The sequence below is a fragment of the Candoia aspera genome, chromosome 1 (genome assembly GCF_035149785.1).
Source record: "Candoia aspera isolate rCanAsp1 chromosome 1, rCanAsp1.hap2, whole genome shotgun sequence".
Lineage (NCBI taxonomy): Eukaryota > Metazoa > Chordata > Lepidosauria > Squamata > Boidae > Candoia > Candoia aspera.
The window spans coordinates 253,261,703-253,319,112 of record NC_086153.1 but is presented as its reverse complement, the minus strand read 5'-3'; the positions used below and the strand labels follow the sequence as shown (position 1 = coordinate 253,319,112).

The 57,410-nt window shown below is 35.5% G+C and overlaps 1 protein-coding gene across 1 annotated transcript; it reads right to left on the bottom strand.

Moving 5' to 3' along the window:
* Nucleotides 1-2,364: 2,364 nt before the first annotated feature.
* CSTF3 (cleavage stimulation factor subunit 3) lies at nt 2,365-56,694 on the bottom strand. The gene is made up of 21 exons (XM_063289519.1): nt 56,449-56,694; nt 45,600-45,701; nt 45,381-45,476; nt 17,893-17,925; nt 15,105-15,202; nt 13,697-13,763; nt 13,575-13,609; nt 13,334-13,460; nt 11,835-11,912; nt 11,506-11,668; nt 10,801-10,910; nt 9,621-9,737; nt 9,381-9,455; nt 7,606-7,749; nt 7,416-7,518; nt 5,672-5,741; nt 4,445-4,640; nt 4,171-4,324; nt 3,796-3,890; nt 3,593-3,653; nt 2,365-3,088 (listed from the first exon to the last, which is right to left on the bottom strand). The coding sequence occupies exons 1-21, from the start codon at nt 56,476-56,478 to the stop codon at nt 2,886-2,888; spliced, it is 2,157 nt and encodes a 718-aa protein (XP_063145589.1). The 5' UTR covers nt 56,479-56,694; the 3' UTR covers nt 2,365-2,885.
* Nucleotides 56,695-57,410: the final 716 nt, after the last annotated feature.

Sequence of the window (57,410 nt, the reverse complement as noted above, 5' to 3'; positions counted from 1 at the left end):
TACGAATCCAAATATTTTTGTTTTATGTAAACAAGTATCAGTCTAAAACTAGTATTTGTAACATTAAAAGAAAAAAATTACCACAGTGAAGCCAAACTTAATCATTCAGTCTCATGAATTCTAGGAAAGTTAGTCCTTTAAAACTTTTTCACTAAAATCAGTTAGACTTTGGATACTTAACTGTTATTTTTAGATTCACCTATCCACCAATTTTATTGCTTTAAGACAGAAAGCAGTGGGGAAAAAACCCTATTGATGGAAATTCAGTATCAGAATTGTTTGACATGTTTATGGGATTCCTTGAATTATTAATATTTCAAACTTGATGTTTTTTCTCAGTGTTGCTGTCATCTACGCTGTATGTGCATCTTTAATATGAGATGGTAACTCATCTGTAATAAATTAATTTTTCTGCTGTATGTATGTTGTGGTTTCCAGTAATTAGCATTTACCCCATTTTTGTTGTTGCTTTATTTTCACCGTTTTTAAACTTTTGTTTACTTCACAAATGCTTGCTGTAGGTTTGGGTTTTGCTTGATTGTTCCCTTTAGAGTTTTTATCAACATGCTAAGTTTTATCACCTACAGGAAAAACACTGCTGCATATAAAATTGGCAACTCTTCAAGGAACCCATTGTTTTCTAAAATGACCCCACATTGTGGGATGAAGTGACAAAAGGGGAGGGAACAGGGATGACCGGGAGTACTGAAGAACTGAAATTCCATTCAGGTTTGGGCCAACAAATTGAACTCTTCAGTTGTGTCTACTTTGTGTGCCCGGTGCTCGTGGATGGATCTCGGTGTAGTAACAACAATAAGAATCCTGCAAGCCTGAAGTCTATTGACCCTTTGGCCTAAAAAGCAGTGAAAGGTGATGGAAAAATCTTACAACGGGAGAAGGGTAGCTTTAAATTGCATTGCTGCGTTAATGTGCTAGTCCCTGATGTTGATGCACCATTATGCATTAATGGTGCTACAAGCAACTCTTCGTGTGATTACAATTGATCTGTAATAGCTATAACAAGTACTGGTGATGAAATTATTCTATTTCTGGCTATTACAATTTTCTCATGTCTTCACAACTGAAACAGTTTTATGTCTGCAGTAATCTGGATTTTTAAATATCTAGTGTACATGTGCATATAAATACTTTAATGCATGCTCTCTCAAACTGTCCAAGCCATTTCCTTTCTTCTGATTTAGTCGGGGGGAAATAATATAGGAAGGCCCAAAGCTCAGATTCCTCCAGCATCTCTCCACATAGACCAAAGTGTGTGTTTCTTGCATGGAGCAGGTGAAGTGGAAACTGATGCTAAGTTACAATGGTCTTATTGCTCCTCTCAAAATCCCAACGCTGCACATGCTAGGGAATATATGTATCTTCGGTGATCACAGCTTCTCTTCTACTTAAAGTATCAGTACGCACAGGAATCTCTTGCAATAAAGAGGGTGTCACTTTTCATATCAAACTGCATTTTGCAAACTTTAGCTTGAAATGTAAACTGTTATCCTGAGTGAATTAAAAATACTGAAAAAGGGCAAAGTATTAGGTTGCAAAGATAAATCCTATAAGTAGCTGTACTGAGTACAGAAATACTAAGTTTGAAATTCTGATTTACATTGTAATTAGTACCTCCCATACAAATAAAGGTAACAGGCAAGTGGCATCCTAATCTTCTCCCTTACCTTGAAGCTGGCTTGCATGTTGGAAGTAGGAGTAATTGGTAGCTGTCACAGCGTGCATTTTTATTTCATAATTTTTAAAAAATACCAGAAAGCTTTTCTGCATACAGTTACTATTTGCATAACAGAAACAAAACTTATGTTAACCTTGTGATTGACAAATAGAAAATTCAGTTGTATCTCCCCTAACTCATCAGTGATTACTATGATGTGTCCAGAGTATTTGCTGACTGGCATTAATTGGAGTGTCAATGTATGTTGGAACTTTTCAGTTAAAAAGGATCTCAAACCATCTTTTCTATTTCTGTACTTCTGTAGAATAATAATAATTCTATTTCTATAAATTATAGTATTTGTTTTATTAGCAGAATCCTAGATTCTGTGTATTAATTTTCATACTCTGGACAGATTACCAATTTGTATCTTAAATATTCAGTTTCTCTTCAGAGTTTATTTCAGGTCACCTTGTCACTTAACAAGCAACTCTATAAGGATGGATGCACAGGAAATGACTCTTAGAAAAATAATGCCGAAGACAAAACTTAAAAATACACTGATCCAAGGAAAAGTAAATGCTGGCAGAGCCAGCCAACTTCACTCCAGTATTTAGGATGATTAGTGGTCTTGAGGTACTGACAGTTAATCTATGAATCAGCTAGAACAAAGCTTCATGAGACATAACTTTTATGGAGATCCTTTATTTGAAAGGAATGTTTTTTTCTATTTTAAACTACAAAACAGCTTCCATTCATTCTGCCATAAATAAAAATGAAGAATAAGGCAGGACAGACACTACATGAGCAAAGTGAGAACGGTTTGTTTTTCAGAAATGTGAATTTAAAATATCTCCCCATTACACAACCTTTCCAGTTTTTAAAAATAAAACTCTCAGAATCCCCACAAGAATTCAAGTGGTGTGTGAGGATACATCTGAAGACCAACCAAATACATGTCAAACCTTTGCATGGTTTGTGTTCAAAGATGTAGTTTCTGCCAGAGCTCAAGTTTGCTCATTCTAAGGTTCATCTGCCTTTTTCCTTTTCTGATGAAAAAACAGCTGGTAAAAAAGAGGCACCACAGTAACAAAACAACCTCAGTTGCAAGATGCATGTTAGAAACTTCCCATTCTTTTTAAACATTTGATTTGTTGAAAGACAAAATAGTACAAGTCCTTTATTTTCACAGTTGAATTTGCAACATGTCTCACCGGATTCGCTTCTGTTGTCGTGCTCTGTAAATGTCATGAATGGGAGGAACCACTGAGCCTTTTTCCTCATCATCATCCGAATCTTCATTTGGTCTTTTGACAGATTTATTGAGAAGTGTGTTATTTTCCAAAGGTCCATTCCCTTCCATTGAAAGGTCAGTCAAGCCTCCCGTAATAATCCGTACAGCTTCATCCACAGCTTTGGAAGAGGGAAGAAAAGAGTTCGTTTTGTGAAAAAATGTTTGCTTAACAGTTGTGATCATATACATAATATACATTCAGAGATACTATAAATGAACCATGCCCATTAGTGATTCCTGAGAAAGGGGTAGAATACTATCCAAATATTTTTGCTCAAACAGCCATCGCCTGAAATTAAGGCTGACCCTGTTCATACAACACCCATAATCCAGGCAGCCATTAACCCAGTCAAATCTCCTTACTGGTGGTCACCATAAACAGATCTATAGTTTCCAATTTCTGGAACACAGGCCACCCCTATCCAGTTTCCCTAAGAACTGCCTGCTGTTGCAGGGCAATCCTGGCAAAGTTCCATTACATCACCAGCCCTATCCTCATTGGCCAGGAGAGCAGATAACTGGGATAGGGGAGAAGTACTCTGATGTGGGACAGGGATGACACAAGCGATCATGTACTACCACTGGATATTCCCATAAAGAGGGCCAGAAGAAAAACAGCTTACTGTCTGGAAGTTTGCATCTTCTGACAATCTCCATGAGTTCATCCACTTGCACAAATGGACCCTGCAAGAGAAAAAAGATCAGCCATTTAACAGGAATGTTTCTATATAAGCACTATAATTATACAAATTTAATATTAATGAACTGTAGCAGTAGACTACCAAACTGCAAAGCTTTCAGAAGATTTCATTATATTACAACTAACCTGAAAACACATAGGGGGTGGGAGAAGTTTCATTAGAACTACAGCAGCAGGTGGGACAGGAAAGACACCACCAGGAACTGGATGTAAACCTGGAGCTGGTGGATAATGAAACACAATTAACTATTAACACTCATATCAAAAGTAACAAGGCTTGATTGGAGTTACGTTCTTTTGATTTTGAAGATGAATCTTACAAAGCACCATACACAATAAAAATCAGATCAAATTACACTAACTCAAACTTTGTGCTGTACAAGTTGCTACATGCTCTTAAATGAATATGCATAAGGGTGAACTACAAAAACATTTTTTAAATAAATCAGAATATAGCAGAGTGTTTCTTTTTATCTTGACAAAATTTAGTAATGGACTTACGTGCTAAATGTCTTGGCTGAAATGGAATCATCTGCTGGGTATCTGGTTTTGGATATTCTGGCTTTCTGTCTACTTCATCTTTTAACACAGGTACTATTGAAGGTGCCACAACAGGATCTGGAATTATGGTTGCTAGCTTTGCACGGGAAACATCCTGGAAATTGTATTAAAAACAAAAATGTTAATGAATCCATGTCACTAAATAAATTCTTAAAAAATCTTTAAATTACGAAAGTGTGCAATGGACACAGTGGAATGTCCTCTGCTAACTTACCTTATAACCAAGAGCTTTGAGTTCACTGGCAGAACAAGGGTACAGATCCATGAATTTATACCTGTCTACCAGCAAAGCTGTTTCTTTGCCCTCATATTCCTCCTTGAAAGCGGTAAACCTTCGCTTCTCAACTTTTAATATGCTAGCCAGGTCACCAATATTGCTTTCAAAAGCTAAAAATCGAGCCCATATTTCTCTGTATAGGAAAATACAGAAAGAGAACAAATATTCCAATGACAACTCATTCATACACTCAACAAGAGACAGAAAAACCAAAATTTGGAAAACATACTTATTTAAGCATATTCCAAATATGCTGTTTAAAACAGTTCCAGTGTCTTATGCAACTGTTCAGTAAGCAGCAGGCTTCAAGTCCAATTTACTGCAAGACTTAGCAGCTGCACGTTTACTAACTAAAAAAATAATCCTTTTTCTGTTTTCTCCAGTGGCTTGCTACTCTATACAATCAACTCTGCATGAAAAACGATTCTACATGTTAAATTATAGGAATTGTAGACAAATAACAGGAATTCTTTTCCTATAACCAAAAGCCACAACACTTGCCCACAAGTTAATTTTAGCTGCCTTCTTTTTCTTTAAAATGTTCGCTTTAGATCCAGAAAAAGTGACAAGTGTTCACGCTGCATGTTGCTCTGGTGAGGAGGGCCAGTCAAAAGAAATGATTCTGTACTTATGTTGATTCAGGTTGAAAACTAATGGCAGCCAGTCAGTTTATGTATAAAGAGGGGCTGTGGTGGGGCAGGGGAAGAGCTCTTAAAAGCAGAGTAGAAACAAAACAAGCTGCATGCATAGACTACAATTCACTACATTTGGGAGCAAAGTGGTAGACAAAATATGAAATAATTTACCTAATTCCCCAGCACTTTGGTTCCAAAGTACAGGCTCCAAGCAGAAACCACTAGCTAAAGGGAATAGTCCTCAGTGAGTAAAAATAGATGAGATGGGGAAGCATGTATGGAGAAAGCCAGCAGGGAGGGAGGATCATGACTGATGCTATGTGTGTAGGCATACAGGCCAAACTGCCAAAGCACTCCAGGTCTATATTCCTCAGATCAGAATGCCATCAAAGCATTCTCAGGCATCCAGAGAATGAATACACAGAGAATATCCTACATTCTTTGTTTCTCTTAGCAGCTTTCTCCTTATTTACAACTGCAACGCAACTACAAGAGATCACTTATAGGAAGGAGCTTCGTCAAGGCTTACCCAGATTTCTCCGGCGGAAGGCTCCCTGAGGTCAACACACGTTCAAACAGGACTCTTGTATTATTATCCTCTATTTAAAATAAGAGTTTAAAAGAGAGATGAAAACACATTTCAAATATTGGTCTTAGTTTTTAAAAATAGAAATTATAGGAAAAATCATTTTGATTCTTTGAAAATTCCTATTTACTCCACATGTTGTTTATGGACAGGACAAGGTATTAATGGCTACCTTTCCTATCATAAAAGCTGAGCAAAAGGGGCTGAAGGGACAAGAAGCTAAAGAAACTTAACTTTTAACTGTGGAGTCCTTTGTGCTCTCTGAGCTTGGTTGTTTGCTTGCCAACATTTCATTACCCAACTAGGTAACATCATCAGTGCTACTGAGTGGGGGGTTTGTTTCCTGTTTCTCCCATTTGCGTGCTTTCTGAAGCGTTTGTGGGGAGCAAACCCCACACTCGGTAGCACTGATCATGTTACCTAGATGGGTAATGAAATGTCTGCATGCAAACAACCAAGCTCAGAGAGCACCAAGGATTCCACAGTTCAACTTTGAGAGAGCCAGTATGGTCTAGTGGTCAAGGCAACAGGCTAGAAACCAGGAGACTGAGAGTTCTAGTCCTGCCTTAGGCATGAAAGCTGGCTGGGTGACCTTGGGTGGTGGTTGTGGGGAAAATAGGAGGAGGAAGGAGTATTTGGCATGTTCGCCGCCTTGAGTTATTTATAAAAAAAATAAAGGTAGGATAGAAAAATAAATAAATAAATAAATTCTCTTCCATTGAAACTTAACTTTTAACTACACATTCATTATAATTATCTGAAAGATGAGCATTTAAGAGATAGAGATACTCCATCATATTAATCCAAATCTCAACATAAGAATTTAAAAGTCAATTTACAATTGTTGACAGCAGCAGGATATATAGGACCAAACAGAAGCAGTTGTTTAGTTCTTGTTAGGATTACAATGGCCTTTGGCTCACTTAGTCTCTGCCTGCCTTATTCTCATCTGAAATTTTCATGCAGTTTATTTATTCTAGATAAATCTCTAGAACCATCATTTTTAAGCTGTCTGTGAAGGTCACAAATGGTGATCCTGTGACCGCAGGATGCTGCAACCATTGTGCAGCGGTTGCCAAGCACCTGAATCACGATCACGTGACCACGGGGGGAATGCAACAGCCACAAGTTCAAGGACCAGATGTAAACCTACTTTTTCAGCACTATTGTAACTTTGAATGGTTGCTGAAAGAGGCAGTTGGTAAGTGAGGACTACCTGTACATTTGTCTGTGAGGGGAGATTTAACCAAAAGTCTTCCCAGTTCATCTTATTAGGGCTCTGCTATATACTTGTCCTCTGTGCTCTTAGTGCTCTGCTATATACTTGTCCTTAGATTTTTCTGAGTATAATAACCCATCCTGGCACAAATCCTGATGAAATAAACTTTATGGGGAAAAAAACCCACTAAATTGTAAAAGTCCAATTTCTTATTAATGAATTACCATACTAGAATGCCTATACAATTATCAATCCCCACCCCCACCAATTTTTACAAATTCAGTGCTCAATTTGGGGGAAAATGTTTATTTTATTTATACAAAAAAAAGGCTTTCTAGCATTTTCACCGCATTCAGGGCAGTTAATAAGAAATAAAATAAATGAATATTGTTAACATTCTAATGGAAAAAGAGAGTCAGTGAATTATAACCTCCAATTTAATTACTTCTCTGAGTTCCTGGGACTTACCATTCAAATGAGAAAGATAATCAATATATGCCAAGACATATTCTGGAATGTCTCCATATTTCTTCAAGCCCAGCTCAAAAATCTTAAAAGCCACTGACTTGTCCTGTAAATTTAGAAGTGTTGTTCGTTAAGTAAAAAATGAACCATCTAAAAAACTGATATAACCATTTCGTTCAGTATGAGGAATTACCTTGCTGCAATAATATTCCATCAGAGCAGCTGTAACATAGACATGATGACGGGTCCGGGCATCTTCTCGTGCTTTCTTAAATATCATTCGGCCTGATTTGATACCTTCTGCTCGCCTTGCAAACTTCATGTATTGAATGTAAACCTGAAGAATGGGATAATCTTTAAGCTGCAGTGCAGTATTAAGAGATCAACACTTCATTAAAAATGTGGCTTTGTTGCACATTTAAACTTCTCTCCATTCTGAAATTCAAGGGAGCATATATATTTAACATGTTTTAGTTCTTAAGCATCCCAAACTTGACAACATTGTCTAAACTTGTATTGCCTTTCAAATTCCCTGGGTGTCAAGCACAGCTCAACACAACAAATAACACTTATGTTCAATTCACTGACCGAAAGTCTCCGCTACCACACTGCTCAAGGGACTGGCCCCAGAGCTAGAAATATAACCTGTAGCTGTTTCCTGCCACAGGGGGGAAGGACCTGTTTGATCAGTCTGCCTCAAGCACCTGATGGGTTTGAGGCACTGATGCATGGTTTGACTGAGGCCCTAATTGCTGCCTGAAATGAAGGGGGCACTGACACCTCTGGACTGGATTGTACCTGTGTGAACATTTTCTGCTTGTGGATCCCAGAAATTGCCTTGGTTTTCAGAGGAGCTCTGGGAGATAAAACAGCAGCAGAGATGCTAGAGTGCCTCTGGAGGATAACTAAGAATGAATCCGATCAAGAATGTGATTATTTCTCTTCTCTTATCATGTCTGCAGATAGCCATCTAGAGGCCCTATTCAAGGTGACTCGGTCCATCCTAGGTAGGGATGGGCCTGAGGAACATCTACAGTACAACTGTAAAGACATCTGAGGCAAATAAAGCAGTGTTCACAGTCACTCATACCTTAGCTACCTCTCACTTGAACTACTGCAGCTGTATATGGGGCTTCTCTTGAAGACCATTCAGAAGCCAGAATGCAGTGCCATGAATAGTTATGGGGGTACCACAGTACACCCTTGTAACACCACTACTTTATGGGCTGCACTGGCTTCCTATTGGCTTCTGGGTGAAAGTTAAGGTACTAGTTATCAGTTATGCTGTTTTGCACTGTGCTGTGGTGGTTTTATATTTATTAGTTATCTTGCCTTGCTTTTTAATCCTATTTTAGCCACTCAACCTCATATTTAGTGAGCTGGTCAGCCAAATACATAGAATGAATGAATGAATGAATGAATGAATGAATGAATGAATGAATGAATGAATGAATCCTCTTAAACAGCTGAAAAAGTTGTATCACCAGATCTTCTTTTTGAATATGGTTTCCCCCCAGCTTTAATACTCATGCACATATCACCCCAAATGAAATAACAACAACAACATATTAAACTTGTATGCCGCCTGACTCTCAGTGACTTGGAGAGTACAGGTAAAGACAAAAGAGATCCAGATGTTATGAAAATCTTATTTTGTTTCTTGGTAACAACTCTTTTCTGCCAGGAAATTCTAGCATTCTTTATGACCCTAATGCTATTGGTGCCAGTGAAAATACTGTTCCTTACATTAGCGATAAAATAGCTGAAATAACATAGAATTGATTATATAAAATGTGGGATACAAAACAAGCACAAAGAAAGGGGGGGGGGAAAGTAAATATGCCACTGAGAGAGCTAGTTGACTTCAAATGGATTATGTTAGGAACTGAGCTAAGAGAACCAAAGTTGGACAAACTGCAATCTTTTATTCTTTAGACAGAAAGGGGAAGTACTATTGACTACACATACCAAAGTGGGATCAATGTCTTCAATAGCCAAAAGTCTATTATATATGCTGTGCACTTTCTCATACTTCATGCGACTCTGCACAAATTAAACAAAAAATATTTGATTAGTTTAGGGTCAAAATGACTAGCATAATGGTTTGATTGTATTTTTATGGAGATCAGGATCTCTAACCAAGGTTATATGAGGGAGGAATAGCTGATTTCATTACAGTTTGAGAGAATAAAGAAATTGCTTATTCACCTCTTCGTAATCTGCATATGCAAAATAAAGAAGCATATTCTTTTTTAATAAAGTGCTGATTGCTCTTTCATAAATATTTGCTGCTTCATCACTGAAAAGTTTAGCATTGTTCATATCCTAAAACAAAGAGAAAATAATGAAAAATAATGAGAATTTGTCAGAGAAAATAATTAGAAAAAATAGTCAGAAAACAATTTTCAGCCATTTAAACCATGCTCACTGAAAAATTTATAATAGCATCATAAGCTTAATTGGACTGCATATCAAGAACATAATAAATAGCAAACTTGACTGAATTCTAATTAGATATTTGAGTTTATTATATATATTGGCTGCAAAAATTTATGTCATACAGGTAGTCCTCGGGTTACAACCACTTGTTTAGCAACCGTTCAAACTTATGACAGCACTGAACAAGGGGCACTTATAACGTCCTCAGAGTTCTGGCCATTGCAGCAGCCCTACAGTCACATGATCACAATTTGGATGCTCAGTGCCCAGCTTGTGATTGCAATGTCACAGAGCGCCATGGTCATGTGATCATAATTTCCAACGTTTCCTGCCAGCTTCCCACAAGCAAAGTCAATGGGAAAGCCAGCAGAAAGTCAGAAGTTCTCCCACTCCTGCTGCTTTTTTGCCCACCCATGCTCCAGAGTGCCTGCCCACAGCAACCCCCCATGGCAACCATGCACCTGCCTGTGATCCGTAGCAGCTGCCTGCGGCAACTCCTGCCCCCCCACAGCATCCGCCTGCACAGTGCAGCACCTGCCTGTGGCACCCGTCCCCGCACAGCACCCCACCTGCAGCACCTGCCAGCCTGCTTGCCTGGTACTCCTGCCACTTCCCACTTAACAACCCACGTGGTCCGTCGCTAAGCAATGTGGTCACATGACATTGAGCCTTATGACTGAATTGCTTAGTGATGGAAATTCTGATCCCAACTGCTGTTGTAATCAGAGGACTGCCTGTAAAAAAATTCACAATATTAGTTACTTTTGTTTCCTTACAACTTTTCATTTATTTAAAACTGGATTAAGATAGTGAGTCAAAACACTGTTTGCATACACAGACAATCAATTTTAATATAATTAACAGTGTTAGTATGAAATAACAATGTGTAATGAAAACAGTTTATCTATGTCAGTAGTGTACATGTAGATATTTTAATCCTTTTTCTTACCCCTTTCTCAGCTAGCAGCTTGCTGGATTGCTCAAGGTATTGTGCAGCTTCATACCAGATATCAGGATGATGACCCAACACTAAGAGGCATTGTTCGTATGCAAACATAACTAGGAGAAGACATTGAGCCAATAATTATTTGTAGCATGCAGCACTTTGCAAAACAAATCATTACTTATGTAAAATGAATAGTTCCCAAACCTAAACACAACGTTTCTTCAAGTTCCACCTTAACCAATTTATATATTGTCTGTACAACTCTGAAAAGTCACACCTTATTGCCCACCAATATGTCTATAAATTTTGGGGGCATTCTCACAAATGCATTAGTTGTTTTGTATTTTTAGTAGTTTTATCGACATTTAAAGTTGTTGGTGGCCCAAGCAAATTCATGTGTATTTAGCACACAAAGGAATCATCCTTGTATCTTGCCATCTAAGCAAAGCTAGATTTACTGTTCCAAGCCAAAATGATCAGATTCTGTTTGTAAATGCTTTGCATTATTCCCATCGTGGAAGTGATCTGGGCAGTAAGACAAGGATTAGCACACAGCCCAGTACTCTAGGTTGAGAGAACTTCCAGAAGCAAGGCTGACTGGGGAATTCTGGGAGTTGAAGTCCACACACCTGAAAGTTGCCAAGGCTGACAAACACTGGCATAGACTCTATCAAAGTATCCGAAAAGCAAAACAAAACATGGAGTTACCTCTCTTTGTAATGAGAGTTTGGTCTTCAGTACGCAGAGGGTTACTCTTTTCCCACTGTATGTATTTCTTCCACATGTCCACCTGCTGTGCTTCTTGCGGAGTATTTTGTGGTGGGACAGAGGGAGCGTTACGGTCCAGACCTTTCATTACAGTCTCATACTCCTAAAAGACAGGTAGATATTTTAACAGTTAAAAGGAGACGAATAATTCATTAATGTGCTTTCTTTTAAATATTTGAAAGTTGTTCTATCACATCATGTATTGCAGTTCAGTGCTTCACCAAAATGTATTCGTAAAAAGGAGAACAAAAATTAACCAACATCCATACCTTAGCAACACGTCTAGCATTCATATAATCTCTACTACGATCTTCAATCATTTTTTTGGCTAAGTGGATATTGATTCCCTGGAAGAAGAAAACAAACTGTTAAACCGCCCAGAGTTGTCGTTGCACGAGATGGGCGGTGGAGAAATTTAAAGAACTTTAAGAAAAGAAAAATGTCCAGAAATGTACATAACTAAAAAAAAAAAATCCTTAGAAAATTTAACAAGACCAGATTTCTTGCTCCTCCATCCAAAAAAAGAAAAAAAGGGGGAAAAAGAGACTAGCTTAAACGTTGACAAACAATACTTATTGGAAATCTACTGCTACAAATCAGATATAGATTTTATAGTAATAATTATTTTGGCCATTTCTCATGCATGAAGGTTCCACAATTATGGATTCCTTAATGTTCCAAATATAAGGGGCATATATAGTAAAGAAGAACATATGCATCCTTGTGACAAGCAAAGAACACTTAACATCATGTTGACAATTCACTGAATTTCAGTCCAAAATATGACAATAGCAGAAATGTCCAAATCATATGATCAACCTCTAAACTCCATCTCCACTAACAGGAGATTATAATCAATTATTTTTGGAGCCAGGAAGGTGAATATATCCAACCATTGTTGAACATTTGGGGGATGGGAAGGAAGGAAGGAATTTTTAGACATCACATTTTTAGATGAAATAGAAATTAGTTTCAGTTTTCAGTTTTTAAAACAACCAGCCATTGGCTTGTCAAGATAAGGTATTCATACTTGTTATTGTAACTGCTACACAGACAATTCATATTAATTCCATCTACTTCTTTCTACTTTTAATAAAGGTAAGTTGTTGACTTGGGAACATCAGTTAATTCTTATAAGGTCTTTAAAAAAATAAGCAATTTCAGAAGTAGCCAGATAATAAATGCTTAAGTTTAACAAACTTTAAAGAAGCATTCAGAGGTCAATCAAATTCAGATTTGAACGTTATAAAAAATTTAAATCTACCTGTTTATCTTGTGAAAAGTTAAGTTTGCTCCCCAAAAGATTCGTCAGTTATTCTTAAGCTAGGGTTATCACATAATATAAACCTTGTGGGCAAAATGATCAAAACTATATCTGCAATCCAATATTCTCCATATGTAAATCTTGCATCATTGAGATCAGGTACTGAAATCAATTCCTAGTCAAACAAGGATCCCAGAAATTTCAGTGTGGTAGGACTTACTTTCTTGCAAATATGAATGCTTTTCTGAAGCTAACTCAGCTTTACCAAATAATCTGTCAGCTATCAAATTATCCAGACCGTTATGATCCAAGATGATAAACAAAACAAGGGGAGGGGAATATAAATGGCTGATCTTAAATGCAGAAGACTGATTTTAATTTTGAATGGTATGAGACAAGAGTCTATTCACCTTGCCTTATAGAAAAAGCTCCCCGCTGCAGAGGCAAGAAAACAGCTGTGTGTTAGAGTCACTCAAGTTGGAATGCTAGCATCTTTTCATTTACCTCTTCATACTTGTTATAATCTCGCCAGAGCTGTTCAATGTTGATCATAGGGTTCACACAGCCTCGCTGATAAACCCTGCGGACAGCTGTTATCCTCTGGTTTTCTGCGTAGGACCCTACTGCTTCACTAAATAGTGAGGCGAGACAGTAACATGTCAGCAATTACACTTTGCAACTTGTATGAATATCAACATTGCATTAATTGCATTAACTAACACAGAAGAAGAATTATTGTACTTACACGCCTTTCAAAAAATTGATGTAATCCACCCAGATCTATGTAAAAAGCAGTCAAAATTTAGTTTGTTATTACTGTTCAATATTTAACAAAGAAATATTTTCAAAAAATATTTACAAACCTACCTGATATGACATTATTTCCATGCCAATTTTATCTAGAGCAAAATCATATGCTTGAGCCATTTTTTCTCTGTAGAAAAATACACAAACAGTTAAACTCACATGAAAAAATACTTATTAAATTCAATTACTTTAAACAAGCAGGTTATCATATATAAAAATAGTATTCCAAGCTTTCCATGGAGCACAGTCTGACATGCTTCAAAAGGATCTACACCCTTGGGAGAATTCCCTCATCAAGGAACCAACATGTTGCATTTTAAAAGGATTTTTTTAAAAAGGACACTGAACTTTTTTCAAAAATAACATATCTTTTTTAGTGTTTTGAAAGAGCTGAAATAAAGCAACTTTAATAGTATTAAGACATTTTGCTGTTCACTGCAACCTTACTCTGGGTTTACATTATGGTCATATAACTGAAAATACAGGTAATCCTCATTTAGGACTGGCAACTCAGTTGTTAAGCGAAGCAGTTGCTAAGTGAAACTGCGACTGTGCTTGTGATCTTACTTCAGCTTTCCTTTGCTTTACAGACCTGCGAAGTCATAAATGTGTGGACTGGTCACAAAGTTATTTTTTATCACCATCATAACTAAATGAGGCAGTCACTAAACAAGGACTACCTGTACTGCAAAATAAAGTGAAATAAAATTTTCTCTTTTCTCTCTCTCTCTCTCTCTCTCTCTCTCTCTATATATATAAATAATTTTTATTAAAAATTTTAAGAGACATTTGATTTGCTAAAGAGCAGGATGTGTCCTGATTACCAGGAAACACACTGAGACAATGACTTGGTCTCTAATATTTATTAGTAGTACTTAACAAGAATCCTAACAAACTGAGGAAGCATGGGAAAACCCAGCCATATAAACCCCAAAGGTTAAGGCGGTCCCGATCTGTGTCTCTTTGAATGGCTGCCCAATTCCTCAGTGCTACGCATGCGCTTGACAGTCTGGGTGGGAGCCCCCTGCTCGCCATCCTTACTCATGACAGGATGCTTGCAAAAAAATCAGAGTAGTTTAGAGTGAAGTAAGATGAGCTAGATGCTCACAGACAATAAGCATGCACAACAATTTGCCACAATTTAAACCACTAAATCAAGCAAATTATCTCCGTGGTATCCTTATACCAGAAACGCTACTGAGCAACAGGGTAGTTCCAAGGTTATTATTGCATCAACATCAGAAAAAATATATATTAAGCACAAGCAGGAGATGAGAAAGAGGAGGAAGAGGGAAATACCAGTTCTGGACCAGCACTATTAGCACCAATACACTCTAAGTAATCCTCCTACAGTGCTGAGTCACCAGTTCATGCTTTGGCATGTCCGTGTGAAGAACTGACCTTGGCAGAGTTTTCTATTTTAAATCGCAGGCCCAGAAGAAGTTACCGATAAACTGTATCTACTTACTTATAACTGGGTAGCTTCCCTTTTGTCTCTCGCACATATGAAAGGTAGCACTTCCACAAGTCAATGTGTAAAACTTTCATAAGGCATCGCTGAAACAGCTATTTATGTTGAGAGGAAAAAGAAATAGGAATCCATCAACAGGTCGGAGCAGATCCTTTCTTCTCAACTTTGAACAAAAAATAATGGTCACCCTCTCCATTCTTTTTAAGAAATTTGGGCAAAGCTTCATGAATTACAACCCAAAGTCTTCACACCAGTGTTAAAAATATTAGAACTGTAAACTGCAGTAATTTGAGAGAAAAGATTGACAAAATCCAGTACCGGAGCCTTACATGTTCTGCTTTCCCTAATTCCAGTTTTGACTTGCACTTTATACATTTTAAAGACTGTTTAAGACCTGTTATGCAGATGACTGTAGTACAATGTAGGTAAGGGTAACTTTGAAGGAGGGTTGGAAACTAGATGCTAATTTAGAGCACAGCTGCATATTTCCTAATGATGTATTTCTAAGCAGACAAGTACTCCTTACAGACCTGCCAGGTATCTAAACCAAAGTTTGGAGGACCAAAATCAAGGAGGACCTTAACCTTGGCATAGTTTAAGGCACTTCAATCAGTTTTTGAGGGGAGACACAAGGGCATCCCATTCAATTCCAGACTTTGTGGTGAAGATGTTATGGAAGCCAGTGTTTTATTACACTGTTCATTTTATGCCAACACCCATGAGCTGTTAACCCCAAACCTAATTAAATATCCTGATCACACCGGCAAATTTTATTTAAAACTTTTCCTTTTTTTAAATTTTTCAAATGATTCTGTTTAAGTAAGGCCAATGTGAGATGAGGAGCAGTTTGATTGATCTGTTTAGCTAATTTGCTAATCAATATTATCTACATGTATGCATTGTGTTTATAGACTGGTCATTGACCTCAATAAAGATTCTTGTCTTGTCTAACTGGGATTGGGTGATATGAAGGCCAAAATAAATATTCTATCAACTTTACTGGCTCCCAGTCAGTTTCTAGGCCCAATTCAAATTCCTTACTTTATCTTTGCATGCCTAATTCATGCCCCTCTCTAGACCGTAAGATCTTATGTGCAGTAGATACACAGGGCCTTCTCAGTGGTAGAACCCTATTATATTTACATAAATGTCTAAACATTCATTTGTCCAATTAGATTCAAGAGTAGTGTAGAAAAACAGAAATGTACTGCATTTGTGGAAAGAAATCAAATGCATTATGAGACCGATATATTTGGAGCCTATCTTGATATTACTTCCATGCCAGGTAAAGCTTAATGCACACCCTGCTGTAGACATGTAATTTTATCTAGCCAATAGTTTTAATATTTTTAAAGCGTGTTGTATTTATGTTAATTTTTATATTTATTATGAACAACGAACACACTTATAGACTAAGCATACGTAGTTTTCCGGGGAACAACATGGAAGTGGCTTGCCACTGCCTTCCCCTGATTTTTTTTTTTAAACTCTCCAGTGCAGTATATTGTCTTGGGATTTCCTGATGGTGTCCCATTAAAATGCTAAAACAATTCCAGTCCTGTTTTGCTTTCATGTTAACTAGGAAGCATATACAAAACATCTCTTTTTGAATTGTTAAGGAAGCTATGTTTTTCCAGCTTGTGCAGCTGCTTCCACCATGCATGGGAAAATCATGAAGCCAAGCGGGTGTATGTGCACAGACAACTGGAAGCAGTTTTGAAGCAGCCCCAAGCATCTGAAGAAAACATGGCTCTTTTGATGTTTGAAAAGAGGAACTTCTTACTGCATGTACTCCTATATGAAAACTCTCAGAATGGCAATTTAACTAGAAAGCTACTGCACTTAATAGGGTTTGGGGGGTTTTTTTGGTGCCTTTGAGTCAGTGTTGACTCCTGGTGACTGGCTGGACAAGTCCCTGCAGCTTTCCTGGCAATTTTTTTCATTAGTGGTTTGCCCTTGCCTGCTTCCTAGGGTCGAGGGAAAGTGACTGGCCCAAGGTCATCCAGCTGGCTTTGGGTCTAAGGCAGGACTAGAACTCATGGGCCTTAATCACTACACCAAACTGGCTCTCTACAAGTTACTGTTGTATGCAAATTGTTATAAGCAATTGTAGAGACCACTCTAAGTTCTATTGCCTACTGCTATTATGAATCAACCATCATTTCTTTTTCCCAATCCATTGGGGCTCTTCAACTTAATGACATATGGTAAAAAAAAATATTTTCCATAACCATCTTGATTATTTGGCTAGTAACTCCAGGCGTGCAATAAGGTTAAAAACTACAGATGTGGTTCATACTAGAATGTGAGCTTGCAAGACAGCAACTTTGATGCAGAGGCACCATTTGTGAAAACTGGAACATGTTTATAGCTGGATTGATTTACATAATCTGATTTGGTTGAACAAGCATGTTTTGTACTGCATTATTTATGGAAAAAAAGATGTAACATGTGGAGGTACTGATTCTCACACATAGCAGGAGTAACAAGTCCAATGACGGCCCATGCATTCCTGAGGGCCCCATTATGTCTGTACCATATCATAAGGCTAAACACCTCTATGGATACCTTACAGACTTCCTGCGTTTCCCACTTTTATACTTTTTGGTGCATACCAACAGCCATACGGAATATTTCATTCCTGATCCCTCAAAAATGCCAGGACAACTTAGCTCAAGGTAGGCACATAACTGTCATTCTCACACTGGAGAGAATACATATTCTAATTATTTACTATTCTGATTTTTCAAATCCATTTAAAATTAAGTTATACAAATAAACTTACCTTTTCTACTTTGTCATAATTTTTTGCTTTTATCTGAAAAACAAAACAAAACCCTCAAATAGTTAGGTCAACCATTAATTGAACATAGAGAAGTATTCCTTTATTCTTTAGTTGGAACAGATTTGGCTTTTTTTTTAAATTAAACTACAAAATAGCTTGCAAGTTAAGAAAGGCTTTTGAAAAAGCTAGTATTGCTTTCAGTAGCACAAGGAGAATTAGGGCAAAATATACAGTCACATAAAGAATTGCTCAAGAATCTAACCTTCCTGGTAATCAAGCATAAATAACACATATCTGTATTAACATGGAAGGCAATTTTAGAAGTCATTTTTCACAGTAAGTTTCAGAGTTTATATTCAGATCCCAGCTAGCACAGAAGACAATAATCCTTTATTAGATTAAATTCCAATACAAATTTAATATCAAAATGTATGTTGTTTCTAACTGTTTATTGACTTTCTGATAGCCAATTAAGACATTTCATTATAGCTGATGTTACAGAAACCAAATCAGCTTCTGATGTTCATTAATAATACAATGATCATCATACAAAACTTCCTGAAAGTGAGATCCCTTCAGAGTTTATTTCAGGACATGGAACCAGCTATAAAAAAAAGCTACTGAGTTACAGCATTAATCTAATACACAAATAAAATAAATATTCAGAAACGTCTCTGCCATGCGATGTTCAAATGGCTTCAAATCTTTTTGAAATAGATATTTCAAAATATTGTTTCAATGGATTAATAAAAATAGCTGAGAAGTCTCTCCATACAGTATTTGGTTTCAAACACTATTTCTTTAAAATTAGGGTTAAAAGCAGAGACCGTGGAGGGTACAATTCAAACAAAAAGTAACAGGGCTTTAGAAATTACTGTGGAATTTAATAATAGGATGCCCTATCAATGGCACTTCTGGAGTTCTGCAGTGTTGGTTCTGGTTTGAACAAGGTAACAGTGAAGAAATGAATCCAAGTGCTTTAGTTGGCTGTATCATTGCAAAGGAATGTAAAAACCCTAGGCACGTCTGCAGTTCTTGTTTCTGTTTATTCTGGGCAGCACCATAATCTTTAAAGGCCAAGTTGGGAGGAGGAAACTATTAAAAACAGGAGCACTTCCAGAATCTTTAAACTATATTGTGCTTTCCAGGAGTGAATACTAAACGTCTAAAAAGACAAGTGAAATAGCAGAAGCTAATGAAATGGAAAGGCACTGCTGTGAAGGGATGGAGTAACCTTAATGATGCTGCCACTGGGGAAGGTTAAGAGCACAGGAAGGCAAGGCAGAGGGCTGATTCACACAGCCAGCTCCCGTCTGGGCTGATTGGCAACTGCAGACAGAGGCCTTTCTTGGCGTTGCAAGGGGGTGCAGGGATATCTGGGACCTTTTGCATGCAAACCATCTCTTTTCTGGCTGAGGCTTCAGTGACAGTTAAGCAGCAAGGTAAACAATTACCTGCTATAGCATTTAAAGCAGCAGGATACTCCACATCATCTGAAGGCATTTAAAAATAAAACATGTTTTAAACTTAAATTCAGTTTATATGGCTGAGTATGCACCAGGGTGAGTAGGTTCTTTCCCACATCAGTGTAAAGAAATAGAAATAATATTTAACATCAAGAAAACACAAACACTACCTGCTTATTTATGCTATAAATAATGACCTGGATCAGTAATTTCTCAGTTACCCTCGAGGTATGTTGGAAAGCAACTCTGAGTATTCCACTGCTTTTGGGAGATGATGGGAACTGCAATCCAATACATCTTTAGGCACGAAAAAGCTTTGATTTCAAATTTTTTACGTGTAAGAAAATGATATACTGATAGGGGCAACATTTCAAAGAACATTTTGTTTGCACTGGCACGAATGCTAATTGTGTAAAAGTGTATCAATACTGTTTCAAGAGAACTGAAGAACTCTATAGTAGAATGTTCCCTTTTATCAATTCATATGGTCTTTCCCAAAAATACATCTGTATTTTTTATTTAATTGAAGAATGCACAATTCCCTTATACAGCTGTTTATACATCTAAAATTGTGGTTCTGTGTGGTTTTTAACTCATTGTGTAAGCATAATGCTTTGACATCAGTATTTCTTTTGTTTTAGTTTTCCCCTTTTTCTGATTTTTTTAGTTTGTACTCTAAAATTTTTAAAGTATATAGCTTAGCAATATTTTAAACAAAATTAAATTAGTTTTGTTCCTGCTATTCTTTGTACTACCTGTCTCATTAATTGTATTAATTTAAAATGCAGTAAAACTAACAGGCTTTCTCACGCACACCCATTTTTTTTTAAATTCAAAATAATGGCTCAGTATGTAAATTGAAGCCAGTAGTGGTAGTTACACCACATCTAGGGTGGAAGAAACTGGGTTACCATTAGTTGGCAGCAAATGTTAGGGTTTTCTGTATCTCTTTGCTGCCATCTAATTGTTATCTGTGTTTTTGCATCCCAGATTCATAAAATAGTAATTAAAACACATAATGTGTCTTATATCATCTAAAATGTCAGTGAATGTATTCAGACATTGAAAATATGGCTTGTTGGTTTCTTTTGAAGTATGGATTGTTTTCTACTCCATTTTCCTATGATTTCAAACAGGGACGTTAGGCCTGTGTAATACTTGAGAAATTCTTACAAAAATATCTCTACTCAGTTCAGACAATCAAAATTCATTATTTCCTTAATATCAGGAAATGTAAAAAGAAATGTAAAAAACTCTGTAATTTTAAACTGAGTTTTCTGAAAATTGTAACCATAGTTTTCTGGAGTAATAAAATGGGAAACCATAGTTAAAAGTTTCCTAGTTTAACATAGTTTGCCAGAAAGAGAAAACTGAAGGGCCTAGGTACATAGACAAGACACATATATATCTTGACACAGTAAGCTAAGGCATAATCATACAATACAACCACAAACCATTTTCTGTTTGGTTTTCACTTACAAGAGTTAGTGGGGAAGAAATTGCAGACCGAAGACAGCTTGACAAAAAGCAGAGCCGAGAACCGCAGCAGAATGAAGAGCTGGCGAGTAGTCCGGCTCTTCAATAATTCCTCTCTGGACAAGGAGAGGACTTGAGATCGCCCACAAGTGCTTCAGACAGCTGCTCTTCACAAGATAGCAGTCTCTGATGGGTTTAGAGCTCTGGGAGATGAGGGAATAGCCATCTTGCTCAAATGACAGTCTGTGCCTTTGAAAGGACACTGAGTTTGCATACCCTCTTTTCTAATCACTTTTGGAAATTGTTTGTTAACCACTTTTCAGCTATTAGGAACCTCTGGATTGACAAGTTTGACAGTACCAGGTGAGTTTCCTTCAATCGTTAGAGAAAGAACTTTATTTTATTTATTTTTTTGAATAAACAGCAAAAGGGTTATTAAAACTTTGATTTTAGAAAGTTACAAATGGACTAAGGATCTGGATAAATTTGAAATAAGAGTTTGGAATTAATTATAAAGTATCCTTCCCATGGGAAAATGCTTTTGTTTTGAAACATAGTAAGATTTTAAAAATTGGACACTAGAAGTAACTAGAGGGAACTAAAGATTACAATTAAAGGAGAAGAACAGTTAAATTTGAATTACAATTGCAGAATGAAGCAAAATATTTTAACATTGGACATACTGAAGGATATTTTTGAACAATGGACCCAGAAGTTAAATTTAAGAGTGTCTGCCTCTATAGACAGACTGTGTTTAAAAGATGTCATGAAAAAGGAGCAAGTTCTACCTGACAAGATTGAGTTGAAAGTAGATATCTACAGGAATGACATGGAAAAAGCTGTTACACTGGACATATGAAAGAAACTGGTTGATGTCTTAATAATTAAGAGAGATATACAAACAACAAACCAAGAGAGTGACCTGGATAATTTTCCTATGTTGGATTTACAAAAGAAGCTTCTTAAAGCTTTGAAGAATTTTGTGAGAAGGGACAAAGAAGAAATGAAAAGAAGTCAAGTTCTAGGACATTATTTGAAGGGACTAAAGGTCAATATTGTTAAAAATAAAAAGAAGGAATATAAAGTTGGCTTATTCGATCAAGGTTAAAATAGTTATGTTGTTATTTGGTAATCCTTAATGGACTTTTGCTGACACCAACTGAAATAATGATGCTTTATGGATTTGTTTATAGATAAGAGATGGGATATGGGAAGAAGAGATCATTGGTTGTATTTTAAGAGAAGATAATCTACTAAAATTGTTTATACTTGTGAAGAAGGTGGGAAGTCACCTCTTCATATATTTCTTTTCTTTTTCTTTACTATATTCTTATTTTTTCTTTTTCTCTATTTCCCTTTTTCTTTCTTTCCTGCAGCTTCTACTCTTTTTATTCTTCTATTCTGTAGTTTGTATTAGTTTTTACTTTTGTCATTATAATCTTTAATAAAATTATTATGAGTTCCTCTGATTACAAGATTCTGAGGGCCTTACTAGTCTATCATTTTTATTTTAAGCCCTAAAAACCAAACAATAATGTTTATTTTTATTTTGTTAACAAATGACTTATTATTAAAGTTATTCTGTGTCTACATTAATATTCACTGAAGTAGAAGGGTAGCAAGACTTGTCCCTTAATATCATGCATCTAGACAATGGCTAACTAAGAATAGTAACTGCAGGTTCATTCCCTGTTATTAGCATTCCATTATTCATTAGATGTAAGCTATTAGACAAGTACTATTCACTTTCCACCATTTGCCAAATATGACTTAAATTTGAGCACTGGACATTCTGATGTTTTTCTTACTATGTTCTGTGGCAGTGTATAGATTTCTGCTCAGAGTTCATCTAAACATAGCAAAAAAGGAATGGGGAAATAAAATTTGCAGTCTTCCTGCCCTCAGAAGGAAGTACTTAATTGCACATGAGTCTAGTCATGATAGGAAACATTAGAGTGGGCCCAAAATTACACTGCTGAAGTACAGATTCAGCACATATATAAGTGACAGCAATTGAAGTGCTTCTTATGAAGGAAAAATGGTCACTTGTAAATCTGCAACATCTATAAAACTCCTTTCCACAGAAATAGTAAAATTGAAGCTGAACTTGTAGATCTCAAGGAAAGCAATTTTATCAAAGATATTATAAAAATATTATTAGTCCAGGAAGAAAACAAATGAATACTGAAGCAATTCACTGACAAAACAATATCAGCTTAAGCAGTATTAGCACATTGCCAGAGAGAACTGCACCAGAAATTAACTGACAGTATCAGCCCAAAGTAAGTAAATTCAAAGGAATTTCAGTTAAGTTTCTTTACAGGGATAATCATTATAAATAAATAGGCTTCTATATAGGAATCAGTAGCTTGCTTGAACAGCATCAAAAGCTCTGTTAAATTCTATGGCGTATCGTTAGTGGTAAATCCAATGGGATTTATTCCCAAGCCTGCCAAAAAAAAAAAAAAAAATCTTAGTTAAATAATTGCATTCAGACACCTGATTTAATTTTGGTTCAGACATGTAAGCACTTAGTCTGAAAAAAAAAAACAATTTCAAAAAATAATTCCAATATTTTATTGAACTTTTTTCCCAATTAGGGTCAAAAGTGATAAACTATTAGACCTATTTTATATGCTTCTGTTGGAACTTTATCAGCCACATTTGGTGTACCAATGGAAAACATTTCACTCAAAGTAACTGCTGTTATTGTGATGATGCAAACAGTTCTGTTTTCTGATACAGATAGTGAGAAAATATAGCTTTAGCCTGTCCCTCAACAATCACTGAGCTGTTTCATACTTTTGGGGGAGCTTTCAGGCCAAGTTTTGTTTTGTTTTTGAACACCTTAAATTGTGACTACAACAAAATAACTCTGAGCTGAGGAAAAGAAATGAGTATTCATATAAATAGGTATTCAAGTAGGGTTTAAGATACTAGAACATCGGAAAGTTGCTTCTACCCATTTTTACATAGCACTGCAGTGCAATATGGGGTCCTTACATGCTTCCTGTGGAAACACACTAAAAACTAAGTTTAAAAGCCGTGAAATTTATCATGAGTGAAAACTATGTTTGCAACCTAGATATTATTGGGATGATACATAATTTTATTCTAGGAAATGTGCTAATATATTTATCAGATGCTTGATGCATAAAATCTGAATCAACACAGAATTTACTGTAAAGAGTTGGAAAAGAACTGAACTTGGGTTTCCAGGCCTATATACTGTAACAATTTGGAAATTCAGAGTTTGGTAAGTTTTGCATAAAGAGTGACTATAGTGAAACATGAAACATCGTTCCTTTACTGCAAAGTTATTACTGATTGATTGTGGCTATTGTGGGAAAATACCGTATTTCTCTTTCACAATCAGACTCTAAAAGCCTATAATTGGCTTGTGATGCAAAGCCAATGTCCAGTCAGATCTAGAGGGAATCTAGAGACCCATGTCCTTAAGTAACTCGTTCCTTAATAGACAAAGTTGATAACAACATACATTTTTAGGGAGAAAACTATATATAAAAGACTTGAGCATTCTGAAAAGCTGTCAGTTTGGGAAGGATATTAGTGATTAATTAGTTAATTGCCCCATCTCATAGCTCTCTCACCTTTAACTCAGTATCTCATGTTTTACTGCTTCTCCACTACTTCACACCTATTCTAGTTTGTTATTTGAAACCCACTTGTTCATTGGCTACTGCCAAAGTTCAAAACTTTACACTTGCAATAATGTTTGATTAACACATCTAAATTAAAAAGATTCTTACGTTACTAGGATTTAGTCTCTGGACACTCATGCAGTTAAATGAATTAAAAGGAAATTGGAGATGTATGAACCAACTTCAGCTAACAGCCTGCTTGGCTAATGAAATAGTAGGAAGTTGTCTTAAGCCAATTATCACAGTTGCTGCCTCTTCCACACCATTAACTATTTACAGCCATAAAATAGGCTGTTTTGACTGAGAACAGGTGATTCTTAAATCACACTGAAGACTGCAAAGTTCTACATTCTTTAAAGATTTTACTATGAATGTAGTTTTGTTACTGCATCTGTGTAACGAACTTAGCTGTTTGGCATGATGAATGGCCTAATAAAACTATGACATTTCTATGAAATTATTTTAACCTCTTGCAATTCTAATAAATCTGAAACCTGCTTTGCAGTTAAAAATCCATTGATTTTAATATGTGACAAAGACCTGAGAATGTCAGTGCTCTAACAGCAACACTAATCTAATGGTTGGCATCTTTATTCTCATTTACCACCAATAAAGATTGTTCTTATGAAAGGTTGTTCTGAACCCTGATTGATGGAAGTTATGGGAGATTAAACTTTTTGCTAACAAGAATGATACAATTATTATGCATATAACTGTAACAGTTATGTATCATATTCTGCATGTTCTAGCTACATCCTATTTCCCCACCTATTGTAATTTCTACTGCAAGTATCTATTTCTAATCACCTGCAACCTAGTTTTGACCTAACAAAGGTGCTGATTACAAGATAATGAGATCTGACAGATTTCCATGTATTTCTGGTCATTTAAGAAGAATCAAGCAAGTGGTAACTTTGTTATTCCACTGGCATGCTCCCTATAAGGTCTATAACTTCTTCAGTATTTGATTTTGGAGCAAACTGAATAGAGACAAGAGTCCATAGACAGAACTTGATTCTTCTCTTCTGGAGCTGCTTATATCTGGAAACTGCATGCTGCTTAGGTCTGGAAACAACTATGTTTAAACTAACTGAACTTGAATGCAGATTTATCAACAGTAGCTTACAACTTGGGACAATTTAAACACTCATTATAAATGGGAACCATGACACTCTAACCTGAAGACTTGGTTCCATTCCTAAATACTCAGATTGAATTACTAGCAAATTTACTTGTCCTTAAATTTTCTTCCTTATTCAGATCTAGTGTCTATAATTTATAGTTCAGTTTCAGAGATAATTTTAGCTCAATATAGATCTGCCCTCATAGGTTTGTAAGCCTTATCAGGAACAAAATACTATCATCTGCTTTCTAACTTAAAGCAAATAATCAGTACATTATTTAGAAGACTCTAGCATCTAAACAAGATTTCTACATGAGCAAATAAAAGATAATGAACTGTTATGACCTAAGCAATCTGGAGTGGCACAGTTAGACTGCCCTTTGAGTATTCCCCATGTAAAGTTGATTTCTAGAAACCAGGAGGATGCTAGGCAAAGTTATAATCATAATGTATCACATGAAAACACATTGTAGCCATTGTATGCAGTGTATTTGGGATGATTATGGAAGGGAACTAGAAAAATAAATGGAAAATACAGCTAGTAGTTTTGGTGACTATATATTATCTCTATAAATAAAGGCAGTTAAATAGCAACTTCCAAATAACAAAATGAAGACTATGCTCATGTTCAGTTAGCTTCCAGGATGCGTGACTGGCCACTGCATGATATATATTGAACTTACTACGTCTTTTGGCCTGATCCAGGAGGTCTGTTCTTATGCATATAGGCATATTTATGTAAATGCTGATGGGTCTGTACATAGGTATAAATACAGGTAAAGTAACAGCATTTCCTTCCTACATCTCGCTTCTGAATGTTAAGGCTATGCGACTTAGTATTTTCAAGTTTAGTGAGCAAGAATAAAATATAACCTGGATCTCTTTCTTTGAAATATTGACACTTTTTTAGATATCATAGTTTAACTAGCATGAGGCAAGGCAACTGAATGTTCAAAGCTTCCACATGATGTTATTTTTTTCATTTTTTTAAAATGGTCCATATTGCAGAAATAGAGTCCAGTTAGCATTTTGCTTTATTTAGTTAATCTCACAGGCTTCCTCCTTGGCTATACTGCTCTCCTGCACAAGAGTTATTTTTAATGATGACCTTTCTTCTTTTTATCAATTTAGAACGTATTTCCCTGTTCTCTCTTCAGCTATAGCATCATACTCTGAATTACCATAAACACAATACACGTTACTTCTTCAGTTTTAATACAAGCATTGTTAGGTTTCCTTTCTGCCTTTTTTTAATGAGGTTTTTCTCTTACTGATTTTACAGAATTGCTATAAAATATACTTTGTTGCAGTTTGAGATTCTCGAAAGAAGGGGCAGAGTGAAGGTAGCTGTAATAAAAATTAAGTTGTCCTATCATTCTTCATTTTTGATGGAGTTTATTGAGGCAGGCCATTTAATATCTTTGTCTCTTCTTTATTTTGAAGTGTTGAACATGACCTTTTTTCCAAGATACCTTTTCAAATATAACCCACTTGCTATAAATTCGAGCATAATAGAATGAGATAGTATTTTACAAACTATCTGTGAACTGATAGACTGCATAATGTATAGAAGACTGCTCTATGAACAATGTGTAAATTTAAAAGTAGAATGTGACTGATTCAAGCAGCAACGATGTTCTAAGTAGCAATTATATTTGGGAAGATAAGAACTTCAACATGATGGAAATAGTCATCTTCAGCAGTAAGATACAGATTATGCGTAAGAAATAAATTGTTGAACGCAGAACATTTATTCCTGAAGCTATCAAAAAGATGATCATTACCCCTGACATTAGAAGATTTTACACGAAACGTTCCTTGTGCTATTTTCAAACATTCTAACATTGGCTATAAATAAAATTCAAAACTGCCTTTTAAAGAATTTCATTTTCAAAAACATCCAGAAGTTGTTTGAAATTTGTAGAAGTTTCTGGACTCTGAAAGAAAACTTTTTCAGCACTCTATAGTCAAATAGTGACCAATTCCTGCAACAGTAGGTATAAGTATCTTCCAAGTTTTGTCAATATTTATTCCAAGCTACTGAGTGTTCCATCTTTGTTCAGATCCTTGTTAAAGAAATATAAAGTACTCTTGATATGTTCTGTTCATATATCTGTTATGTTGTCTACCATGAACTATAATCTAAACAATGAATGATTCTTAATTAGGGAGAGTGAGAGTAACTGAAGTCTTTTGAGTGGTGTGGTATACACAAAAGATATTAAAATGTATAAATGTTGTGTCCCGCCACTACAAGCTTCCATTATACAGTAGTTATACTTTAGACCCTCCCTTTAATGACATAACTATCAATATGTATTTTCCAATTCCTAGTGTTCTACAGCCTACATTTTTTAAAATTTGTGGAAACAGAGATCATTTGCCTGATGCTGCTATCCACTGGCTATTGTAGGGCAATGGCAACTCAATAGTCTGCAGCACGTTTGTCAGGAGAAATGGGAAAATGCTTTCTCCTGCCTCTTGGTGAACCTGCTCAAGTTTACTGGCTCTCTTTGCAATTAGCAGTAGAAAATAATCAATCTGAAATGGAGGTGGTGGCTTTTCTCCTTCCAATGACGCTGTAAAAAGGGATTAAATGATATCATATACTATGTCTACTAAATTGTATGAACTTTTTGTCTTTCTTATACAACAGATATGGAAAATTATTTTAAAATGTTATAATGCTGCCCATCTAGCATTCTAGAATAGTTTTTAAAAATAATTTACTCAAGAATTAGAACCAATAAACAGGGGAAATGGGATAGAACAGCAAATATGTTTTCAATAGTTATTTTATCTAGAATCCAGAGTTGGAAGAGGTTATTTAGGCCAAGGCCAACTTCCAGCTCAGTGCAGGAATCGAAATTAAAGCTAATGATTTTTCATCCTCTGACATAATGTCTCCTGTGAAGGGCAGCTCACCACCTCCCTAGTTATTTAGTTCTACTGATGAACTGCCCCCACTGTTAGAAAATTCTAATGAACACATGCTGCCAATTCTTCTATAAATGCAAAAAAAAAAAAAAAAGCACTTTAGCGTTTATAAACTAATAGTATAGTAAAAAAATACTATTATGATCATTGACAGTAGTTGACTAATGGAATTAAAAAGAACTGTGATCAGAATGAAAGCTTGGCATAATCAAGATAAATATTCACAATGGATATGAATGGTGAACAGAGAGATCCCTAATTAAAAGTAAATTGTACAAGTAATGCCAAATGTGTGTAGCAGTGAAAATACTGTACCTGAAATCAATGTAATATGCAAACAGTTCTCCTACTATCATTCACCAATACTTATCAGGACACATTCATTACAAGTCATGGTTTTGCATGAGCTAAATTGCCATCAAAGCTGAAGTGGGAAGAACCATCCCTATTTGTTAAGTGGTTGAAATGTGAAAAATCATCTCCCATTTCACATTTTTCACAACTACTTTAGTGTTTCCTACATCTAAATGAGAGTGCCATCAGAAGTATTATGATAATAATACAGAGACTACTGCAAACAAATTTTGGACAGGGTAAAGGATGGAATGGAGGAGCAAACATCTTTTTTGTCAAAGTCTTAGAATCAAATGGTCAATTACAGCATGGAAGAGTTTGGCTAATTTTACTTTCATGTTTCACATCAACAAATGTTAAGCAGGAACTTTTATTCACATATACTGTTTGTTCCTCTATTTTAGCTTGCAAAATAGTGTCTATACTCAAGTGTTTCTGTCCATCAAAATATCTCACATTGATAAATAAATGGGGCCTAAAATTTAAAAAGTATTCGGAGACAGAGCTGAAAGCTGTAATTTATTCCACACCAATTTAAATGTGATTTGACAGTATGTTACAGTTCATGGAATGCAAGGAGTTCAACAATGTAGGTAAATCTAGTGAACTCATGTACAGTAGCAAGAAAATCATTTGCCCCCATCTCTAGCAGTAACAGAAGTCAAGAGGGATAAAAATAGTATGAAAAAAAGGTATCAACCTAATCCTTTGGACTGAATATAGACAGAAGAGGCAGCAAAGGAGAAAAAAGATAGTAACTTGAGATACAATAGACAAAGTTTATTGTGATTCTGAATAAGCGTATCTGCTCTAAAATTTTGTGTGGTCTATTTACTCTTAATGATATGAAAACAAGATTTTGCTTTATGGTATTTATGTGTGTGAATGAAGTGCTTTAAGAACACTTCCTTTACTGTAATGTTTTAATGTTTACTTATGCTTGACGATGAACCAAGTTTCTGGGATTTTAAACTAATTTATGGATTTTAAGGCTCTGGCTATTAAAAATCAATGTACCAAGTGGATAAGTTTTGCATTCAAATTAAATACTTTATTTAAAAAGCTTTAGTTATAGAACAGCATGTCATTTATACTACATATCAGGATAGGTCTGACTTAACAGTAAAAAGTGCTGCTCATACTGAACTGAAAAACATTAATGGGGTTTTTTTTTCATAGCAGTTACATTTCTATTTTAAAATGCATTTTACAAATGTGATTACATGCATAGCAGTATGGAAAAATCTACTTTGAATATTATAAATTTATAAAATAGAACTGATTGGAACAAAGCTAAGCCTGTTAAATTAACAATGCAATGAAGACTTGTACTGAAATATACCAAATTGCTTACATTTCATGAATACTAGCAAAACACACATATAGAAAGGCAATGCATAGACCCAGTATTTTTCAATATACTTCATTTGGTACTGAATCAAAATATAGGGATGTTACACAGTTGCAGGAAAATAACACGTGCAACCTGCAGCACTATGTTCATAAGTCCTCCCATGTCCCTAGGGTTTTTTGTGGGATTTTGCTTCCCCAATCATTACATGGCCACTAAAACCTACTCCCATTTCACTGGGTGTTTTAAGTCGTTTAGGCTACATGAGGATCAGAGAACTAAGGTCTTTCTTCATACTGTATATAAGGTAACTCCCACTAGCTGACTATGTTATCTTTACATGAAGACAGCAAGAGAACATTAAATTAGTGTGACTCTTAATCCATTATTAGATAGGTATGGCCCTCTAGACAGGCTGAGAGTTGTAATTCAGTAAAATTTGAAGAGCCCCATTTTCTTCTCTCCAATCCTAAACTGTCACAAAAGGATTAAATCTAGCCTTATTTCTAAATTGAGAACAGTGTAAATTTACCAGAATATTCCTGTCTTTAAAATAATTTCATTTTTTAAAATTAATTTCAACTTAATTACGTGTGTTATTTTGAGGAAAATGAGTTCCATGTTAAGTTTCTATTATGCTTCCTTTAGCTGCCATTGAGGTATTATTTTCATATTACTATGTTTACCTGACTAGAGTAAACAGCATCTCCTTTTAAAAAAAATGTTTTCCCACACACAATTATCCTTTGCAACCAGAGCTTTAGTTGCTCAGGAAAGCAATATATCCTGGATGGAACTACAGAAATAAAAATAAAATAAAAAACTTGGGCTTCTTGAGCAGCAGCTTGTATGCTGTATGGCAGACAATTTTCAACTGTGATTTTCAAGCCGGTCTGTAATTTGAAACGGACACTTGCTTTTAAAAAAAAACAAGACTTACAACATATGTTGTAACCAGAGATGTTGAAGATACGGTAATGCACAGATCTCCCCAAAGCATGGAAAATCCTCAATGATACGGTAATTGTACAGAATTTGTTTAAAAAAACCAGTCTGGAAATGTTGAATAGACAAAAAGATAAGCTTTGTGTGGTTTTAAGTAAGAACAATTCAATGTAGGAAATGTTAACCAAATGAAATTTGGACTGATTCAAACATAAACCCACAGAGAATGAAAGAATTTATGTTGCACAGAATTTCACAAAACTAATCCTCAATATTAAAATAACTGAAGAAAATTGATAGATTGAAATTTCGTAAAATACTCAAGTTATTATGTTTACAATATATGCTATCTCTATATTTATGTGAAAGTCAAATATTGTACATTGCAGAACATGAGATTGAAATATTATCACTTTCACACATGCTACTGGGTACAAGATACTGTTGTTATAAACAGAAGTGAAAATAAAACTAAACAATCTTTGAGTGAATAATTTTATACTGGTATTTGGAATACATAGCATGTTAAGAGTCTAAACTTTAATGGCAAGCAAATTATCTGAATCCTGAACAGACCATATTTGAAAAAAAAAACAAAGGCAAATAATGGAATTATGTAAGTTGGCTCTAGCTCATGAGAGTATGATTGCATTAACCTTGACTCTGATCTGGGCTTATCATTAAAAGTCACATCATGGCTGTGAAAGCTTCTGTGCATGCTTGCACTACTTTTTTGGGAATCTGAGCCAGTCCACCTGATTACCAGAAAGTATATAAAAGCAACATTACAAGCTTTTGAGATGGAAATCTGGCTATGCATCACCACACATATATTGAAAAGCAGTAATCTTATTTATTAGTGCAATATAAAACAAGCCGTGTATAAAATATTCTTCATATTTTGAGACTTGATCTTTTACTCTATATTTCATATATGTCGTCTTTGTTCATGTTTCTATTTAGCAATTATATACTTGTACTGTGATTTCAAAAAGTGAAATACCATTATATCTACAATGTAGAAATAATATGGGATAGTTAAAACTTTTAACATAGGTCACAGAAGTCAAAGCAAAAATTCTAACTCTTTTGTTCCTGTATTTACAGAATAACTAATCTGATCAAGAAAAGGCCAGTCATATTAACTGCTTTAAAAACGTAACTATAGTTAGCTTTTAAATAATAAAATTAATATTGGAAAAACTATATTTGGTACCTAGTCTGTATTCTCCATATAAATACACTCATAAATTCTTTAGATCTGTTAATACAAATGAGATACTCTACATTAACACTGAAGATCAAATTGATAGGCTTTTAAAGGGATTTGAATAACTGAATCACCTCTTTATTCAAGAAACATGGAAGAATCACTGGTATCTGAATGATGGGCTTCCTCCAAAACCTTGGATTTAATCCAGGTGATTTCATTAATTTATTTTCTACCATGCAACAAATCCTAAGTATAATATTCAACATCTTAATATATAGATGTATGCTTTCAAAACTTGAGAGACTAATTCTGATTTTAATTATATGATCTTTTTAACAAAAATGTTCACCCTTCTCATTCTCATACACTGGAAAATGTGTGTAATAAATGTATATTTACTTAATTTAATCCTCAAAGTTAATCCTCACTTATTCTACGTTATATCTATGTTCTATGTGCCAATGTAACGAACTACCCACCTTCACTGTCTGGCAGCAAAATGGCTATTTTGTAGTCACTCTATGGTGGTTTTATACATTTGGGTAGGTGGGTGGGTCATCACTCTCACCTTTAATTCCCTTCCAACTCCACCCCACAAAAAAAAGTTTACCCATGCCCCTTCCAGTGACATTAACAGAATGGTCTGCTATGAGCCTCAGGAAACTCAGGAGGTTGAGTTGCTGCTTTCAATCCCACTGACACTGCTAAACCTACCCAACTCTAAGAACAGAATGTTAAATTGCATTAAAGAGAAAAATCTGACCTGTTGCACTTTGCCAGCATGGAACAACTAGAATTTCCACCCATGCCACCTAAACAGAATAGTTTCACAATTTTGATTATAAATTTGGGATTGATAATATATTGAGAAGAACCTGACAATAAGCAATGAAGAGATGGAGATAAAATGGACAAAAAAACCAACCTTGGCCTAACTTATTTGAAATTGCAGGTATATACGTTCCTGTAAATATTTATGTGCAGGACTTTAACTGGAACACTATTTTAACCTGGAAGCATAATTTGAAAAAAATATAGGCAAAATGCTATAATGAATGGTATACAAAAGACTTAATGCCCCATCTACCTACCAGCTTTAAAGAAAATGGCCTTGCTGAAGTCTAAGTGAATATTTTACATAATTATGGGCTTCCTAATTACACAGAGGTCTATATGCATGCAAGCTGAAATAATTTTAAACACCCCGATAAGATCAAGATAAATTCTTAACATATAGAATACTGGTTGTAGTTGAGTCTAGAGAGAAAGTCTAGAATATGGAGGAGGCAAACCCTGAACAGATTGTGCAAGTTTAAAATTGAGAAAGAACATGTAAAAGCATTACAGGTAAAAAAGAAACGAATACAGTGAGAGATAAAATGGACCTAACAACTTTCAGAGGACATTTGGGGAGGGGGAAGTAGCATCAAGAAAAATCATGCTCTGAAATTCAACCCGCTCCCACTGGATTATATAGGAATGTTGCAGGAAAGAACCAAGAACCCTTTCTTTTCCAGTAATTATCACCCTCAACTCTACTTAAAATAGAGTTGGGCTTGAATTTGTAGTATATAAAGGAAGTAGTTGCTTTTTATCCTTACATTCTACTTCAGGCTAACAGGCACTCTGCTAAGAAGTTAAGGATATATGTAAAACAGTTTGACTCCACTTGAAAACCTCACAGTTGCACATCACTAGCAAAAACCTCATAAAACAAAAACTTGAGTAGACAAGAGAAAAAAAATACCAACAGCACATTTAGGAATAGTTTATAGAGTTTGCAAGATTCTATTCATACATTTCAAGAAATAAAATATTCCTAATTATAGCAATCTTTCAATCACATATCATAAAGGACTAGTGCTTTGTAACATAAGGAACAGCTCAGTGCTGTAGTGAAGCAGTCATCCTGTCAAGTAAATTCACTGTGTTGTAAAGGTAGATGTGAAATTCCATCTGTTCCTCTTTGGATAGAATCATGATCAGAAACAGCAGACGGCATTTAAGTGTAAGAGTGGGGACTAGATCTAGCACAATTTTTATTAAAAGCACTAAATGGGTACAATCAGGCTGAAGGTGCTGCTAATTTATGTCTGAGCTTGAATAAAAGGTCCACTTGCAGATGTATGGGAAAAAATGTTAAGTATCAGGAAAAGATTGTTCAGTGTAGATTTTATTCTTCCCTAGAAAAATACCTGAGATACACAACATAGTAAGTACATAGCCTTCCTGTAAGTGAAGTGTTCTGATAATCCAAGATTTTTTTTTAATGTTCAGGTAAGAATTCCAATAACCTTGTCCCTTAACTAGGCAGAAGAGGGGTTTTAGTCCATTGGACTAGATGTCTTATACGTGCAACAGCTTTCCACCTTCAGTGAAAATGTATTGCATAGGTATAATGCACTATGGCCCTGCATCAATTTTTCTTCTGCTTCCTTGAAACCATAAGCTTTTTGTATTTTCAATATGTATTTGTCCCAGTGTCAAAAATAGCATAGCAGTGGTGCTGTGGCCCTTCCTTCAATTACTGCATATGGAATACTGGAATATGAATTGTGTGGGTTTTCTAAGAAAGCTTAGCTAACATATGGTATGCACTAATGAATGGAAGCATTTGTGACAGGGTAGTGTTTTATTTTACTGAGACTTATTTCATGCCTAGAATACTAAATTACCATAAAAGAGTAGATACAAAATAATAAGTACTCTTTTTTAAATGTCTCTTTATTCTTTGAGGAAAAAAGTTCAATCACATTCATAACACTATGCATAATTAATACAATTAAATAAGGCATATTTAAGCATCCATAATTTCTATAACACTAAAGCGAACTGCCCAGAGCTGAAAACTTGGGGATAAAATAATAGTGCATTGCCAAAAACAGCACAGGACAATGAACAATTAAAAAGGCTGCCTGACCATAAAACTTAACTGCACATGAACAGAACATATTATTAATCATGATAATCATATACACAGATTTGGCTCTAAAATACTGAATGCAGAGTGCAAGAAGTTTCTTGCTAAATCAGAAGAATTATCTTAATCGGCATTTTGTTTCCACTGATGGCCAACTAGATGATCAGCATATCATATAGGTAAATAATAGTTTATTGCAACAAAACTACAAGATATATTGAGGATTACAATATATTGAAAACAAAGGACAAAATTAAGCCTTAATTGGAGACAAGCTGTATTGCCTAAGTAAGGGCAGCCTTTTGCTGCTATACAGAATCTAACTATGTAAGCAAAAAAATGGTATGAAGTTAATAATTTTTCTATCCCTTTGCCATTTTGTATTCTTGACCATGACCTGAATTAGTTGCCTTTTCAATGCCTTTCAGATGCATCATTAAAACTTCAAGCATCCATCTCTTCTTCAATTTATATTAGTTCAATATAAATGTTCTATCACCATAGATTTCCAAAATATAACCGTTACCTTATTCTACAATAAAACCAGATTTTATCTGAACAGGTAAAATCTAGAGCATAAAAGATTTCACAAAAGTTAATAATTTATTTGAAAATGGAGTACATGGAGGGAAGGGAAGGAATCTGACATTATTCTGTAATTTAGGGATTAATAAAGGAAATTCAAGATTTAGAAACCACCCCATCTTTGTTTTATTTGATCTTAATTTCATGCACTGATGAACAAATACATATAAAAGAAGGTGCTTCTTTAAATATCTCCATATTCATAAACAGATGAAGTTTGCATATGTTTTTAAGGTCTTCAGTGTCAGTAATTAAATCTGTAGGTTACCATATTAAAAAAAATTGTTGGCAATTCCCCTAATTCTTAAAATAAGTAAAACTACCAGAATTGTTAGTATCAGTTGAAGGTACAAACTGATTCTGCTTTTTAAAGAGAAACACAGTTCCATCACAAGATTTGAAAAACTTCACTATTAAAGTTTCACTATTAACTTACATGAAAATGAAATGGTATTACATTCCCTAGCTTTACTAGATCTACACTTGATGTTACAGTACTTTCTAATAGCACTAAATTTATTCTGATTAATCCTGTATCATTTTCCAAAATTCTAGTTTTTGCAATGTGTAAATAATGCTGAATAAATCTTCAGAAGACAAAGCTAACCATTAATTGGCGACAAAGACTTCAGATATGCAGTTCCTTGAAGCAGACTGTATACAGAAAATGAACATGCATATTTTTAATTTATATATTTGGCAAATTAATTACATGTAAATAATTCAGGCTATTAAGGGAAGGGTATAAGGTCCTGAGGATATAAAGCAAATTGTTCAATGTTAGAAGATGGATATTAAACTATGTGTGGCTCCAACCTGCCTATCTCTTTAGAACTTTCTTGCATAAAACTGTTCAGTCAAAAACAAAAGTTCTGAAAACAGGGTTTTTTTTGCAAATGGTAAACAAATATATACTCAATAGTACTATGGTTATTTTTTGGATGGCTTATACTACATTTAGCAACTAAAATATTCCAATAGCTACTTTAGGAACCTGAAATATATTTAGAAGGAAAGTAATAGTCTCCTTTGACAGGTAGGACTAAATCTTTATGTACATTTAAATAAGAGTTGCTGGGGAGGGGCCAACAGAGTCTCAAAATAGAGACAAGGTATATGTGAAAGTAAAAGGAACTGGATAATCTAACAGTTCCGTAATTAAGAACTTGGTTTCTTCAAGCTCAATTGTATGACTGATTTTCAGAAACAAATTTGTTACAACTTTGACAATAAAAAATTAGACATGCTTAGGAAAAAAGTGTTAAGTGATCACATCTTCATGATATAAAAATGAAACTGAGTAGCTTTTTACTATATGCAGCCTTTTCAACTTCTATGCTACATTTTCATTTTCCTGAAGAAAATATTACCTCATATTAGATTATATTAAATAATCCACCTAATTCACATGACAAATTACTTTTGTAGTGTATATTTTAGAAATCAAAGAAATTGCATCTTCTGTGATAAAGCTGTTAATTATTACAGTTACTGTTACATTTATTTCTTAATAAATGAACCGTTAAAACCTGGGCCCATTACAAACCAAATCACATCTGATTTCTGATGCAAAACTATGACAGACAGACAAAAAGTAATGTTTATTAACAAATAGGGAAAAAACAGACAAGTACATTATTTAGAAGATCAAGATTTTACGGAAGAAATACTTAAAAAGATCTAAGAAGAATAATTGCTTTGTACAGAGAATCCACAAACCACTTTAAAAAGACAAATGTAAATTACAGAGCATATTAATGTAAGTAAACAGGGCTTCTACCAGTGGGAAAATATTTTACAACGAAGTAATCCAAATCATGTATGTCTCACATTTTTTCTTAATGTCTTCATATGGAAAGAGATTAAGGAAAAAAAATAAGAAAAATTAAAAATAACTCCTAAGTCCTAAATAACACCTATTTCTTCACTTGGCAAAGTATCTGCCTACCAGTCTATACTGGTATTTCTAAATCTAAATGTTCATTATTGATATCCTCAACTGTAAAATTCTGAAGTACTAGTTTGAAATTCATAGGTAATCAGATTTAAGTTTATAAAAATCGTTTTAACACAAGTTTATATGTATGAAGGCACATCATGATCTTTAATATCTTTAAATGTGGAATGAAAAACTGAAATTTTACTTCAACTTATTTAAATATAATTGTATATGATAGTTTTTTATGAGTTAGAGGATGTCACAATTTTGACTAAATATTCATCTAAGTTATACTGTTCAATCTCCTGAGATACTATATTTCGTAGTGCTACTTGTATAGTGCACAATAAGATTTCTTCTCCAACTCCAATTGCCACTTCCTTTCAACTTTACAGAGCGTATTTGGAAAGAACAGGGAGGGGACAGTAAGAGAAGGGAAAAGAATTCTTGCCAACTATACCAAGTGCATAAGTGATTTCATCCATTAATTTTTATTTCCATTACATACTGAGCAGTTGAAGAGTTATCATGGTCAAATAAAAGTTCATAATGTATTTCCTTAAATGATCTATTATAAAGAGCTAACTTATCACTAAGTAATACTCCAAATTATCACTCAATAATACTCTAAATTATTGCTAAATAATACTCACATGTGTGTATATGTGGATAAGTGAGTCACTGGGTTGAGATGGGAAGCTATATAAATTGAACGAATATATAAATATAAAAACAACTTTTTGAAAAAAATCAGGCCTGCAGATAGTTTAACTATCATGTATCAGTGTCTGAATAACCAACATGTTTTCCCAATATTAATACATATAGTTTAGATTTTCACAGGAAAGCAGAGTTTCCTGCCTTGTGAATGAATCAAAGAACCTCTGTCTTTCATTTTCACAGCTCTACAAAGATCAGAAGTTACCATGTTCAATTGTAAAGAATTAACCAAAATGTTCTCTGGTATAAAACTTAAAATATTTAGTAAGGTCAGGTTTCAGATTCATCCAGTTTCTTCTTTACAGTCATGGGGGTTGGGGAGAGGGGGGGGGAAAGAATGTTTACTGAAACTTGTTTGAACAGTAGAAAATAATTTTACTTCCTACTAAGTATGTTTAGTATAGCACTATAATTCATCTATCCATTCTAGAAAATTAAGCCAAACCAATAGCTTTGCAATTTAATATATTGTCCCTTTCGAAATACATCCCCACAAATAAACGAAAAATTTATAGTTTGATAGATAGATCAAGGACCTGAAACATTTAACTAAGCCTCACAACAACCCTGTGAGGTAGGTAAGATTATCTTCTGGATGAGAAACTTTAATTAAACTTACCAAAAGTGATACAACATATGACAAGAGAAAGGAAAAGAAAGTTCATCCATCCGTGGGTCCCAGGGAGATATACGTAACTCTCAGTATGTTCCTTTAGTTGAAAGCATTGCCTTATGTGTATGATCGGAAGCAGCACTTTTTAAGTGTTCACTTTTAGTTATTACCCTTAAATAATGTTATGTAACTATGTTACAACTTTTTAATAGCTTTGTTCAATTTATCAAAAATCCTTACATATATAAATAGTGCCCCCAGTAAAAATAAACTTAACCGATTGAAAGTTATTCTTAAGTCTTATAATTTTACAAAGTTAGATTTCCCTATCTATCACTGCTCTAATACACCGAAACTAAGTATGAAAAAACCCTTCAATTTCCTTTGAAGTTTAATTTTTAGATCAAAGTACGTATACGTGCTTACTATTAGCCTCTTATTAGATCCTTTTACAAGTACCTCAAACATTATAAAAATGTTTATAGAAATAGGCAGAATTTATGTCAATTGGCATAAGATTATGTTTTCAAACCTTTACAGGTGGATTCAGATCTTAAACCTATTCCAAATGCCAACCACATGGTCAACAGCTGAGCGTATGGAGTTTGCATCAAAGTAATAAACCAATGCAAAGAAATGGGGCAAAGCAATATTGAAGATTTTGAAACTTATCCAAGAATATTTCATTGCTCTATGAAGTTGTGTTCACAGAAGTATGTCAAAGAAGATAGAAAAAGTCAGTTTCCCTAAGCTGAGTAAGAGCCCATGATTCAATAAAGCTTTATTCAGGAACTCAACATGTAGAGTCTGTTGCTACTAATATAATCAGCATCTCCACTGAGAAAAAGGCATACTTACTTCAGAGAGTTTCTGGATCACCAACCCAAAAATGCAGAATAGCATGCCTTCTTCCCACACCTTAAGGGCCCCCATTTGTTCTTCTCTAGAGGGCAGGCAATGAAATGATTTAGCTTAGTTGACAAAGGCATGTTGATAACGTATTTTTATTTCCATTAAAATCTGTACTGCTTTATTCATTTGTAGATACAAGTGAAAGCATATCAGTACGAGATTCTGCCTATTGTGCTAGGAAGGGTCTGCTGCTTCTGGGTATTTTCCCTACCCAGCATGAGTGAAAATTAGCTCATCAATGCAGTCTTCCTAGCCTGCACAGATGCAGAACCCAGGAGAATGACTGTGTAAAAAATGTCTAAGAGGAAGATGAAAAAGAGATGAAGATAAATCAATTTCGTAATAGTGGTATTAATCTATACTTTAAGCAACTATAAATTTAGATAATGTTGTGAGTCAAGAGAGTATTTTTGGATAGAAAAATAATAGAATTAATTTTGAAAATAGAAATCTCTATGGATATAATGCAAAACATTTTTGAAGAAAGTGATTTCGGCAAGCAATGTAATTGTGCACTGTACACACAAGACAGCATACAAAGATAGCAATTAGAACTGAAGACAAAAGAAGTGATATTCTGGAAGACAAGAGATATTAATTGCCTGTTCTCTTTATGTTTAACACTGCTTAGCAAGAATTACAGAACAGATACTCTTCCTTTCTTATCATATGACAGTAAAACCTATGACCTAATTTCTCACAACATGCCTATCATATTGCCAAAAATCTCCCTAGTTCCATTTCAGAGCATATATATGAAAAAGATCCCAGATTCAATCCTTGGTATCTCCAGGTAGTGCTGGAAAAGCCTCTGTCTGAAACCTTAAGACTCACTGCCAATGAGTAAAGTACTGAACCAACTGTGACTTGGTACAAAACAATTGCTTATACAGTGCAGGCTATTACTTTAGACCTGCTGACAAATTTCTCATTTATAATGGGCACACATTGGCACAAAGGGCTCATAACGTTCATGATCTGTCCTAATCAAAATGCAATCTTATATATGGGAAGAAAAGGGAAAGCCTTTTTTCACATTTCCTGTCAGAAGTTACTGCAGAGTAAACTCCCCCACTGACTTTAACAATGACCTCTGTCATTATTGCTTTGGTCATTGTTGCTTCTGTTTGGATAACAAGCTTGTACTAACATGGCAAAAAAATAATACTATCTAATTGTACAAGCAAAATCATCATAACTAAGTATTTTTCTCTTTTCCACTGCAATCAACTTTATTGACATTAGTAACTTAGACATGCATTTCTCTTAATAAGGCTCAGTCTTTTAATACAAAGCCTTATCCAAAAATTCTAATGAGCTATTTTTGATCATGTCCTCAAATCTGGCACAGTGACAACTTTAAGGTTAGGGGTGGAATCAAACTAATGAAGTGGAAATGATACAGCTTATAAATGTAAAAGTTTATCACTTCAGAATTTAATGTCCAGAATATTTTATTTAATTTATATGAAATGAGTTGGAGAGATACACTACAGAAGAGAATTCCCAGAACACTTTCTCTTTTTATTTCAATAAAGAAATTCTTTCTCTCTCTTTCAACATATTCACACACATTTGGCATTATAGGTATGGATGGAAAAGCAGAAAAAAACCAAAATTCCGTAAGCCCAATCCTTCCTCAATGAAATGGAAATGAACATCAGGGAGCTTATAACACATAATCTAGTCTTAATTATAGAAATAAAATAAAAAATACTAGCAATATGTTATCCAACATGAAAGAAATGAATTTTCCACATCACTGAATTCAATGAAACTATGACTGATAAGGAAGAAATGATGTTCTGCTTTATTTCCCTCTTCTGAACAAATAGGTAGTTTTCACTTAACAATCATTCTTTTAGAGATGGTTCAGACTTAAGACGGTGCTGAAAAAACTGATTTACAACTGGTTCTCTCAGCAGCATCCCTGCAGTCACGTGATCATGATCTGGGTGCTCCGCAACCAATTCGCATTTATGACTGTCACAGCATCCTGTGGTCACAATTGCCATTTTTGACCTTCCCAGCTGGCTTCTGGCAAGCAAAATCAATGGGGAACTGCATGATTCACTTAACAGCTACATGGTTTGCTTAATGCCTGCGGTGATTTGCTTAACAACCACCCCAAAAAAGTTTGTAAAATCTGATCAGATTCGCTTAATGACTGCTTTGCTTAGCAACTGAAATTCTGGTCTCAGTTGTGGTCACTAAGCGAGGACTACCTGCACTGTCCAGTGCAAGAAAAGTGGCAAAAGTCCACTGTCTCTCCTGTCATTTACAGAAGTCCTGCTCCAACTGCCAACGACTGTGTTTTCATAAGTGGAAAGATATACTAATTATTTTGGTTTCAGAGCAAATTGAAAGTCCTTGGAATTAATGAGGAGATGCTACTCAAATGTCATAAACAAATCTTTAAATATTAGATGATGTTAAAATAAATTATCTATAATTTGCATTGGCTTCATGCTTACAGCATACTTTAAACTGCACTGCAGATCTAGTTATGCCACATTGATCCCTAAACATTGGCATAGACTGGAAATATGCTATGCTCTGCAATATTTGTAACAGTGCAGCTCACCATTACCAGTACACAGTCAATTTTTAAGTACTGGTGTGCAAATATACTTCACATGGATCATGGCTGCAGAAGGATAAAAATAGAATTATTACAAGAACTGGTCTACAACTGGAATTCAGGACTTACCTGAAAAATTCCTCTTCCTTACACATCAGTTCAAAATATTCTTTCTGCTACACTGGTTCTTTTCCTCCACTACCATACTAATTTTTAAGAATTCTGCTAATTCAAGATTCAAGCCGTTTCCAAGTCATAATTATTTAAAACATTAAAAGCAACAGATGTGCTCATTATGTAAACAGAAAGCTACTAAGCTACGTGTAAAATTCAAGAAATCTGCAGCAAAGGCAAACAATATTTCTGCTATACTTAAGAAAATCAAAGATTTCTGCAAACTCAACAAACTACTTGTTGACATACAATAATTATAAAGAAAAAGATCTATAATGTAAATAGACTCTACACTCTCTATTAATCCTATTTCCAAATTGAAAAAAGAAATACATATACTCTACTTCCAAACGTGCGGGACTATAGCTCTCAGAATTTCTAACCAGCATAGACAACATCTAGTTGGTCAGGAATTATGGAAGTTTCAGTTCCACAAATCTGGCAGGCGTCAAATCAGGGAAGGAGGATATAAAATATAAACTCAATTAATGCTTTGTAGACTTTTGCCCTTACTTGTATCCTGACTGGCTGAGAACCTGAGATGTACAGAGATGTTCATGTGTAAAGAATTTTCTTACAATCATGGAAATGGAAAAAAAAAATCTTCCCCTTCATATGTTATAAGTGCTGCTTTGTAATGACTTAAGGGATATTTTGTGCATCACAGATGATGATCAGGAGAGCTGGCAGTAAATATGATGACCACAATAGACAGTACTTTGGATCCTGGCCTTTGATCAAATGTTGTATTAGGATGAATGCAGCAGATTACTGAAAGGTTCTATTCTTATTACAACTTACCATTTACAACTGTTCTATAACTAGTTACCAGGTTCTGATCATGCTCTTTTAACAAAAATCTGACTTACATTAAAAGCAAGTCAACCTTTTCTTAGCATACAGGAAAAAATGATCAGGCAAAAAAACTTTATCTTAATTTCTAATGTCAAGTTAAGTTCAAGGTACTGGAGTATGTTAGCAGAAGTTAGCAACTGCTTATTTTATAAAAAAAAAAACACCTCAGAATTTAATAGTATTATTAATGAATAAAACTTAAGAAATGCATATAATTTTGATTTAGTTTTGCCATTTTACAGATGTCCCAATATTTCCACTAAGAAAAAAACAATACTATCTAAGGAGGCAAATGTACTATTGTAACCAAGATTTAAATCTACTATATCATGCCCTGTTGAGACCCCTACCAAAAAGTAGAGTTCTTCAAGTCTCCTAAAGACTAACAGAAGAACTAGCATGTCTATTTGTCTAAACCTGTGACAAACCATATATATTCATGTACACAAAAGAAGAAATATAGGATAGTATCCAACAGTTTCTCCTGGGAATGGGAAAAATTACTATTATGGAACAAAAATGCTGGATACCACAATTTTACTCTCTTAAATAGTCCTGGACAGAGAGGCTATCATAAATAGAAAGCTGTCCTAAAAAGAAATTTAGCTGTCCTAAAAGCTTTTAACATCAGTGCATATTAATCACGATGTATTCTCTTAATTGGAGTGACATATATGCTGCTGGCTGGGTTAGAGTATGTATCCCTACAGAGGGTAACATGTACTGTAACTGAGTATCTCTGTATTTGCTTGGGCTTTATTTACTTATTCCAACAATGTCAACCATAGCTTTTAATGTAATCTCTGAAATGCATTTAACATAGCTGCATATCTTATTACAATCTATAAGTACTCTTTTTCATTCTTCCTTAAATAGCTCACATTACCTTACTAATTTTATGTCATATGCCATATATGACATAATGCAGATCTTCAACCCAGTTTACAGATTATATAAACTAATGTAATGTTATTCTACAAATAAGCTAGTATCTACAATTTTAAAAAAAGGATATAAATGTAACCTTTGCACAGGAGTGAAAGGCCTAAAAATCCAGATAAAGAATCAGAAAAGAATAAAAAAATACTTTTCAGAGAACATTGCTTTAAGTTTTTCAAGTCTTCCTAAACTTTTAACAGAACAGGATAAAATGCTTGCCTGTTCTGGTTATGAAGTATTTTGATGTATGTACTTGACTCCGGATAAATTTGCACTTAACACATTTCAGTTTTTCAAATAAAAATTACCTGCATGTCCAACCCCCACCCCAGATAAACATTTCAGATACCAAAATCAGCTTAGAAAATACTATTAGAGCCCAAAAGGTCATACAACCATTTGTTAACTTACATGCATAAAAAGGAGCTCTAAATAAATGACACAGGAGGCAATAAATTGACACATGACAAGTAAATAAAAGGCTAAAGCACTCCAATACCATTGAAACTGTTTTAATGTTGTTGCAAGTCCACAATGCAACAATCACCAGATCATATAGACCCAAATATTTAGATTCACTTTAATTACCCTTTTCTCCTATTTTACATAAATTATGAAATGTTCAGCTCCTCTTTTACCTGAATTTGTGTATGCACCTAAGAAATAATTTTTCTACCCTACTTAAATTATTATATGGTTAAGAAAAAATATGAAAATATTAACCTCAGCTTCAATGTACAGTTTCCAGAATCTGCCAGAACTTGGGAACTGGGCAACAAGGCGTTCATAGGTCTTCCGTGCTTTGTCTATAGGTTGATTCTAAAAATTGAAAACCAATAATATTTACAATATTTATGATGTAAAATGTATTCACATTTACTTGAGAACCAATCACTGTGAGTGGACCCACTGATAAGGAAATGTAATCCTATGTCACTAAACCTGTGCCTCTCGAATGAGAATGCTCCAAGCGTCAAGGTCATATGGATTCTCTTCTAGTTTCTTTTCAGCTTTCTTTACTTTTTCTGGGACATATTCAGCAGCCTAGAAAACACAGAGCAGAAGGTTAAGAGCCAACAAATAACACGATAAATCCAATGCCATCCACAACCTGTAGCTTTCATCTTTACATAATCATAACTACAATTAACAATTGGCAGATTTTTTCCATGGTACTTAAGCATGGTACTTAAGCATGCACAGAGGAACATATGATGCACACACAGAATATACTACATTGGATGAAATGTTTAAAGCCACTATTTAAAGTGTTAAATCAAATCTACTGCAGCATTTAAAATGACTAGAAATTAACTTTAAAACAGTGGAACTGACTTGATAGCCAATATAATGCAACAAGCACTATTACCCTTCTAAATTAATGCCAAAAAATAATGTATGCCAAGACAGAATAGATTTGGATGAAAATATCTACAAAACCCCTTGTTTCCCTGCTCCAAATGCTATTACAAGATACTGATTTAATATTAATTATTGCAAACTGTATCCTGTTTAAAATAAAATGTTCTTCATTATTTCATGGCTTACAAAAGTCACTGAAACAAAGACTTTATTTACAGTTTAAGCAAGGGTATGTTAATTTCTGCTGCCATGTAATTAACTCCCATGTCTTCCATTCTTCTTTAAATTACTACTTCATTGGTTCACACATTACATTAAATCTTAATTCACAATACAGATTATTTGGGTGGTTATTAAGATGTGTGAATTTATCCACATGTTTTAAACCATGTTTTTTGGAGTTGATTATCACATTAAACTAAAAACAAAAAAACACACCCTTAATTAAGGCCTAGATTTGCGAATCTCTACTGCCGAATTATTTATGGTTAAAAGAAATCTGTGCACAGAACACTAGTTGCATAGATAAGAGAGTGGTTTTTCTTATTGAATGTCAAGATAAATCCTACTTATTCTTTTTAAAAAATCCAATTTCAGAGACAAAAAATGGGCTAAGTAACTAGACTCCTCTCAAATTTCATTCACTCATTCATTCTCTATAGCTGTCCACATCAAACTAGTGACTCTGGGTGGCTAACAGTTATAAAAACAGTCAAACAATTAAAACATTACAAAATAAATTAAATACAAATAGCAGCCAAGAAATATTAGAATTCATCGATGTCAGCACAACCAGGAAATGGAGCCCTTCACACACTTGGGACCGCAGGCCCAGGCACATATCCAGGTCTTCAAGGCCTTCTGAAAAGCCAGTAGGGTGGGGGCCATACTAATCTCAGGAGGGAGGATGCTTCAGAGGGCAGGTGCTACAGCAGAAAAGGCACATTTCCTGGTCCCTGCCAGCTGACATTCCTTGGCTGATAGGACCTGGAGCATGCCCATCCTGCTGGACTAGATTGGAGTGGTAGAGACAACTGGGAAAAGACGGTCCCTCAGGTAACTCAATCCCAAGCTATGAAGGGCTTTAAAGGTGACAACCAGCACCTTGAATTGCACCCGGAAACACACTGGCAACCAATGCAGCCCCTGAAGCAGTGGTGTTACATGTGCCAAATAGCCGACACTATTTACAACCTGTGCAGCTACATTCTGTGCCAGCTGAAGCTTACAAGTGCTCTTCAAGGGCAGCCTCATGTACAACGTGTTGCAGTAGTCCAGTTCTGAGATGGCAGGTTCTTAAGAATAGGCCAGGCCAGAAAGATATGCATGTAACTTAGAACACACCCTTGCCCAAACAATTAGCTTGTTATTCAAGCATGGAGTATTTTAGAGACCCCAAAAAAACAAAATGAAGAATGCAATACTTCAGATAATACACCCAAGCAGATTCTTTTATGGACCTAGCAAATATGTTTTTCATTAAATTCCCTAAAACTGTAAGAAAATAGAAATGACTAGTTGAATAGCAATTTTCTGCTGCAGCAGAGTATACAGTAGTTCACACTTAACTGAGGTTTCTAAGCATCTTAAATATAAACAGCCATAGAACAGAAATTTGATTATCATGTTCTATAGCAGAGGCCACTTTAACCACTCTAACCAACCTGTCCATGATCCAAACTGATTCAATTTTAGGTGTGTTTAGCTGCCAAGTGTGGAACTTAACGCTAATGTAAGTACAAGAGTGGATGTTTCCTTTTTGGGATGGATCTCCTCAATATTTTGCTTGACAGAATTTACCACCTATTTCCTTTATAAAAGTGTTATTTCCTCTGCTCCACTTCCCTACTGAAAAGGAGAGAGCATGCATACATGCATCTATCTATCTAATCTTCTTTTCTGAACTCCTACTAGATAGAATGAGCAGTTATGTTGGGGTGGGGTGCACTTCTTAAAATGAAGCACCAAGCTTCAAATTAGAGGCAAAACCCCCTAAAGAAGAAAGGAAGTGCATAGAAAATAATCAAAATAGAGGCACTTAGCTGCCTTTCTCCTATTTCAAAGAATTTAAAGTAACCTGCTCCTCAGGCTGACACAAATATTTCACAGCAATTAAATGTAAGTCTTCCCCATCTCCTGAAAGGGCAGAAAGAAACTTAAAAGTCCCATAAGCTTAATTTTTTTTGTCCCAAACATGGTACAATATGTAATTTGTGTCATACTGATTCATAATCACTTGCCTAGTTACTTAGAAGAGCAAGAAATCATATACAGCTATTCAGAGGTCAACTTAAAACAGGTCTCTCTATTCCTGCTTTTGGTCATTTATGGGTAGCACAAATGCAATTCTAAGAAAATAAAGACTTGAAAGTTTAAGGTAGCTTAAGGATGGGGATGGGGACAGATACTCCTGTTGAAAACCTATCTGTGTGGTCAGAGTTGAACCAAGTTGATGGCACATAGTATCACCATCACCAACTACAGCTAGAATTTTGGAAAAAAATCAAGCAGCAAGCAACATTTGACACTGACGTGAACATAACTTTAGCTTCAGCATACTAACTTAGTGAGTGGCATTACAATTTACCAATGCATAATAATATAGAACAATTCTATAATGGGAAAGGTAAGAAACATACCTGCATATATCCTCTGAATAAACAAAGTGTCTTACAAATACATGCTATTTATTTTATTTAAAAACTTTAAATTGCCGAATAAGAGGCATGGGGACAGCAGAAGAGGCCAAGGATTACCTAGCACAATGAGAAAAAATAGCGCAACGAAACAGTGCAACAGGACAAATAGTGAGACTGACAATGGTTGAGTCAGAATGACCAAGAATGAAAAAAGAAAGGGGCAGCCGAACTTGGGTAAGGAGAGCTACAGAAGATAAAGAATTAGAAAGTCTGTTGGTCAACACAATAAGAAAGGGTGTATACATGAGTTTTTATGCACACGAGACAGTATTCAGGAGCTGATCTTTAAGGAGAAAAACTAATGAACTGTGAATATGGGGAGCACACTGGACTATCTCTACTTCCAAAGCTCAGCAACCTCATACAGGGCAGGAAAGGAGATAGTTAACTGGGTTTTTAATTTAGCAAATACTCATTATGAAAAACAAAACAATGGAGAGCTACTAATTTAGAATATTTATTCTAAGCTGGCAAAGCTGAGGGACTGTATCTAAGTGCCCCTCACAGGCACAAAGGAATCTGGATACAAAGCACCTCTGGAATGCCCTGGTTGGGACCTCCTGCTAAAGACCGATCTATATCAATTTTTTTTCTTCCTAGTATTATTCCCACAGGTGCAAGGTCCACTTTTTTGGATCAACCAAATGTTGACCTGTTGGTTGTGACAGGAACTGACTGACCAGCTTGTCATTCAAGCCTGACGTTGTGGGCTGAGAGTGACCTGCCCAAAGTCACCCAGCTAGCTTTCATGTCTAAGGTGGGACTAGAACTCTCAGTCTGGTTTCTAAAACTTGGTACCTAAGAACAAACAATGTGCCAAACGTGGAAGAAGCTGGTATGTGGCAAAGCAAAGTGCTGACCCCTATCATCTTCATTTAGAAGAATGCCTCTTATTCATATGTAGGTTCTTAAAAACATGTGACTATAGTCAAGACCATTACTAATAAGCATACATACCTGCCTAGGAAAAAAGTAAGGTAAGATGGTAGAGATTACTTTGCATTTGAAATGGTAACAGGAAGTGACCTCACCAGTTATGAAACTGATCACACTTAGCATGCAGCCGTATCATTAATAAGCACTTAGAAACCCTTTTGTAGACTGCCCATAATACTTTAAAAGGGGTAAATGGCACATGGTCTACAAGTTGTATGCACCCTCTGAAATTCAACTGAACAGAGGCCCTAGAGAGCCTGGGGCTGAAATCTACAATCTTTTTTTGTGAGTACAAATGCTTAGATATTTGAAGGGGCACAACAGCTGCCTCAGGCTGTGCATGGCTTAAACAATCAATTCTGCCCCAGAAAAATGGGGAAAAAGTAGTTTTAAAATGTTGGTTCTGACAGCTCAGGTGATGTCACTATATTACCAGCCATGCTGTGTGTTGCTCACTGGGAAGGCAAGAACCAAGAAGTACAGCCCCCCGGGCCAGAAGGGGTTGCCCACATCTATGCTAAAAATTCCAAATATTCCTTTGGCAAAATTATTTTTTCTATATTGCTTATTTAATTTATACTCCACCTTTCCTGCAATCTGATCATCCAAGGTGGCTAAGAATCAATGCAGAATAAAATAAAAATGCAAAGACATTAAATTCAATGCAGAAATAATTAAAAATCTGAAAAAATGCATGTTTCTTGGCTATTCTGCTAAAGGAAAAGAGGTGGGCTGCCAAATAAAATTTCTGAAGGAGTGTATTTCATGGCCTAGTAGCAATACATCTCCACATGCCAGATAAATGAGTCTTTCACAACAAAGAAAGGGCCTTGGTTATGGAGCTTAATGGTCAGATAAGTTCATAAAAAGTCCCTCAGACAGTCAGGTCCTAAGTAATTTAGAGAGTTTAACAACATCCTAAATTATACCTAATAAAATGAGAAGGAGTTCAAGTAATTGGGAACCAGTGCAGACATCATGTGACACCAGTTAGCAGTCTAGCTGCTTTGTTTTGTACTAATTGCAGCTTCCAAACATTTTTAAAGGTTAGCCATAATTGTGGAAATGTGCTCTGTAAATTTAGTGACAACTGAGAATCCAGGAGTACACTTAGGCTGCAAAACTACTGTTTCAGGACTGTAAGCCAATTAAAACAGTTAGAACATCCATCACTAAATCTATTTTTCTGTTGACCAACAGTAATTCCATCTTGCCTAGATTTAATTTTAATTTCTTTTCTCTCCCATTTAACCCAAATTAACAAAATTTTCAATGGTATCAACTGCTTCCTAGGTATCATTAGCATATCTTCTCTAAGAAGTTTTATGTCAACATTCTATAGCATGAAGAATGGAATTCTGTGAGAACCTTTTCTCAATAGCCTAGGAACCAGAAAGTACACCAATGCCACCCTTTGGACATGGGACAGTAGGATGAACTGGAACCACTACAGTCTAGAAGGCTACCATGGTTGATAGAATCAAAAAGTTGCTGACAGGTCTGGAGGTGTAATGGTATGTGGGAAAGACCATGGGATACTGGGCAAAGAGCTGCTGCCAAGAGAAAGGTCAGATAAGAGACAGCATAGCCCGCAGTTGGATAGTGGGCAGGGCAAGAGGTTCAGAAGAGACCCTCCCTAGGTTCTCAGGCTGTAAAGGAGACTGGGGGGTGGGGGTGAATTGTACTTGCAGATTTGCAAGATTCTGTCAATGTAGCTTTACAATAAAGTAGAACTAGCCTATCTGGTTGTGATTTCTATCTGGTTTACTCTGCAAGGCTGACATCAATCTTGCAATTCTGCAAATACAATTCCCCCCCCCCCGGTCTCCTTTATAGCCCGAGAAACTAGGAAGGGTCTCTTCTGAACCTCTTGCCCCGCCCACTATCCAGCTACAGGCTATGCTGTCTCTTACCTGACCTTCCCTTTGGCAGCATCTCTTTGCCCAGCCTCCCAAAGTCTTTCCCACATACCATTACAGGAAGGATAGCACTCTACCCATTTTTTAGAGTACATCATCCACCAAGTACGATATTATTAATCCATGCCTGAAGACTGTCCTCCCCTGCATTTCCACCTTCCTACCCTTTCAGAAAGCTAAAAGTGCTGATTTAGCAGCAATAGACATTTGGCTATTATTTTTTCCACCAATGATAGCTACTAAAATCTAACTTACCAAGCAACTCACCTGATATGAACTAACAAAGTATAGTCACTTATTGAAGTTTTTAAAAGTACTGTATTTGAAAATCAAAGAGGATCCTGAACTAAAACATAACCATTCTGACAAAGTAAAGCTAGGTATTAAATTTTATGGCAATATTTTATGTTTCATTTGAATATTAAAGTAATTACAACAATAACATTTTCACACATTATTCTTCTACTTCAGCTGTTAAGCACGGCTGATCTTTTAAAGATATGTCTTATTAAAAATAAAGATACTGATTACAGAGTCAAGCTTGATTTGTTTCACATATAATTCAACACTATAATTTAAGAACAGCATTGATTACAAGTTTTGAGTTATATCAAACCCTAACCCTAGTAAAAATCAGGAATATCTGAGATTTTGAATATATGTTAGAATTCTTCTAGACAAAGCACAGCTTCTAAAACTGTTGTTGTAGATTAGAAGCTCAGCTCTAATCTACAACTAAAATGCTAAAATGGCATGCCATAATTTCATGCAAATTTACTCAGAAATAAACATTCTAACTTCAATAGGATTTACTTCAAATTAAACATAAATTAAAGCTTTAGATTAAATCACACTGTGTCCATTTGATCATGGAACAATACTGAGTTGTGAACCATGTGCCCCTCCCCTTGTCTATATATGATCTGAAATACTGGGGAATCCTCTTGTGCAGATTTTAGGACAACAGAAATTGCATAATGGCTAGAAGAACATAAATGGAGGTGATGGAACTTATACCTTTCAGTTTGTCTTAGTGATCTTGAAATCAATTAGACTTCTTAGCACATATAATTCAAATTGTAAAATGCATTTAGGTCACAAAGACAAAGTTCAGGGATAACGTTGCTATACTGTATGCACTCCGTTTAGTTTCATTTATTTATCAAATTTATTCCCTGCCCATCTCACTCAGAGAATGACTCTGGGCAGTCACAAATAGGTGTGTTTTATTGTTACAGAATTGAAATATATGGCTATCTCATGAAAATATACTGTATGGGCAATACAAGAAAGGCTACTGAACACTTCTGGTGCCCATATAAAATGTCTTTTGGAATGTACATTTTCAATTCAATTTTTACCTGAGCTAATGATATCAACTAGATTACAAAATGTCAACCTGGTTTACATATTAAGCCCCAAGTTTTAATAGGAACTACCTATGACCCTATCCTTGAGAAAAAAAGGAGTCCAAAAATAAAACATCTTTTCAGTATATTCCTTATTTTCTCTTTTATTAATTATATTGATTAGAAACCATAATGAGATGTACAAACTTATACATTTCATCGTTTTTCTGGACTGGGATCTCTTAAAGAAAGTCTTTGAATCAGTGTTTGGTCTATTTCAATATTTGATCTTACATTGAATTACACTTTCATAAACATATGTTAGAGAGAAAGATAGTAAGACCTTTAATAATCTTACATTTTCTATGAATTTCATCTAAAATGATTTTTTCCCCGTTTTTTCAATTTGATACCCAAGGAGAAATCTGCCACTCCTTTTCATTCATGGATAAGGGATTTCTTTCACAGTGGAATAGAACCAAAGCACATTAAAAACCTTTTCTTGGATCAGTGGACCAGCTCAAACATTTTCATCACTAGTCTCAACAGAACATAGTTTAAGAAACAATGCACTAAGCCATTCTGTATAGTTCAAAGAATTGTATCATGGAGCCATCTTATCTCCTTTATCTTACCTAAAGCTAAGCTGTACAGCTAAACCTGAAGCAACCATCACTTCTGTTTGGTGTTAAGTGTTTTGGTTTATGCTAATCAGAAATGGTGACTAATCCAAGTTTGCATGACACATTTAATTTTGTATAAACTCATATGTGATCTGATAAAATTGGGTTAAGTGAACCATTATTAAACTCACCATGGGAAGTGACACATGAACACAACTACTGAGAAAGGTTAGAACCTCTCAACAATTTGAAAGCTAATAAAACAAACATGTCATTTCCATGCTTCTCAATTATTCACATCTTCATAATAGCATTCAACCAAATGCTATGTGAATCCAAGAATACAATACCAATGCTACTCCAGCAGTAGATACTTGGATCTAGTTAGTGAATAGCTATTTATGTTTTGTACAAAATAAATTTAAATACTTGATTTAAAAAAAAAGTGATCGGGCTACAGAATTAAGTACGAAGATTGTATCTCTAATGTTGTTTCCACATTCATGTATACAACAGAAAACACTGTTAAGACTCCCCTTTTCTTCATTACAAATTACTCTTAAAACAGTGTTTCTCACTGTTGGCAGATGAGTGGACTTCAATTCCTAGAATTCCCCAGCCAGCATCTTAACATTGCCTACATTGAGAAACATTGCTCTAGAACTCCAATTCTCCAGGTATGTATTGGAAACACATTCCACTGAATTCCATCAGTTCTGAACCTCTAAAATTGTGCTTAGAATTGTTCTCCACATCTTTTTAATTTGGAAATGAAAGAAAATGTTCTTGACTTTCTTGATGCATATTCCCAGAGTAAAATCTCTTTCCTGTATAAAGATGCTACCTTTCACAATGTTCTGTGCCCACCCTACAGTGAAATGGATGTAAGACACATCTGTATAACGGAGAGTTCAGTGCCTACCTCAGGAGAAAAGAGCTCCAGTTGATTGATTCTAAAACATTTTCAGAATATAAAAATAGCTCCTGTTTTGCGTAATTTCCATCTTTAAAGTGAAATAAGCATAAGGCTAAGCAATGTGTTTCTGCATATCCAACTTTATGCATCTCTCTGATTGGAAAGTATTCAAAACAGTATTGGACTCAACTGTCCCTTGTTCCTTAGATGATTTCTAGGTCTTCTTCAATGCCAGTGTAATCAGTGAGGCAACTGCAGCTTGAAAAAATGTCTGCAGAACATGACATCTCCAAATTGTTGTACTGCTGGAGCAATTAGGCCAAGCCTCCATTACATTCAATGTACCAGAGCAAGATGGGCAGCAGATAATAGCTCAATAGTTCCAAACTTCATGCAGATAACAGTTACTGATGTTTCAGCAACGAGTGAAAGCTAGGGAAGAATATCACTAAATATCCGTTGCTAGTACAGGAGGGAACTCCTGCCTTTAGGCTTTGCTTGTGAACTTCTGGAGAAATCTGACTGGCTTCAGTGGGAAACAAGAAGCTGGACTAGATGAACTTTGTTTTTAGAATACAGTGTAAGTGTGTTGCCCAGAGGACCTGAAAGTGAAATAGAGCATGCCCTAACCGTATCTAGTACTGGTTTTTTTTAAATCAAAGAATGTAACTTCCCATAGAAAAAATTAGGAGTCAGGTTGTGTGTCAGTATGTTCAGCATGTCCTCCCCAACCCAGTATTACTTTACTGTTCCCAAACTCTATCTTTTTTGTTCCCCAAACAAAATGGAAGATACTTATAATACCCTGGAATATGAGAACTCAGAAGACAAAGAAGTTTGTTTTTAAAATCTCTTTGTAAGTATGCAAGACTTTCAAAACTAATCACACAAAACATCCAGAAAGAGGAAGCCATCCTTGACATTCACTGTTTCCAAAGAAAACAGTAAAATGTTAATTAATTTATGTTTACTTTAAAAGGAGTGATATTTTAAGTTTATACATATAATCTGCTTACAAGTAAGTAAAAACAATTCAACAGAACAGCTTAAGTTGTATCATATTTTAACAGAAGTAACTAACTTTTAGAAGTAACTGAGGAATATCTGTGAAAAAACTAGCTCCCATCATTAAGTCCAATGAGTCTGAATCTTCACTAGTGGCTTTTGCATGTAATTTCCTTGGATGTACAACCCCCCAGAAACAAAACACACTCTCTTTCATAAAGGACACATTATTTATGTAACATTAATGCATTTATTAACAAGTCTGTTACATCAGTTTAATTTAGATTTCTAAAAACACCTACCTTAATTTTAATATACAAAGTTAAGTACACAAGACTCCAAATTACATTATGAAACATTTTACAAATCTTTTAACCCATTTTTATGAAAACATAAAGCATAAAACTCTAGGTTGCTTTATTTTAGAATTTAGCACATATTTGTTCCCCACTTTTTTTACAGTATTTAAAAAGAGAAATATTACTTCAGCTTCCAAGTAAACAGAGTTACTAGGAGTGCATGCTAAAAGTATGGTCCTATACATATTTATGGTAAACTTCCTTGAATTCAATCGAAGTGACTCTCGAGTTAGCAAGATCAACTTTAACCTGAAGAATCCTTAGCAGAAGAGGAAAAACTCGGCGGACTGGTGTCTATGTAAGCCTTTGGAGATTATACTAATTGGAAATAATTACAGTCAACTGGGATCGTGGAGCAGAAAGTTTAGCAAATAGAGCAGGTCCACACCACATGTATGAATTGAGGTGAGCGGGGGCGAAAATGGAAGCAAGAGGTACAGCCCTCCCCAACACAAAGACGCGCACGTTAATATAAAAAGGCCTATTCCTCATCATCCTAGAAACCGCCATTTTCACTCCCCGGAGCCTCAGCCGCCCTAGTCAGCCGAGCCCCAGTCACACCCATCCTTGAAACACTTTCCCACCAACTGCCTCATTGCGCTCTGAAGGCCCTGGTCGCTCACCTGGTCGCCGGCGGGAGCTTCTCCAGACATGGCGCGTTAAAACGGTCCCCGGAACTACCGGGGGAGCAGGAAGCAGCGTCCGATATATAGATATGCCTATTTCTTTAACCCTCCCACTCACCCACCTCCCGTTCTCTTCCCTCGCAGAATCCCCAGGCAGCTAGCAAGTGAACTAATCAACCCTGCGTGCAGCTTCCACTCGTCCGAGGAACAAAATGGCGGCTCAACCGCCCCCAACTCTCGCCTTCCTCAGCAAAGGAAGGGGGCGGGGCCGAACGGAAGCACGAGTGCGCAAGGAATAGTGGGGGGGAAAAATAGAAGGTTGCTCAGGGAGCGGCGCGCAAGGGGTTAAACAAACAGAACTCGAACAGGAACAGAGGGAGTGGCGGCAAGAGAAGAATGCTGGGAACGAAGGAGGCTAACGAGCCATATACACATGCGCATCAGTGAAATGAAAGAAAACCGGGCGCATTTATGTCGGAAGGGTTTAAACGTAGAGGATGTTCGATGAGGCATGTGGATAAATCACGTGCATGTGAGAAACCGACACTTCTGTGTAATGTGATTGTAAATTGATCTGCTCCCTCTTTCGCTTTTTCTCCTGTCTGCTCTAGAATTTTTTATTCGTTGTGTGCTATGGGCTCGTAGCCAATGTAATGTAATGTAAGCTCGGCATCTAACCCCCACAGAATTTCAGCTCTGTATGAAACCGTGGGGCGAGATCGCCGAGAATGAGATACTCTGTTATGCTGGGGATAACCAGCTGTAATGTGGTTTGCCCTCCGACGCCTAAGGAAGCAGCTGATTTCCCTTATTGTGTAATCTGATAAGGATTCTGCTGCCCCAGTTATGGCTCGTGCACTTTCTGCAGCTGTTTCTGAAAATGTGGGACTTGGTAGGAGTTTTATTATTATTGTTGTTATTATTATGTGCCATCAAGTCGTTTTCGACTCCTAGCGACC

Bases quoted from the DNA above. Each gene is read 5' to 3' on its own strand.
- CSTF3 (XM_063289519.1), bottom strand. From the start codon at position 56,478: ATGTCTGGAGAAGCTCCCGCCGGCGACCAG. The intron at 13,610-13,696 runs GTAGGTTTGTAA...CTTTTTACATAG, and splicing joins TGGAAATAATGTCATATCAG to ATCTGGGTGGATTACATCAA. The intron at 3,654-3,795 runs GTTAGTTGTAAT...TTTCTCTTGCAG, and splicing joins CACCCCCTATGTGTTTTCAG to GGTCCATTTGTGCAAGTGGA.